General features: G+C 36.7%; 2 protein-coding genes across 2 annotated transcripts; both read right to left on the reverse strand.

Moving 5' to 3' along the window:
- Positions 1-24,969: 24,969 nt before the first annotated feature.
- On the reverse strand, positions 24,970-29,244 carry LOC120079575 (DNA polymerase epsilon catalytic subunit A-like). The gene is made up of 10 exons (XM_039033803.1): positions 29,063-29,244; positions 28,890-28,973; positions 28,380-28,582; positions 28,232-28,292; position 27,858; positions 27,334-27,481; positions 27,173-27,239; positions 26,032-26,142; positions 25,802-25,957; positions 24,970-25,367 (listed from the first exon to the last, which is right to left on the reverse strand). Exons 1-10 carry the CDS (start codon positions 29,195-29,197, stop codon positions 25,302-25,304), a joined length of 1,032 nt encoding a protein of 343 aa, XP_038889731.1. The 5' UTR covers positions 29,198-29,244; the 3' UTR covers positions 24,970-25,301.
- A 21,910-nt stretch (positions 29,245-51,154) lies between these two features.
- LOC120080490 lies at positions 51,155-54,089 on the reverse strand. Its single transcript, XM_039035161.1, has 4 exons — positions 53,892-54,089; positions 53,100-53,254; positions 52,181-52,471; positions 51,155-52,018 (listed from the first exon to the last, which is right to left on the reverse strand). Exons 2-4 carry the CDS (start codon positions 53,232-53,234, stop codon positions 51,392-51,394), a joined length of 1,053 nt encoding a protein of 350 aa, XP_038891089.1. The 5' UTR covers positions 53,235-53,254; positions 53,892-54,089; the 3' UTR covers positions 51,155-51,391.
- Positions 54,090-72,089: the final 18,000 nt, after the last annotated feature.

The following is a 72,089-nucleotide window of genomic DNA, read 5'->3' on the forward strand; positions in this document are numbered from 1 at the left end:
TTTGCATATAGACTGGACCACGAAATAGTCACTTTTCTTTATAACTACCGTTTACTGTTAAAATTGACTATTCCATACTTAAGTAACCTAGGATAATTCGATCTTAATCCTAAGCTAGCTATGAACTATTTATTCGGGATTATCCTTTGATCTGCATGGGTGAGAGTAGTCTAATAACACTGCTCAATAAGCCTTCCATTTTGGGGATAAGACCGGACGAATAGCTGGGGACATAGCCCTGCAAGATGGAATTCACTCCTACCCATCTTAGGGTTAGTAGATAAGTTGTTCCCTTAAGTGCTGATTCCAGGTCTTGAACAATCGGGGCCCCGCCTTCCATGGTAGAGAAAGACATGATTCACAAGTAGTATTTTGAATCAAATTGTTCATTGGAGGGTCCAATAGGGACTTAAGAAAAAAGATGTATTTACAGGGTTAAAATAGTGATTTTGACTCAATTGTAATTACGAACAACTTGTGAAGGATCAACTTATCTGATTATGATTTATATTGGACACAAAACATATCTATAGTGAGGAGAGTGCAACTATCAAGCTATAGTGGTGTGTCTTGATAGTTAACGAATAGTAATTAAATTCGGTTAAAGAGTTTTAATGAATTAATTATAGATCGTTGGAGCTCATGATCTGTAGGTCCATTAGATCCCTCTACTAGCTCATAAATTGGAATAACAAATTGAGTATTGATTGTATGAAATTTGGGTTACGAATTTGAAATGTTCAAATTCAATTTTAGGGTTTTTCGATATTGAATATGATACAATTATAAACGTTAATTTAATTGAATTTAAACGAAATTGGAAAATCAATTATATTTAAATTATGATTTAAATATAAAATTGATTTATTGGTGATATTGATATTTTATTAATTTAATATTTAGATATTAAATTAATATTATTTTAATTAAAAATCATATAAAAATTGGTTTTATATAAATTAATTATTTTGTATTATTTTATAAAATTTATTTAAATAAAATGATTTTTTGAAATCATTTTAGGTGAATGGGTTTTTCCAATTTTAGGAAAAAACCACTAACATGTTTGATGGAATATCATCAAATTCCAATTGATTTTGGTGATGATCTTCAAGTTGGAGCTGCCCTCCATGCAACCCTATACATTTACATGTTATTTACCTATATATTGAAGCTCCATGCATGTAGATCATAGAGAAGGCTGAAATATATTTTCTGAATTGATAACCTAAAAACCCTACTCTCGTTTTTTATCAATTCAACTTGTTCAAGTGTTTCCACCACACATTACAGCTTGAGCATAATAGAGAGGATCTCGGTGGTAGTCTCCTCGGTTATTCAAGCTTTATCTTGGTGTTTTTCAGCCGATTTCGTGGAGGATCATCAAAGGTAATATGTGTTTCAAACCCTCTTTTGAACATCATATCAACAACATGCTTAGAACTCAAATTAAATGTAGTTTAAGTACTTATTGATTATGTAGTCTTCCATTGCGTGATATTTCATTCCTTCAAATGGAGGGTCACGGTTTTGCATAGTGAGTGGATGGGGTGAGACCATGCAATCCTATGAGGCTTATTTCTGAGTTAATGCCATGAGTGGATTAGGAAAGGAAGTGGCGTAATCCTAGCCCTTAATCTTCATTAGTGGGCAAGGTGGCATAAGGAGATTTCATGCAGGAATCTGGGCGGTGGTATAAGAAGAAAGGTCAACTTCCTTTGATCACTTTGGACAAATCGCTCGTGCTATTTGTGTAATTTTGGTGAGATTTGAAATCTCTTTGTGTCTACTTTCTGTGGCCGGGCTTTTGGAGGAAACCATCGCTGGAATGAGGTCGAAGGAGCAAGATAAAGACGAAGGGTCTGTTTCACGGATGAACCTAGGCCATCAGTGAAAAATTAAAGCTTCAGGACAAATCATGAAGATTTTTTAGCTGGAAATTTTAGGTAAGATTTTTAACTCAATTCTAAACAACTTTGTAGAAGGAAATTACTTAAGATGAGGTCTGAAATTCGAGTTATATATTTTTAAAATTGAATATGGAAATTGTTTAAAAACAGGCAGCTGCATGAATTAAGGACAATGATCAAACCACGAGGAGTTTTAAGCTGAAATTTTAAGATAATGTTACTAACTCGATTCTAAGAAAGTTTGTAGAAGGAAGTTTCTTGAGATGAGTTCTGGAAATTTAGTTATGAATTTTTGAAGTGAAATCTGGAATTTGATGAACAAGCAGCTCGACAGGAAGAAACTTACAGGCGAGCGGGCTGGGCAAGAACCACACGTGAAGGTGTGCACGCAGGAGAGGAGGCGATAGCTCAAGGCAAGGTGTAAAGGCTGGTTGATCGGGCAAGGGAACACGAAGGTGTGAAGTAGGTCGTGTGATCGTTGTTTTGTGTGAGGAGCCGCACAATGAGAGTGTGCCACGGGCCTTGGATTGGCACTCCAAAATTCTTCTGCGTGGGAAGTGTAGGTGATCAAAAGGTGCGATCCGTTGGCACTCAAGTCCTCCAAAATAGGCTAAGTGTTTGATACAGCAAGGTGAGTTATAAAAGGCATGTATGTGATGGTTTGACATGTGAGTTTGGTTTATATACAAGGTCTCAAAAGGGAGAATAATATGAAAACTAAGTAGTATGCTTATATGTGTAGGTTCAATGCCCATTGGAGAAGCCTACCAAGCCTAAGAAAGCAAGCCTAAAGACCTGTGAGTAACTAAAATGTTTTCAAAGTTTTATATATAAAACATCATGCGTTCCAAATGAATTTCATGTTAAGGTTTATGTGTTTTCCAAGCAACTAAAGTTTATACATATGATATATGAGATCGCATAGCATTTCTTAAGTATGATGTTTCAAGCTATTTAAGTAACTTTTACTTGTTTTAGTGCATGCCAAGGTTGAATGTTAAAGTATTGCAAAAACTAAAGTGTTTATATTTCATGAAGCATGCGTTTTGAAATGTGACAATGCTCTTATCATGCAAACTATAGTAAATGCTATGCTTACATGTTTCCTATGAATGGTATGACTCTAGTAACCCGGATGCCGAAGGTATAGAAGGTATCTGAGGAAGTACTTAAGGTTTTAACGGTACTTAGTATACTCCACATGTACATAGGTAGTTCAATATGAGAGGCCGAAGTATGGGTCTCCTAGCCACAGTTCAGTATATTGGGACCGAAGTATAGGTCTCTTGGCCATGGATGGATGTTGGGAGCTTGAGCTACGAACGCTCGTTCTCAACTAAGGTTTGTTAGTATTTTCAAAACATGATGTTATGTTTTAATGTATGATTTTATGAAAGTTGATTGAGAATGATTCTGGTATGTTTTACATGTTTTATATGTGTACGAAAAGCGTGAGATGATTTGTTTCCTATAAGTCACTCACTGGGCAACCAACTCATAGTTTTCCAATGTTTTTCTTTTTCCCAGGTAGCGGTCAAATTCGTCGAGGTTGAACCTACTGCTGCTTGCCACTAGAAGACTCAGTTGGGAAGAAAAAAACTTAGGTTAAAGTTTATAAATAACATACACATGTTGTGAGAGGAGTCAGGGACTAGTTAATGTGTTTTGGGCCAGCTGTACATAAGACGTCTGTAAATATTGTGACTGTTGTTCGCTAAATATGTTAATATGGAAAGGTTTATGTTGTGCATCTCTATGGTTTAAATATCTCTGTAAGTTCAGTTTTGTTTATCAGGTGCACCTTATAGGAATCCATTAAGAATGGGTAGAAGTGCTGACAAGAGGGTTAGTAACTACTGCCGTCACATTCTCTTCCAGGTTAAGAGAGTAATCTGAGAGGGGGTATGACATTTGGTGGATTTTGGATTTTTAGGCTGATTTTTTTTTGTGTGTGTGTGTGATGATATTATTTGGGGCCCTTGAGTGTTGCGCTCAGACAATGCTTGCTTGATTATGGTTTGTCTTGCTATTTTCCGTTGCTATGACTAGTCTATGATGCGCACATAGGAATTGTTTTTGCATGAGAATAGGTCGAATAAAAGGGTTCATAATTTTCATGATGTTTTTGAAAATTCTACTTAATTTCTTTTTACATCTTCAAGCCCTTTGCATATCTATCTTGACCATGTTTACTTGTTTAGAATTGATTTATGAGACTATAAATTTGTTGCCACTCTAAAAGACCTCGATGATATATATTAGTCTTTCCACGGTTCAATTTAGTAATGGATGCTTTGAGATGTAGTCAATTGATATCACTGTCACCTAATAATGAATTTTTTAAAAAATATATACATATATAGGGGTCTATTCCTCTTCTTCAAGGGTATGATTAACTTGGGGCGGCCATGGCATCCGTGGTTTCCCTCTGAGCTAAAGTATCCTAGAGAAATGACTAAGCTTAGGCACTTTTGAAGGAAAATTAGCCCGTAGTTGGATATCTTGCATGACACCCGTGTGGGCAAGCCAAAACGAAAGTCATTTTCTTAGATTAAGTTTCCCCTTCATTTGAGAAAAAAGAGGAAGAGAAAAGAAAATCATGTAGTAAAGAGCGATGAATGAATAGATTTTGACCAATCCAATTTAATGTCATTACCACTTTGAACTTAGGAAAACTAATTCGGATCCTTCGAGACAGTGTAGAGGGAAAAAAATGAGGATTCATAAGGCCATTCCGGGCTCGCTCTTGTTCAAAATAAATAACTTTGTGCTTGAACATGCATGACAAAACTTAAAACGAATTTTCAAACTTGTCTTGAAATGATGGAATGCTTTTTCATTGCCTAATCAATTGTGGTTTTGTTGTAGTTGATTGTTAAGGCTTGAATGGGGAACATTCTAGTTTGACAAACTGATTATTTTTTGCATGATTACTTGTTCTACCTTGATCGAGGACGATTAAGAGCTAAGTTGGGGGTGTTTGATAGCACCGGAAATGTGCTATCTTCCTCTACTTAATTCTGGATCGTTAAACTACTTAATATGTTTAAATGGATGGTTTTGTAGGACTTGAGTGTACAAGCGGTTGAATGAAGCATTGGGCACAAAAAGGCGTTACGATGGCCAAGATAGGAGCCAAATTGAACAAATGAAGAAAGAAGGCCAAGAAATTGAAGTTTTCTACCCAACCGAAGCGTCGTACGTCGTTAAAAGGCAGTAGCTACCTATCCCATGAAGAGTAGGGTAGCGCTGTGGCGCTATTGCAATGCAACGACTTGAAGTGAACCAACGCGAAAGCAAGCAGCGTCGCGACATTGTGTATAACTTTGCGACATGTGACAATTTCTGTAAATAGACCATTAGTTCGAGCCTAGGTCACATACGCTCCAATACACGGCCACTACTCTTTTTTTACTCGATTTTTCCCTCTCTTTTTTTCCAGAATTTTGAATCTTCTTCCCTTTTGAGCATTGTAAAATTTGAGGATTGATTTAGAAGATGATTTGTGGCTAAAGGGTAAGAACTTATCTTGAGTTTCATAGTTTACTTTCATTCCAATTCGTTCTTGAGACTTTGTTTTCTAATTCTGTTGGACTTTTCTGAATTGTATGAGAATTCATCTTGAGTTTATTATTCAATTATCTTGCATGGGATAATCTTACAAATTAGATATGTACGTATAATTGATTACTTTGATTGACCCTAATTTGTAATCGTTAGGTAGTCGTCACCTAGAAGCAAGGGTTAAGTAAGTTTGTGAAGTTAAATTGGGATTCTATTTAATAAGCATTACTTTCTAACTTAGATAATTCTTGCTCAAATAATTGATTAGATGATGGAAATTGATTGTTTGACTTAGCATTTCCTTATATCTTAATGCCTGTTGATTGATTGATTAGTGGAGGATTCTTGTTTTCCCTTGAATTAAATTGATTTTAAGGACTATCAGTTAGGGTTCTAAACGAGTAGGCTAAGTTGTAATTAGAATTTCTCACATATCTTTTGAATACTCTATGATAGAATTGAAAAGGAATGGAAAACTAGAACTACTCAAGCTAAGTGTTTTGTTCGATTGATATCTTTACTCATTTAATCTCACTCGTGTGTTTCAATTTACATGCAATTGGTGTTTTCAATTTTCACAACCCCCCTTTTGTTACTTCCTATAAGCTTCAATTTTGGGGAATACAATTTGACTCTTTATGGTTCGATTCTGGACTTGCCGCTTGTACTAACAGTTAGTATAAGTAGTTCGTTCGGTATTTATAAATATTATTTGTGTAGCATGGGTTTACGAACGATGGTAATCTCGTAGCCTACCATCGAGTCAATAAGGGGCAGGGCCATTTATTCAAGTCCCAAAATCCCTCTCGAACTAATGAAAGGGTAGGGCTCTTTGTTCAAGTCTTAGAGACACCACTTAAGAGGAGACTCATCTGTTTATCCTTAAGACGAGAAGAAGTGAATTCCATCTTGTATTAGTATGTTCTCAACTTTCCACTCGGTCTTGTCCCTAAAATGGTATGCATATTAGGTTGATGAATTGACCACCCTCACCCATGCAAATTAAAGGACAATCCCTCGTGAACAAGAGTTCATAATTTACTCAAGATTGAGACTAAGTCGCCTAGGTCATCCTATTGAAATAGGAACCAAACTAGTCAATGGTGTTACATCTAGTGGTTATTATTTCGTGGTCCAGTCTTATGGAAACTCATTGCATAGGATACCTCCACTCGCAAGTCACCTACACGAACGTGTTGGATATCATTACATTTATATCAAATATAAAGTGGACCATATCCATAGTGTTACCAGGATAAGGTACCTAACCTTATTCTTATACTATAGATTCTTTAGGCTGTATCTTGAACATTAATCCCTGTATGCCTTCACATACAATTCAAGACTCATAAGGTAGCCTTGGAAGTTAGTTTATTGGATTTAGAGTTATTAAGACAAATTAGACAATAATACAAACAATAACATTTATTGATTTAATATCCATAACTCTTTATTGATGACAAAAACCCAACAAACTCTCACTTAAACTAAAACTCTAGTCAGTAGGTTGTACACAATCCAAAAGGAGAAATAAATACAATAAACTAGGGATCCATATACTCATTACACTTAGGCATCCATATACCCATTACTCGATATACCCTATGGGTTTGACCCCTTCAGGTAAATCTATAAGCCCCATACTGAATTAAAGTTCATGGACTCCATTTCAAGGTCCATGGCTTTGACCCATTGGTCCTTGTCTACGTCATGCATTACCTATTTGTAAGACAATGGATCCTTAACACCATCATTTGGTATGACAACCTGAGTTTCAGTTAAACCCAAGTAAAGGTCGGGTTGTATCACAACCCTCCCACTGCATCGAGGCACTTTCAACAATTGAGAAGGACGAGATTGGCCTGAAGTTTTGGCTCATTCATTAACTCTTGGTGAAGGACCAACTTCATTAACAACCTTTGTTGATTCTTCAATAGCTTCACATAATACTACTTTGATACGTGGTTTATGACCTCTCATGTGGTCTTCCTCTAAAAAACGTAGCATTTTTCGATACCAACACTTTATTTTCTTGAGGGTAATAAAATAGACCACCTCTCGTTTCCTTAGAGTAACCAACAAATTTGTACAATCTTGAACGAGGTTCCAACTTCTTAGGATTTATCACTAACACATGTGCAAGACTACCCTAGACTCTGAAGTAACGTAAACTTGGTTTACACCCCTTCCATAACTCAAAAGGTGTTTCACAAACATTCTTTAAGAGAACATTGTTCAAGATGTGAACTGCATTTTCTACTGCATACCCCCAAAACGAGTTAGGCAATTGACCATAACTCATCATATAACGAACCATATCTAATAAAGTTCTTTTCTCCTTTCTGATATATCATTATGCTAAGGTGTACCAGATGCTGAGAGTTGGGATTGAATTTCATGTTTTATCAAATAGTCTTGGAATTCTAAATCCATGTACTCTTTACTCCGATCAAATCGAAGTGTTTTAATTATTTTACCTAATAGATTTTCAACTTCAGCCTTATACTCTTTGAACTTTTTGAAGGCTTCGTACTTATGTTCCATTAGGTATAAGTAACCATACCTTGAATAATCATCTCTAAAAGAGATGAAGTATTCGCACCCTTCTCATTCATCAGACCACAGAGATCCAAATGTATGAGCTCTAAGGGCTCTTTGCCTTTACAACCTTTTCCACTAAAAGGCCTTTTAGTCATTTTTCCTTCGAGATAGGATTCACATGGAGGTAATGAATCATCTTCTAACTTTCTTAAAAGTCCATTCTTTACCAATCTCTTGATCCTATCGAGATTTATGTGGCTTAATCTCAAATGCCAAAGGTATGTATCATTGTTACTTGGAGAATGTTGGGTTGTATGTCCTAAAACTCATAGTTTGTAAATAGTAAACATCTATGAAGTTTATTCAGACAAATATTATTGATTGTTTAATAACTCTAATTCCAATTAACTACGAACCTTGGCTATTGCCATGAATACTTAGACTTTATGTGGAGAAATAAATTAGATCAAGTTCGAGTAAAATAGCCTAAATCGTCTATAGTACTTAGATTAGGTTGGATACCTATTTCTAGAGATACTATTGAATACGACCTACTTTATGATTATTACAAATGTTGTAAAATGTCATAAACGATGTAATCGATTCGTTCATGTAAAGACATGTAAGTGGGGGTGTTCTACACGATGAGATTGTGTAAGACAGACCATGAAATAATCACTGTTACGTATTAACACCATTTACTATTAACACTGATTAATTTCACTTCTTGATGACCTAGATAATTTGATCTGAATCCTGAGCCGTCCATGAACTCCTGTTTATTCGTGATTTTCCCTTGATCTGCATAGGTGAGGGTAAGCCTAGCATTGTTACTCAATATGCCTCCCATTTCGGGGATAAGGTTGGGGACATAGAATTTGCAAGATGAAATTCACTCCTACCCATTTTAGGGATAGTAGAAAGGCTGTTCCCTTAAGGGTTAATCCTGGGTCTTGAACAAGGGGCCCCATCCTCTTGTTGGCCTGAGAGGGAATGGATTTAGTGATTATGATCCTAAATCAATTGTTCATTAAAAGGATAGTGGAACTTAAGGAGAAAAGATGTAACTTAGGTGTAAAATGGTAATTGACCTAGTTGAGGTTACGAACAACCTGTGAAGGATAAACTTATCGATGATGGTTATATCAAATGGACACATAATATATCTACAGTGAGGGAAGTGCAACTACAGGCTATAATGGATAGTCCTGTTAGTTAATGATGTTGATTAATTAGGTTAAAGAGTTTGACTGGTTAGTCTCAGATCGTTGGAGCCCATGATCTATGGTAGACTGCTGGATTCACCATCGCTCATGAACCTGTGCTATTTATATACACCAAACGGACTACTTATACTAACTAGTAGTATAAGTGGCAAGTCCGAGGTCGAACCACAAAGAGCCGAATTGGATTCCTAAAAAATTGATACTTGTAGGAAGTAACCAAGGGGGAGGGGGTGTGAAATTTGTGAATAAAAATTGCAAAAAAATGAAAATTGCACGATGTGAAAGAATGTGTGAATATCAATTGAACAAAATAATTAGCTTGGGTAATTCTAGTTTAATTCATTCCTTTTCAATTCTATCATAGACTATTCAATAGATATGCGAGAAATTCGAGTTACAACTTAGACTACTTGATTAGAATCCTACCCAACAATCCATAAAATCAAGTTAACTAAATGAAAAGCGAGAATCCTCAACTAATCAAACAATCAATAGGCATTAAGATCTAAGGCAAAGCTAACCAAACAATTGATTTCCATTGTCTAACTAATTATTTGATCGAGAATTGTCTAATCTAAAAAGTAAATGCTTGCTAAATAGAATCCCAATTTAACACAACAAACTTACTTAGCCCTTGCTTCTAGGTGATGACTACCTAAAGATTATAAATTAGGGCCAATCAAAGCAATCAATTATACATGCATACCTAATTTGTCAGATTTTTCGATACAAGACAATTAAATAATATGAAGGAACTCTTTGGGGAGAGAACCTTGTGTAAGAGTATATCAACATGTAGCGGAAGCAACAAGGATCAATAAGCACTCTAATTCATTAATTTTGGCAGAAACTAACCTATGCTCATCTAACATAAGAGGGTTTGAAATCATACCTTTGTAGAACTCTTCAAGATCTTGACTCTCAGCTGTTATCTTCTCCAAAACTTGCTGTGAACCACCTCAAGATCTTTCCCACTATACTCTTGGAGCTTTAGAATGAGTTGTGGGATTCAAGAACAACTTGATCAAAAGGAAACTTGGAGTGAAACTCACTGCTATAACCCACTTGAAGAATAATTCTTCAGCCCGAATTTTTCTGAAAAAATTCTTTGAATGCATGCCTGAATTCCACTCCAATCTTCTTTATTTATTGCAAGTCATCATGCAAAGAAGATTGCTACATGAGATGCAGCTCATGCTTGGAATTATTGAAGCAAATGTGAAATGGGTTTTGTATGCACTAGTTGAAGATGAAAATGGAAAAATCCATTTTTCCATTTGGTGTAAATTTTGGTATTTTTCAATCAAATGATTTCAAAAACCAATTTGATTTTAAAATTGAAAATATTATTAATTTTCTAATAAAATTAATAAATAATTATTTAAATAATTCAATTAATTCTAATTAATTTAATATCAAATATTAAATTAATTTTTACACAAATCCACCTTCATATATTTAAATCATATTTAAATATAAATTCTTCTATCCCGTTTAATTCTAATTTGAACGTTTCAAATTAACTTATCATGCTACTCTAAAGCTAATCCATTTACGAGCTAGTAGGGGGACCTCGTGGACCTACAGATCATGGGCTCCAATGATCCGAGATTAATTTGCTAAACTCATTATACCAAATTAATCCTCATTCATTAACTAATGGGTCACTCCATTAAAGCCCATAGTTGAACTCCCCTCACTGTAGATATTTTATGTCCACTTGATATAACCATGATCAGTAAGTCGATCCTTCACAGGTTGTTCGTAATCACAGCTGGGTCAAGATCATCGTTTTACCCCTATGAATACATCTCGTTCTTCAAGTTCCTACTGACCCTCTAATGAACAATTTTGATTCATAATACCTATGAATTAAGTCATTTCTCTATCAAGAGAAGGCGGGGCCCCGATTGTTCAAGACCTGGAATCAGTACTTAAGAGAACATCCTATCTGCTAACCCTAAATCAGGTATGAGTGAATTCCATCTTGCAGGGCTATGTCCCCAGCTATTCATCCGGTCTTATCCCCAAAATGGAAGGCTTATTGAGCAGTGTTGTTGGACTACTCTCACCCATGCAGATCAAAGGATAATCCCGAATAAACAGGAGTTCATAGCTAGCTCAGGATTAAAATGAAATAGTCAGTTTTAACAGTATACGGTTGTTATAAAGAAAAATGACTATTTTCGTGGTCTAATCTTTATACAAACTCATTGCATAGAATGCTTCCACTCACATATCTCTACATGAATGATCTGTGGATCACATCATTTGTATTACCTATAAAATGGGCCGCATCCAATAGTGTTACCAGGATGAGATACTCAATTTCATCCATATACTTATTAGACTATTTAGGCTATATACTATTAACTTTATAGCCATGGATATATTTATTGGATTTTTATAATAGAATGCAAAATCAACAACTTTATTGAATAAGTTACTCAATAATATTTTGGGACAGTTGAAAATATAGACATTAGATCCAAAGTATTGGCAGATATAACATAATGTAAAAAAATTGCAAATATGGCCAAATTTAAATAGTCTATGAGTGATAAACCATATTATTGGTGGGAGTCTATGATAGACCATATTATTGGTGGGAGTCTATCGGTGATAGACCATATCACTAGTAAGAGTCTATCAACGATAGACATGGGAGTCTATCAACGCTGATAGACTTGTCTATATTTGCAATTTTTTTTTTAAAATGATGTTATACACTTTGTTATTATTCCTAAAAATGTTACCAATTGCAATTACCCTAATATTTTATTGATAAATGAATATTTAACACGAACTACGAGTTCAAGGACATTCCCAACACCTTGAGCGGAAGAGGATCGGCAAAATTCCACTTTTCATTGAATATAAATTTTTATAGTAAACAAGCAACAAGATATGCATTTAATTATAAATTACAGCATACTAATGAAAGGTTTTAGAAACCTCACATTTGAAGACCTTTCTTCACGTTTTCCCTTGAACAATTCACGAACTCTTTGAAGACTTTCTTCAAGAATAACCTAAAACAAGATCGAACACTACCACGAATGTTTCCTTGGTATTCCCAGGGTGAGAACTCAGGAGTGGTGGGCTCATGCTATTTTGGTTTTGAGGGAAAACTTAATGTTGAGGAGGAAAGATTGAGAGCTCTCTCAAAATCTCAAACACACATAACTCTTCTGTTGTTTTTCCACTGTCTCAATCGATTAACCAACATAGAAGAAGAAGAAAACTTTTTCTTTTAATCTATTTGCCAAAAATAACCTCCACCCACAGAAAGAAGAATGGGAAGGGGGTTAATTATTAAAATAATAATAATATAAATATAAATATGATAACTAATTTATCATATTATATGTATATAATAAATTATATGTTATATCAAATATAACATATAACCTGTAGTTTTAATATTGTATCACATACAATATAAGCTATAGTTTATTTTCTCTTTTATATGGCATTTAATATAAATCTTATTTGTATTAAATTTAACAACTATGAATCCAATTCATAGAAACTATATTTAAATCTCATTCATATATTTATTTCCTTCTATTCAGCTTTAATGTATTAAATACATTATGACAATTATATCACATATAATTAGAACAACTTAATTATATCATATATAATTAAAACTCTCTATTAATTTGAACAATTCAAATTAATCCAAAACTGATTCTTAATTAATCCTATTGAGCTACCAAAGGGACTTTATGGACATGTAGCTTGAAGCGCCAATGGTACATGAATAATTAACTGAACTCTTTAATTAAATTATTCACCATCCGTTAACTGTTGGGCACTCCATTAAAGACCGACATTTTCACTCTTTGCGCTATATATATATTTCTATGTCCATTGGATATAACCAATCAATAGTACGATGACCCTTTATAAATTGCTCGTGAGTACAACTAGGCTAAATTACTGTTTTTCCCCTATAGTTACATCTAACTTCTTAAGTACCACTAATACATCTAATGAACAATAAATCAAAGTCCAATTATGACTAAACCCCTTCGAGCCAGGAGAGGGTGTGACATCACATTGCTCAAGACCCAAATCAGCCCTTAAGGGATCAATTTATCTACTTACCCCTACCTCAGGGAAGAAGTGAATTCCATCTTGTGTAGCTGTGTTCCCAGCTCCCCAATCTGACGAATCCTCAAAATGGTAGGCTTATTGATTCGGTGATCTGGCTACTCTTACCCATACTAATCAAAGGACCACCCTCATAAGTAGAACTTCACAACTCACTCAGGATTCAGGTCATGTTACCTCTTGTCATTCTGGTGAAATATAAGTCTCTATTATGAACGGTGTTATATAATGAGACTAAACATTTCATGGTCCGGTCTTAAGCAAACTTCTTTGTATAGAATATCGCCATTCGCATATCTATACATGAATGATCAGGATCAGATCATTTATAGTACTTTACAATAATTGTAACACCTACAAAGTGGGCCATACTCGTAGTGTCACCAGGATAAGGTACCTAACCTTATCCATCTACTACATACCATTTAGGTTATCACTTAAACATGATCCACCTGTATGTCTCTACATACATGTTTAAGTTATGAAGATAATGTTACTCTAAAAAAAAGCTATTATTCCTAGCTTAATTCTGGCTCGTTATCAGATTTTACATGTTTATTTTCTTATTTTGTAGGTACTGAGCAATCATGAGATGGAATTAGCGATTTGGGGCCGAACAAGGTTAATTTGAAGCAATTAGGAGTTGATTTAAGGATCCAGGCTTCAAGGGAGTTGAGATTTTCAAATTTCCATCGAGAACGATCAGTTATTGAGCACCATCGAGTCAAATTATACCAAGAAAACAAGCATTGAGTATCGAGGAAATGAGCAGCGAGTATCGAGTAAGCAAGCAACGAGTAACGAGTTTCTAGCAGAACACTTAGCCTCGTAACGCTCTTCACAAGCCTTAGTCCAATGCTCATTCGACGCTGGAAGGCAGTAGCATCAAGCGTAGGGCAGTGTTGCAATGCTGCCCAAAGCGTCGTGACGCTCCAGAATTGAATCATCGCCAGTGTTGCAATGCATCTCAACACTCGAGCCTCCTCGTTGTAAGGCAGTACACTCAACGTTGCAACGCCTCTTCCAAGCATTTCAATGATGTGGCAGTTGATGGAAAATTGTTGAACGTGCGGCGTAAGAAAGTGTTGGATGCATTGTTGCAACACTTGCCCAACGCTCTCCAATGCGCGCTACAATGTTGCAACGAAATTTTCCAGCACCGCGACGCCGCACGCAACTTATAAATATTGCATTGGTGTTCAACATTCAAGACAGACAGAGTGAGAAGAAATCAAGTAGCCTTCTAACACATTCCTGTTGCTAAATACTTCCGAATAGAGTTAAGTTTGAGAGTTTAGTTCAGTTTTGGGAGCCATTGAAGCCAAGTTGTCGACCGACCATCGTCATAGTCAACCTCAACTCTTTCCTTTGATAAGATAACCTTGGATGTTAGTTTATTGGTTTGTAGTTAATGCAACTAAAATATCATATATTTTATAGACAATGAATAAAATATCAAATATTTTATTAAATACACAATAAGTTTGTTCAATAATGTTTACAAACTATAGAACCCTATGAGATTTAGGGCATCAACCCCAACAATCTCTCACTTGACCTAAAGCTAGTGGTGTGTAGAATATAATCAAAATACAAACTACACAAATATTAAACTAGGGTATAACACGCGCCTAGTACAAATCTCCCACTTTTCCTAGTCCAGACATGGCTTGTCCTATAGACCCATACTGTCATACCCCCTCCCAGATTACCCTTTAAACTTGTAAAGAGATGTGACTACAGGAGTTACCAACCCTCTCGCTGGCACTTATTGCTTACTAACCTGTTTAAACTGACTTAGAACCCTGAAATGCATATATACTCAACCACAAACTTAAGACAAAAAAAGAACATTCATTAACAGAGTTCTACATTACTCTTCATATAATACAACTTATATGCTTTACATAAGCAGTGAGCCTAACACACTCAACTAGCCCCTACATGACATAATACATGCATGCTACTTTATGCAAAACCCACACTTAGACTTTATAACAAATGGTCTCGAGTGGCAGAGCAACAACATAATCGTCTTATGGGGAGTGACCACTACCTGTGGAGAAGACATTTAAACAGGGTGAGCTAAAAGTCCTGTGAGTGACTAACCTTTGAAACGTAAAAGATATACATACCAATCATGCTTAACAAAGAGATCATGGACTGAAAACTGTAGCTGAAAACTGAGAAATTAGTCAAGCAAGTATTTAAATAAAACTTCTCTACTAGTAACTAAACATAACATAGGCATCATAGACATCAGCTCTGGAGGCCCTTAGGCCTCAACTTCCACATTAAATATCTTTACAAGAGAGCAACTCCTCTGGTCCGCTCTTGAGCATAACCTTACAGAACTAAAATTTGGTTGGGGGAGGGACCCTCTGACCTAACTTTCACTATAACCTTAGTCGAGGTGTGTCACTTCTGACCATTACTTATGTTTTTAATTTTAACTCATCAAACAACTTCCATAACACTTGAAGCATAAAACATAATAACGTTATGTGAATACTTCCTGAATCTTAGTTGAGAACGAGCATTCATCGCTCAAGCTCCCAACTTCTGTATCAGGCCAAGAGACCCATACTTCGGCCTCAGGTTACTAAAATATGGCCTAGGAGACCCATACTTCGGCCTCTCAAATATGGCCTGGAAGACCCATACTTTAGCCTCTTCTTCAAAACTTTCTACGTGCACGTGGAGTTACTAAGTACCGTCAACATCTTAGGTACTTCCTGGACTTCTTCCATGCTTTTAGTATCCGACTTACTAAGAACATATCATGCTTTAAAACCATATATATTATGAATCTTTCAGAACATAGCTTTAAGCTTAGCATTTGTAGAAACTTAGCTACAGTCTTTAGAATGCATGACTTAACATAGAATACTTAATCTGAAATAAGACTAACATATCACCTTGGCATGCGATAAAACAAGTACATCATGAAACTTAATTGCTTGAAAACATATAAACTTATCAACAGTTATAATTGAAATAACATACCAACTCAACGCATAACATTCTTTATTAACAAGTTTTACTGAAACTTGAGTTCATCTCTTGGGATGTGGCTTCTCTATCCATCACCTTCAAAGTCCCACTGGCCCTATACATAGCTAGGATTCTATCATCAATCGTCTCTAAGCTCGGTTACCACTTTGAGGTATTAAGCTAAACATACTTTACTAGGAGTCGTTAACATAAACCTCACACTTAGCTTTGTCTTATAGACTTAGCTTTCCCTAATAGCATGCGCTAACCATTCAGGCTTTGTCTAGGGCAACATACTTCATAAGCACTAGACATTAATAACTTAAGAACACCATGCCTGGACCATACCTATCCATTATAAGTTACTAATCTATCAAGCATTCGTAAACATCAGTAAAGTAAATAGCTAGGCAAACATTTGAGGCTGGCTATCAATAAGTAACTTTCATAAAAGCATGACTTGTTAAATCATTCATAAACATTAGAGTCACTCAAAGTCTTCGGGAAATCCTTTTAAGATCGATGAGCTTCTCCTACTAATGTCAACCCTGTGAACATATCAAAATACTTTAGTTACTAGCCATGATTTCCCTTTTTAGACCCACTTTCAGAATTAAGCTCACATTTATTCCTTTCGCTTTCAATTCTTTGTAACTTACCTTAGGGCATCGAGTACTTAGTCAAATTTAAAAGAGCTTAAACTTCAGCTGGTTACCTTCTTTCTAACGCCCACACCCAGTACTTAGTAGGATTTTTGGGGTGCCAAACCCACGTTTAGCAAGTAGTTGCCTGTTCGCCCAACAAATTCCCAATTAGGATTCTTATGTTAATAACTCGAAATCTAGAACTCATTTTAAGAAAATTCCTTCTTCAAACATGCTCATAATTGTGTTAACAATGTTACCTCAAAATTTTATTGTAAAACTCTTCGTGGTTTGATCTAGATTATTAAATATTCCCCAATGGCTCTAAATAGCGAAGCTGCCTGCTTGTTCAACACTTTCTAGGTTTAGCTTCCAAAATATGTAACTCAAACCCTAGACCTTATCTTACAAAAGTTCCTTCTACAAACGTACTCATAAAGGCGATAAAAATATCACCTTAAATTTTTAGCTTGAAATTTCATGTGGTTCGGCCTGGATCTTGATTTCTTCACTGACGGTCTGGATTCACCCAAAAATGGAGTCCATCATTACTTCCTTCATTTTCTGGCCTTCTTCCAGCAAAACTTCCTTTCAGTGGCTTAGCTTCAAAAACTAGACTCTCAGAGCTTTCCAACGGTACCAAGATCGCTTGGTTTGCTCGAAGGAATCGTCCAAAACGAGTTCTTGAATTTTCTTCTTTCCTTTTTATACCACTGCCCCACCTTCTGCATGGAATCTCCTTAAGCCATGTCACTCACTAGTGGAGATTAAGGGCCAAGATTAAGCCACCTGTCCGAATTACTTAGGGTTTAAACCTGAATGCTTTGTGCAAAACTCGATACTCGAAGGAAAACTCGATGGTATATTGGTAAATACTCGATGGAAAAATTCAATGGTATTCTAGAAAATACTCAATGGAAAAACTCGATGCTCGATGGCTTGCTCGATGCACAATCCTTCCTCTAACCCACATACTCGATGCACGATCCTTCCTTGATCGTACATACTCGATGCACGATCCTTCCTCGATTGCACATACTCGATGCTCGATGGCATTTACTTGATACCAGCCTTGTGCTTACTCGATGCTTAACCACTATTTTCACGACCAACACTTAGCCAAAAATTTCTTTTTGCAAGGCTAGCTTATTAAACACTCGAGATTCAAGTTTCTTATACTTAAACGTTTCTCTTTTCAATTCTTTATTTTTAACCATACTTAAGTGAGGTAATTAAAACTCGGGCTTTATTTGAGTTATTGACATTAGAAGCTGAATCTGGAATTTATTGGGCGAATAGGCAACTACTTGCTAAACGTGGGCTTGGAACTCCAAAAACCGTACTAAGTATTAGATGTGTGCATCAGAAGGGAGGCGACCTGCTGAAGTTTAAGCCCTTCTAAATTTGACTAAGTACCCAACGCCCTGAGGTAAGTTAAGAAGATTTGAAAGCGAATTGTATAAATGTGAGCTTAATTCTGAAATCGTTTACCCGGTGTAAAGAGTTTAGCCAATTCATCTCGAATTGTTGGAGCCCAAGATCTGTAGGTCCACGAGGTCCCCCTACTAGCTCATAAATGGATTACCCTTAAAGTAGCGTGATAAGTTAATTTGAAACGTTCGAATTAGAATTAAGGGAATCAGTAATTATATGTGATATAGTTACGCATTTAATTTTGGAATTAAACGAAATTAAAGAATAAATTTCAAGAAAATCAGACATGAGGATTTGCATAAGCAGCGTAATGATCGTTCCAAATTCTATTTGAAATTGAACACTAATAATTACAATCAAGAAATGGAAACTAACAGGTCATGCACAATACGAAATTACAACATGCTTTACAATGAGATAAGATCAAGGGATAGAGTATCATACCTTTGAAGACTCATTCTTCAAACTCCCTCTATCACGAACGCTCGTTCAGTCTCTAAGATAGCAATACACGAATGCTCGAATACAATGATCGTAATACAGCACGATCAACAGCAACTACCACACGAACAACGCGAACACACAACGAATAGCATCCAAAACCTCGAACTCAGTCGAGTTGAGTGAGGACACCACCACAATGGTTACTTGGTATTCTCGATGAGAGAATCCAGAAGTCTGAGCTCTGTATGGACTTGGTTAGAGGCAGAGATCGGAGGAACAACAATCGTGTAGACGATGTGCAAGTGGGAGATGAGAAGTATCTATCGTATAGACGAAATGCTCAATCGTGTAGAAGAAGGCAGTCTATCATATAAACGATGCCCTGTGATCGTTTAGCTACAACCAACTGAGTGAACTAATGTATAGTAACACTCCACAATCGTTTAGTCTCTCTTTGAGCTATCGTTTAGTGAAACAATTTCACTAGATAGTCTTTCCGTGAGTACTTTCTGAATTAAGCAACTCTTCTAAATTTAGGAAAACCTTTTTCCTTTTATCTCACGATTACCATAAAACAACCAATAACCTCCCACTCAATTGGTTATTAGAGAAAAAGATATAATTATCCAATATTAATATTATTATAAATATATATGATAACCAACATACCATATTATATTTATAACCTATAGTTTTAATATTTCATCTCATGAAACACATAAACCATAGTTCTTTTTCTATTTTATGGTACTTAATGTAAATCGCATTTACATTAATTCTCCACTTGATGTATCTCATACATCACACCAATTATATAAAATATAATCGAATTTCCTCTTGTCAATTTGAACATTTCAAATTAACACCAAGAACTAATTCTCAACTTGTATCCATTGAGCTACCATGGGGACCTTATGAACCTGTAGCTTGAAGCTCCAACGATACGTGAATAACTGACTAAACTCTTTAGTCACGGGATTTACCATCCGTTAATTGTCGGGCACTCCACCAAAGACTGACAACTACACTCTCCTTACTATAGATATATTTTGTGTCCATATCAACCAATCAACAACGCGATAACCCTTCATAGATCGCTCGTAAGTACAGCTGGACTAATATACCATTATGCCCCTGTAGTTGGATCTAACTCCTTAGTTACCATTGATCCCTCTAATGAACATAAGTCATAGTCCTATTATGACTGAGTTCTCTCTTCCAAAGAGAAGTTGTGGCCACTATGTTCAAGCCCCGAAATCAGTTCTTAAGGGAGCAATCTATCTACTTTCCCCTGCTTCGAGGAAGAACTCAATTCCATCTTGTGTAATTGAGTTCCCAGCTCCCAAATCAGATAAATCCCCAAAGAGGTAGGCTTGTTGAGTTGGCAATCTGGCCACTCTCACCTATACTAATCAAAGTACCGCCCTCAAAGGCAGGAGTTCCCAAAACACTCAGGATTAAGGTCATGTCACCTATGGTCGTTTAGGTGAGATGTAAGTCTCAAGTATTAACGGCGTAATATAAAGAGACTATTCATCTCGTGGTCCGGTCTTATACAAGCTCTTTGTATAGGACACCCCCGCTCGCATGTCTCCACATGAATGGTCAGGATCAACCATCTATAGTAATTCACAACACTTGTAAACCTCTACAAAGTGGCCCTTATCCGTAGTGTCACTAGGATCAAGTATCCCTCCTTAATCCTTATACTATAGACTTTCTTAGGTTATCACTTAAGGCATGATTCACTTGTATATTTCATATACAGGTTTAAGTTTTCATACAATAACCATGGAGCTTTGTTTATTGGATATGAGTAAATGCCAAATAAAATAACTCTTATTTTATTCATAACAATGTCACATCCCGCACCAGATTACCCTCCTAACCTGGATGGAATAGTGACTGTAGCAGTTACCAACCCTTTTAATGGCACTTACTGCCTATCTTACCTGCTAAATAATACTCAAACCCTGAATACATACATATTAACTCAGAACTTAACACATTTACATTATAGGATTTTGTAGCATTGTATATACATGGAAATTACAACCTAGTGAGCCCCATCAAGAGTACTAGTCACTAGACAGACACATGTGTACTAACTAATACAGGTCTTCAATTACGCTTCCTTCAACCTGTTTCTTTGAGTGGCAGAGCAGCAGCAGAATAGTCCTTTGGGAACTGACTGCTACCTGAAAAATAAAAACATTCGAAAACGTGATCTAGAAGCCTAGTGAGTGACTTAATAAAAATATAAATCTCATGCTTAAAACCGAAAGCTTGAAAACATAATACTAAAACTAGAGTATACCAAGCAAACGTGTACATAAAACTTTTAAAACCACCATTAACATCATTATTCCTCAGTTGAGAACGAGCATGCATCGCTCTAGCTCCCAACATCTATTATCGGCTAAGAGACCCATACCTCGGCCTCTCATTCAATAATTAATATTATTATAAATATATATGATAACCAACATATCATATTATATTTATAACCTATAGTTTTAATATTTCATCTCATGAAACACATAAACCATAGTTCTTTTTCTATTTTATGGTACTTAGTGTAAATAACATTTACATTAATCCTCCACTTGATGTATCTCATACATCACACCGATTATATCAAATATAATTGAATTTCCTCTTGTCAATTTGAACATTTCAAATCAATACCAAGAACTGATTCTCAACTTGAATCCACTGAACTACCAAGGGGACCTTATGGACCTGTAGCTTGAAGCTCCAACCGTATGTGAATAACTGACTAAACTCTTTAGTCACGAGATCCACCATTCGTTCACTGCTAGACACTCCACTAAAGACCTGTCTCTTATACACATCTAGATGTGTATAAGAGACAGGCCCTTAAGGGAGCAATCTATCTACTTACCCCTGCTTCGGGAAAGAACTCAATTCCATCTTGTGTAACTGAGTTCCCAGCTCCCAAATCAGAAAAATCCCCAAAAAGGTAGGCTTGTTGAGTTGGCAAGAGTTCCCAAAACACTCAGGATTAAGGTCATGTCACCTATGGTCGTTTAGGTGAGATGTAAGTCTCAAGTATTAATATAAGCCTCAAGTATTAATGGGTTATATAAAGAGACTATTCATCTAATGGTTCGGTCTTATACAAACTTTTTGTATAGGACACCTCCACTCGCATGCCTCCACATGAATGGTTAGGATCAACCATTTCTAGTAGTTCACAACACTTGTAAACCTCTACAAAGCGGGTCGTATTCGTAGTGTCACCGGGATCAGATATCCCTCCTTAATCCTTATACTACAGACCTTTTTAGATTATCACTTGAGGCATGATTCTATTGTATATCTCATATTCAAGCTTAAGTTTTCATATAATAACCATCGAGCTTTGTTTATTGGATATGAGTAAATACAAAATAAAATAACTCATATTTTATTCATAACAATGTGTACAGTTTACAAATTACGAGACTCCGAGAGAATTAGGATACCAGTCCCAACAATCTTCCACTTGTCCTAATGTCTTCAACTAGGTTTAACACACACCATAGTTCTCACACAAGCCAACTCCAATGCATGTGCCTTGTGTCTTGGCCTCCTCTTAGCTTCAATCATCATCACAACTCCAGCTCTTTCAACTTTGCAAGGCCTGACCAACGCAAGCCTTACTCATCGCATGCTAAGCTTGATCATCGTACACCCAACCATCGCCCAAGCCACTGCTTTCTTTAATGCTCGAGGCGTGTCTTGTCGCAGCCCTCATCGCATGCTAACCTCTAATGCTCATTCGCGCGCTACACCTCAACACACAGCCTTGCCATCGCTTCCCATCGCGTGCATGTGCTAGGCTGAACGCCCAATCCCGAGCCAACGCCACAGCCCCATCAGCTGTGCATTTTCTCTTTGGCAATGCTCAACACCCTCCTAACGCATGTATACTAATCTCACAAGACTTGGTTGCTGCATGCCTTATCTATGCATAAGGTTGCAAGCGTTCAACATGGTTCTTCTTGGCATTCACATTCCAACGCATGCCTTCTCCTCACTCAGCCACACTTAGCTTCCTTAAGAGCCCAACTAACTTCAAAAAGTAAGGCCAATGCCCATGGCTCACCTCTAATGCCCATCACAAGGCCAACTCATGGGCTACATACTAACAACACTTAGCCAAATTCTAGCTTCACCCAAGAGTCAGGCTTCCAAACATAAACATTTCTTCCAACTCTTCACCCACTTCCCTATAATTAGACATTAGTTCTCACATTAACTTACTCACCATACTGGTCTCAGTAGTAAACATACACAAGTAGGGAAATTAGGGTTCAAGGTTTACAATCGTCTAGACTGATTTGCTCAGAAACCGATTGAAAAACAGAAAATTGAAAACACAGAGGAAGAGTGGTGAGGGAGTGTATGGAGGAGTAGTGCTTGAAGAATGAGATATCTTTGATGGCTGAAGGCTTGCGCCTTTTATAGGGGCAAAGAGCCAACGGTGAAGGATGCAAGCCATGCTCAGCTACTGAACATGCAAAGGACGCAAACCACGCTCATCCACTGAACGTGGTGCCATTGCGATATGTGCGGAAGGCCAACGACTGAAAAACTTTTTTTTTTTAAAATAAAAATTAAATAATAATAATAATATTTTTATTAAAAAATAATCACACGCGTCACGAATTCCTTATTTTAGTCGGTTAAAGAATTGGCTAAAGAATTCATTATTTTAGTTGACCCAAGAAAGTTGCCGAGTGTTTTTCCTTCGACCTTCCAAAAGTACCTTCAGAAAATGCATGGCAACTAGACTACAATTTCTGTATTGCATGCCTCATCACTTCATCTTGACTTTTATCATTTTTTGATATCAAATCGAAGCTTACTTTCAGAAAAAATATCAATTTATAAACCGGATTGATGAATTTAAAACTGAACTTTATACCATACATTGTATTTTGTTTGAAAAAAACTCGTGTAAAATTTATTGTTGTATCAATTAAGCTACTAAACATTCATACAAAAATCAATTTATATTCTTAGTTCAATTTCCTTTGAGAATTATTTATGTATTTACTCTATTCCCTATTTTGTAAAACCAACGGGAAGAATTCTACATTTGAAAATCAAATGTATAAATGATTTTAGAAGATTCATAATGAAAAAGTCTTAATAAATTGACTTATGAAATTTTTGTTATCTTAGTTGATTCAAATCATAAGCTTCTCACAATATTTATTGAATGAAATCCAAAGGAAGATATAAATTGATATATTGACGTTCAGAGTTATAATTAAATCAACTCTCAAAGTTTAGGAAATATATTGATATTGCCTTTAATTTTATTGATTGATAAATTTATATAAAACTTCAAGAATTACATACCTAAATATAATAGCACTAAATAAAAAAAAATTAAAAAATAAAGAATAAGTGGAGAAGTTTAAGTATTTGACAACTCGTGATAAATTTATCATTGCCACTAAACTAGATTCTAATGTGTAAAATCGTATAATCTTATAATCTTGAATAGAGATATCTTAACCATCCAACTACGTTGGTTTCAATCATTTAGCAGGATACTCGAGATGAGCTCTTGGAGAAGTTCCAACCCATCTTCTTTGCAGTGAAATGTGCCAGCACAGGCACATTGTTCCCACAGATGAGCAGCTTTAACCTGCTTGCAACGAGCACAAACCAAATCCTGCACGTGATATGCACGCTCTCTCTGCATCACAATGTGAATCAATGCATTCTCAATCAGTTCTTGGTTGTATGGTTGTCCACATTCTGCCACACCACACCGCCATTCTTGTGCTTGTAAAGTTGAGTCACAGTACAAGTCCAAATCTCGACAGTCATTGCAATAGCTGCCCTCACAACCAAAAGAAAAAGTGCAAGAATTTGAGCAATTTGGTTTTTTTATATATATAGGAAAACGTCGTTTTATATTCCGTTGTATCAATTTAAACTTCAAAATTCTGTAAGTGCCTCGTTAATTACGTTTCATTTTGATAACCATTGTGTGTGAGACTTATAATTTTTTATGTTCAAATAAGTATAATTCAACTGACATAGTGCTTGTAATATCATCCTCAAGTCAAATGTTCAATTTTCCCACCCTGCATTACTAAAAAACAAGACTTATAATTTTTTTGTTCATAAGCAAACCAATTTTGACCCTCGAAATGCCGTTCATACATCAATTCTAATCATCTATTTTGTTAATCCAACATTTAAAGAAGCTTACACGTGTGTAAGAATTGGTGTATGGACGATATTTAAAGATAATAAAAGTCTAAATTGATTCACTTATGACACTTTAAAAGTATAATTGATACATAATCTCACAATGTTTTTCCAAATCTGAAGGTAGTTATATACAAATCATATATTACATGCAAAAGACATTGGGTAAGATGAATGAAGTGCAGGGATTAGAAAACAGAGCTTCTGGTGCAAACTCTTTCACATGCGTACTTCAGTAAATTCTTCTTCATTCTCTGCACAATAGGAAAAATATTGACAAGACCATTCATTGTTATTATTGGCACTAAATGGAATGAATGTTATTCTAAGCTACTTGGACTGCAGTTTACATGCAGCTCAGTAAGGAAGTCAAACTGCAGGTAAGAGAAGCCAAGAAATATGTTACAACTTAAATCTTGGGGTTTATGTAGATGGTTAAGGAAATAAACTCTGTACTAATAAATGTATCAATATCTTCAGAGTTTTGCAATGATATCGATTTATGGACACTACCAGAAGATCTTTTTTGTAAAATATCACGAACAATCCCAAACAGTTGGTTTCTGAAGTAAGAACTCAACTGATAATCAAGATGAACATGATAAATATTTAATTAAGAATCTTAAAAGTAAAAAAATATAGAAAAAAAGAAACTCATAGTTACTAGAAGCAGACGAGTGTTTTATACCTGCTCTTTGAGATGGTCTGTCACGTGTGTTTCAAATGATTCAGTGGGCGGGGTACACTTGTCGCCCTGCTGCAACGATGCTCTTGCTACAGCTTGTTTCGTTGCATATTGCCATGGAATGTATATAAATGAAGAAACGATGGTAATGAAACAATCCTGCAATAACAATTAGGTGACCACCGTAGTTTGAACTACTGAAAAATTCAGTAAGACTCAAATAGTAAGGTTACCTGAATTTTCATAGGTAGATATTCGGCAATCCTCCAGTTGGACAATATGTTAATAACTTGGGATTCAGCATCAGTAATTTCATCTTTTGCTGGAATTCCACCATAGTTGTACTGAAATAAAAGAAACGTCGAAAATCAGAAATAAAAATCCAAATAGTATGATAGTACTTGGGGAGGTAGAATGAAAGCTTAATTTACTTTAACTATTATAGGAAAAATTGCAAAAATCATCCTTGAAGTATGGTGGTAGTTGTAATTACACTCTTAAACTTTCAGTTTTAAAAATTGAGTCTTCAAGTTTATATAAGTGTCAAAATTTGATCAAACTAGACCTTCAAACTTAAATAATTGTATAAATCGTAACATTTGTGTAAGTTTGAGGGTTCAAAATTTATCATTTATGGGCCTAATACCTATAATTATTGTTAGCTTGAGGGTCTAATTTTAATACTTTTAGAAATTTCGGGGTCCAATGTTTATAATAGAAAGTTCAAGGGTGTAATTGCAACCACTACCATACTCCAGGAGTGGTTTTCCAATAAAAAAGAAATGCTTATATATTTTGAATTTTACATCTTTGACGATACTAGGCTACAGTTTTTTCCCCACTAATCATGGTTAATGGTACCTGAAAGTGTCGTGATGTAAGTAAGTTAGTACTCTCCCTTTAATTAGTCTTTACCAACCTGAACATAACTCAACTGATTAAGGCATATATACTCAATCGGAGGTTAGAAGTTCAAATCCCTCACCTCAAATATTGAACTAAGGGAGGTGTTTGATTAACCAACTTCATAAGTTTGTGTTAAACTCCGCTTCAATAGTTCACTATTGAAATTTGCACATTTAACGAGAAACTCCATCAACCCATCTTTCTCTATTTTGCATATTTATCGAGTAACTTCATCTTATAACTCTGCACCCTAAACACAGTCTTTCTAACTCCAACATATTAACTCTAGACTTCGTAACATAACTGAGTGCCCCAACCACCCCTAAAACAATATATATTTTAAGTTTCTTCTCTTTTTTTTCCATCCAAGAATATGTTGTCCTCGAGAGAAGCAATATGAATTTTCTTTAATAAAAAGCTTCAAAAGAGCAAGAAACAACAAGAAAGTTAAACATGAGGTCATCAAACCTGATCCATAAATAACAGCGAGTGCCAGAACTGTACTGGTTGCAGCTCGATCCACTCAAACAGGTCCCTACTTAAAAGGAAAAATAATAAGGCAAAACAGAAACCTAATAAGCATGCTTTATAAGAAAGACAAAAGATTCCAGAGGAAAAAAAGGAACAACCTTGTTTGCAGTGTTTTCACCAAGCTAACACAATATGCTTTAGCAGCATAAAGATCAGACTTTCCCGTGTCTATGATTACTTTTGAGAAGTTTGCAAAAATAATGGTGGCACCTAATTTGCGTATAACAGCCAACAAAAGAGCAAACACTATGAACAAGTTTTAAAAGAGTAGCTCAGTTTATTGAAACAGCAGCAACGGTAAATACGATGCATTTGAAAATTTTAGATTACATTAAAATACCACTTTAATCTCTATACTTCAAGACTTGTTCCATTTCAAAACTTGTATTACAGTATTGATATAATTAAATTTACTGTAATCCATCGTCAACTCAAGCTTTTAGATTGATGCGTGATTTAACATGGTATCCAAGTAAGACATTAGTGGTCGAGCTCTATAAAACTACAATAGTTGGATACCAAGGAAACTAGTACTAGTAGAATATTATTAAATCCTAGGGGTAAGTGACCATCATAGATTGAACTTATTCTCTAAGTTCCTTATTATATTTATACCCATGACCCTTATTTACCACTAGCCAATTCAGGATGATTGTCATTTTCTCCCCAATTAATATTGATTTACACTCATTAGATTTTACAAATTTCATCGTCCACGAATAAAGAAGTGTTAGAGTATTGCTATAGTTACATTTATCATAATCCATCCGCTTAAACTTTTGAGTTGAATGGTGATTTAATAATCTATATATACAAATATCTCCCTATAGTTTCAAGAGGCCTCACCTCTAAATTTGAAAAACAATTCCATATTGTGTCATTCCTAATACGAAGGTTTTCTTTTTGTTGCTGTTAATTCAAATGAAAATTAACTATTTTTATGATCTCATAAAGGTATAGGGACAAAAATAGAATAAGTTTTAAGTTTATAAGAACATGAATGCATACTCTGTGAAGCAAGCGATGAAGAGCTGGGTCATGAAGCCTTGATTGGGGGCTGCAATGCAAAAGCAAAAAAGAATGAATACAGTCAACTAGCCAAGTTTTACATTCAGAAAGAATCAAGAAGATAACACACAGAAACCTGCAAATCCAACGGTACAGATTCAACAAAATTTCATCGGCATATACGTTTCCAGATGTAGTTGCATCTGCAAGACATCTTCGAATCAATTGTTTCAGGACAGGAAATGCTGGGGCATATAATTCAGCCTCATCAAAGCCACCGCCTTCTATTTCATTCACTTGGTTACTCTTCAGCAGAGCATTCACAGCCAAATGATGGATCTGAATAAGTTGGGACAAAGATACTTAAATACCGTCAGTTAACTCAACAATTAGGTCAAATATACCAGATTTTCCCTAATCTTTAAGATATTTCTCAATTTCGTCCTTGATCTTTTAAAATTCCCAGTTAAGTACTTCTCAATCAATCAACCAAATTCTATTATCACATCTGTAGAAAAAAACATATGACCAAAAAGGCAACAAGCCCTTAAAAGCTTCTTCTAACAATAAACTAGGATTCAACAAGGAAATATAGAACAAAATGGAATTATTTATAATAATAATTAAGAATAACAAACAAACAAACCTGTTGTTGATCATGTAATGCCCTTGAAAAGAAAATATCTGCTGTAAAAATTTTCCAATCAAGTTCAATATTTCCCAAGAGTACCTGCCAAATATGATTCAAAATTAAGATTCATATCAACTACAAATAAAGAAACTGACAGAGAAAAAAGAAAAGAAAAGAAAAGAAGTTACATGGGCATATCTTGCAAGAGAGATTCTGTCATTTAACCATTTGGATGAATCAGCACACCGTCGTATTCCAATCTCAGCAGCGTTTTGTTGCCAACCAAGAAACTGTGACACATACATTAATACAAAATAATGCATTTTACTCGTATTGAGTAACCGATCTAAATAATCAAACACTTCAAGTTAGAGTTCATATACTTGTACATACTATTCTTGCTGATTTCTATAGAGAGAAGGCTCAAGCATGACTTGGCAAATAAGGCCTATCACACACTTTAACCATAATGCAAAATAAAAAGATCTTATGGATATTTGGCATCAATATCTCTAACTCTTATAACTTTTTTTCTCTGGTCAAATATCATTAATTCGGAAAGTTGCAGAGTCAAAGGGTTCAAATCATGTGATGGCTATCCCGTGGGGTCTTTGGAGAGAGAGGAATAATAGTCTTTAGCAGTTGGGCTAGTGAGCTGTGGTCTCTTTGTTAGATTATATGTTTCTCTTTAGGCTTGGGACGAGACTTTTTTGTTCTTACCCTCTAGGTCTTATTTTCATGGACTGGGCCCATTTTTGTAGTTCGACTCCCTTTTGTGGGTTGTTTTCCCTTCTTTCTATATGCTTTTGTATTTTCTTCCTCAATGAAAATTCAGTTATTCAATAAAAAAAAAAAGAGGGGGATAAATGCTTAGAAGCTAGAGCCAAACAGACTACCTGATATTGGCTATGATGAGCATTATAAGGAATGTTCAAGCATGGAAAATCATCTAAGGCTTTCACAACTGACTTCAGAAGTTGCACGTTTGGGGACTCGATTATAGCTACAAGAGGTCCACGGTTTATGCTCCTGCGGATAAATATCAGTGCATGAGTCAGCATGAAAGAGACTAAATAGAAGGGCATAATCAGTAGAACGTAACAACAGACATTTTTCAACCTGATGCAAAGTAAACCTGAGATGAGACTAAAGTTACAACCGTAAATATCCGACATAGAAGAGCCAATAAAAGGGATATTTATAATACTAGATGTACTACATACATGGAACAGCTAAAAAAAATCCTGAATCAAATAGGACAAAATATACATCAGATCCTGTTAGAAGGGAAAACTATTTTGACATGTTATTTCAAAACAATAATCATAGTATGAAAAATATATAATGGCTGAGACATATTCTTCTGTAGGAAATAAATAAAGTTTGAAAAAAAAAAAATTAAGGTACAAATCCTAATAATTTCCAAAAATGCCCGTGTTTGAAAGAATTTCTATAAATTAAACAATGACAAAACCTGTACTCTGTTATTGATTTTTGCAAAATCACTTCCAGCTTCTTTGATGTTTACAACATAGTCAACCTATGAGGTGAATAGAAAATGAAAGTTGTGATTAGACTTCAAGATAAAAGAAAAATACACATGAATCATCTCAAGATGAGATAGACGATTAAAGCTCCAGAAATTTAGAACCAACTAATTGCATAGAAATATTTGTTCAAGTAGATATCCAAAAATAAGATATTAGTCTCTAATAAATAAGATTAAACTGCAGCTTAGCCAAACAACTTAAGCATTTGCACCAGAAGCTCTGTTTCCTAATCCCTGCATTTCATTCATCTTACCCAATGTCTTTTGCAGGTATTATATCTAATTTAATATATATTTATATATATAAACAAGTGAAAAAAATCAATTTATATACCTAAATTTTGTGGAAAGAGTATAATTGAAACTATGAATTAATAATTGTATCAATTTACATCTTACTTCAAATTTCGTTTGAAAAACATTGTGAGACTTTGTATCAATTAAACTCTAAAGTGTTATAAGTGAATCAATTTAGATCCTTTATTAAGATTACCTTTGAAAATCGTCCATACACTAATTCTTACACATGTGTAAACATCTTTCAATGTTGAATTAATAAAATAGACGGTTAGAATTGATGCATGGACGACTTTTCGATGGTCTAAATTGATTTGCTTATGAAAAAATTAAGTCTTTTTGTTTTTAATAATGCGGGGTGGGGAAAATGAACCTTTGACCTGAGGATGATATTACAAGCACTATGCCAGTTGAGTTATGTTTATTTTAGCAAAAAAAAAAAAAATTATAAGTCTTACACACGATGGTTATCAAAATGAATGTAATTGATGATGCACTTACGAAATTTTGGAGTTTAAATTTGTAACGACCCGAGTTCAGGAGGGGTACATGAATGAACCGGTATCACATCCAAATGAGAGGGATCCTGAGGACATAAAAGTATGGTTAAGAAAGGCCTAAAAGAATTGAAAGTTACTACTTATACCAAGAAGGCGCACCTTCCTTTTCGGTGGCTCAATCATAAGAACTCCAAAGTTAAGCATGCTTAGCTTGGGTCATTGGGTGACCTCCTAGGAATTTTCCTAGGATGCATGTGAGTGAGGAAAAAGCATGCTGAAAGGATCCGTGTTGGTTTACAACTTAAATTGATACAACCTGTTGAAATATGTTGCATTAGCTCTAAAGGCATATTTGTAGTTTACTCTATATTACTAAATTAGGGTTTCCCCTCATTCTATTTATATCTGAGGTTGGGATCTCTTGTAAGTATGACATTAAACAGTAGAACTTTTACCTTGTCTTGTCTCTTTTCTTTCTATCTTTCAATATGGTATCAAAGCAATGTGATGAAACCCTAGCCCCGATAGAAGAAATTCAGTCATCAAACTTGATAGATGAGGGAACATTGGCAGACATGACTAATGTGGCTGTGATTCAAGCAGTCGTTGATCGATATCTTCGAACCATCTTAAACCCAGTGCAACCCGAACCATCTGAAACCGTGCTGCTAGACTTCAACAACCCAGCTGCCAGACTTCAACAACCCAGTCGGCAAACATCTCGGACAGCTTCAATCGTCGAGCATCACCAACCCAGTCGACGCGCATCTCGAACCGCAACCTTGACTTGGATCGCGATCGACACAAGGCTCTGGTGGGTTCGCTCCAGCCGGCGCACCGAACGTCTCCCAGCTCCAGCATATCAGTCCATTCCAGCCAAACATCGCTGATGAGGGTGCTTCAACTTCGCACACGATAGGGTTCGCTTCAGATGGTTGTTGGTTCGCTCCAGCTGCTGGGCCGGGTCAGATTGGTGTGTTTGCTTCAACCTCGCAGCTGATCGTTAAGCCCTCCGTTCGTTACCCACCTTCACAACTGTCTGGGAGCAACGCCGATCACAGACCGCCCTATTTTGCCACCGGTGGAATTCCAGCATTAGCTTTCTTCTCACAGTACCATGGTGGACAACCTCTCCCTCATGTGTACTCGGTTCAACCTCAGTTTCGAATGGGCGATTCCGTTGAAGAAAACTCCATTACCTATGGACAGAAACATCCTGGATCTGAATCCTATGGGGAAATCCAACAACAATTGGCCAATCTCCAACAACAAATGGCCGCTCTCGAAGCCAAATTGAATGGCCATGATTCTTCCCCGATCTATTCAAAAAATCCGGTAACAATGTTTCCTACTCTTCCTACTACTAATCTTTTATTTAGGACTATAGGAATCTCTGTAGGAATGATCACAGGAGAGAAGCTGAATGGACAGAATTACTTCTCTTGGTCCCAAACAATTAAAATGGTTTTTGAGTGACGCCATAAGTTTGGGTACTTGACTAGAGAGATACCACGACCAAGTCTTGGGGATCCTCAAGAGCGTGTCTGGAAGGGAGAGGATTCATTGCTCCGCTCGATGTTGATCAGTAGCATGGAACCACAAATTGGGAAACCTTTACTCTGTTAGCCACCACACGAGATATTTGGGATGCAGTCCGACGATTATATTCGAGACGTCAGAACGCATCCCGCCTGTATACTCTATGTAAACAAATTCGTGAATGCAAACAAGGGAGCATGGATGTAACGTCATACTTCAACAAGATGTCTTTGTTATGCAAGAAATGGATCTATGTCGGGAGATCATCTGGAACTGCCCGCATGACAGAATTCAGTACTCGAAGATACAAGAGGTTGAGGGTGTGTATCATTTTCTTGCGGGGTTACCCTCAAATTTGATATGGTTCGGAGTCGAATACTAGGGTAGAAATGATACAGTCCCTCATGGAGATCTGTTCAAAGGTTAGATTGGAAGAGGATAGATCAAGTGCAATGAATGGGCCTGGGGTTACCATTGTAGAGTGATGCATTTTTTTATGAAGTGAAATTATGGAGGAAATGCGATGGTAAAAAATGCGTTGAGCACTCAAGTTTTCTCAGTGGAATCCAAATGTAAACCCCACTAAGTTCCTGATAAGTCCAGTGTCAAACTTAGGGACTTGGGAAAACAGGTTGCATTGGTAATTTTTTTAGAAAACTTTGTGGTAACCAAATAAATCAATAGTTGTTGAGGTTGTTATTTGCGGTAATGAAAAATAAACAAATGCGGCGGAGTTTGAAAAGAGTTGATAAAATGGAAGATACGATGAGTATGCGGTGAACCGGTTAAGAAGGGTTTCAGCTAACACTTCCTAGGATGCGTTCATGCTTTACGATCATGCACCACACATATAATAGTAAACCATCTCTTGATGCGAATGCTATGGCTTCTATTGCTAGAACACATGCGATATATGCGATAAGTCTATAGGACCTACACATAAGCCTCTATTCTTATTTATGCGGTGATGAAATGACACACATACAAATAAGGAGATCACATAATATCAACCTGTCTCAGGGTGCATGCGATGTAGGTTGGCAAACAGAGCTTATCTCTAAGTTCCTATCTCTTGTTTATACAGTTATAATCTTGCTCTCTTGAGTCTAGATTCTAACCTAGCTCTCTCGAGTCTTAGGTTCTTTCTTTAGACTCTCTCTCGAGTAGCTCTAAAGGGATATTTGGCACAACATAAAACAAGACAATCGCAAACAATGAAAATCCTAGGTCATGTTAGCTTAGTTCTTCTCAACCCATTCGACTAGTTTAGCTACTTATACGTAATAAGAGAGTGAACAGATGTAGAATAAGAACTTCCATTGTATAAATATAAAGATGAAGTACAAAACAACAATGCAAGAATAGAATAAAGAGCCTAGTAGCAATCTCTTACTTTCCAGGCTTTTACACTGTCTTTTCTACTCGTGTTCAAAAGGTAATCTCGCTCTCGCGAGAGTCGTCCCGCTCTCTATTTCTACGCCTTCGGGTACTCTCTTGAGTTTCCCTGAGCGATCTTCCTGCGTCTCAGTTCTTCTCTTGCTTCTCCTTAAAAATAAAAGAAAACTATGGACAAAGACGTGCTAAGCTAACTTAACCGAACTTCGGAAATATTTTCGAACCCCTTTTCTGAAGGATGCCTTTGGTATTTATAGAGATTCGGGGTGAAAGGCAGCTTCTCTCTTATGATTGCACAGATGGGATGGCTTTAATTCCCTGACTGATGCACTGAATATTTGTCACCGAAAAGCTGAATGTACTTGTTATCGTTAGTGGCTGTCAACTTAATTCAGATTCAACCGTCATCAGCTTTTTGTCCCATCGTGATTAATTATGCCTTTCACCCAGATGCGCCCACTAAGTTGCGCCGACCAAGTTGCGACAATCCTTCTTGACCAAGTGTTTGCGAACACAATCACCGCAAAGTCTTACGATGATGCTGCACTCGACCAATGATTTCCTATGATCACTTTTCCGCTTTGCGTCAACGCATATTCTGCATAAAAATAAAAAAATCTACTATTTTCTATGTGATGAACGCATGCAACCGCAATGTAATAAACTTAATGTTTTTTTTATGCAATCTAACACATTTTATCAACGCAAGCCAGCATTGTTTAGAACTTAGCACTATGATAACATGCATTTATGCCCGTTATCATAGAGTTAGCTGCCTTTGGGGTGAAATCCGCTGGATCTGATGGTGACAAGCAGAATAACAAAACACCCCCAGTATGTGAGCATTGCAAAAAAAAGTGGACATGAAGGATCAGTGTTGGAAACTGCATGGTCGACCTCCAAATGGTAAACATCGCCATCCAAATGACAAGTCAAAATTTGGTTATGCTCTAGTGAGTGAATCGGTTGAGGGGGCCACACAACCTCAGATACAACCTCTGGTGACCATCCCAGGTGATTCAGGTTCCATAGGGATCGGAACAGCTACTCAATCAAGTAACCCTCAATCTCTTAGCTTCCTTGTTGAAGGGAATGAGTTATGGATTCTAGATTCAGGAGCGACCGATCACTTAACTAACTCATCTGATCAATTTTTCTCATACTATCTAAGTACTAGAAATGAGAGGATTCGAATTGCGGATGGGTCCTTCGCTTCTGTTGCTAGAAAATGAAGACTGTCACATTTTTAGGGATTAATTCTACAAAATGTCTTACATGTGCCAAAAATTTCTTACAACTTGTTATTAATAAGTAAAATAACAAAAGATTTGAACTGTAGAGTCGTCTTCTCACTAGATGCTGCTTTGTTTCAGGACTTGAGCTCGGGGAAGACAATTGGCACTGCTCGATATGACAGGGGCCTCTATTTCCTTTTTGACGATGCTTCTTCCAGGAACTTATTTAGGACTAGCCTTTTATCTTCATTTACTATGTTTGAAAAAGATTATTTATTGTGGCATTTTCGTCTTAGACATCCAAGTTTTCAATATATGAGATATTTGTTTCCCTACTTATTCCATAATGTGAATGTTTCTTCGTTATCTTGTGATGTCTGTATACGTGCTAAACAACCTCGTGTGTCTTTTGTTTCTCAACCCTATAAACCTACCCAACCTTTCCACTTGATCCACAGTGATGTTTGGGGTCCTTCAAACATCTCTACCTTGTCTGGTAAACGGTGGTTTGTAACATTCATTGATGATCATACCTGACTTACATGGATATATCTCCTTGTTGATAAGTCCAGATTTTGTCTACCTTCAAACAATTCTATCCCACTATCGTAACACAGTTCAACACAAAGATTTTCAATATATTGTAGACTATCATGCAAAGAGATGTGTTGCATGGGATGTAGCTCATGCTTAGAGTAAACCAAAGAAGAGGTGGTGGGTTGCTTGTGAGCAAGTTGAAGATGAACTTGAAAAACCCATTTTTCAAGTTTTGTGTAATTTTTGAATTTTCAAAATCTATTTTGATTTTAAAATCATATTTTATTTCTAAAATCAAAATTTATTAATTTTACAAATTAATTTCATAAATTAATTTTCTAATAAAATTAATAAACGAAAGTCATTGTGTTCCGGTTGTAGCTGTTAGTGTCGTGTTTGGCCTCGCCATTTTTTAGTAATAATCTGACGCCAGCTAGGTTAGTAATTCACTATTCTTATCAATAGAGTCTGGAGACTTCTTGGTTCATCATGTTATTGCTTTAGGTTTACATACAACTACATTGATCTTAGTAAAAAGTTCTTTAAATTAATTTTTTACACAAATTCATCTTCATATATTTAAATCATATTTAAATATATTTTCTCCAATTTCGTTTGATTCTAATTTGAACGTTTCAAATTAATTTATCACGCTACTCTAGAGCTAATCCATTTCTGAGCTAGTAGGGAGACCTCATGGACCTACAGATCATGAACTCCAACGATCCGAGATTAATCGGCTAAACTCATTAGACCGATCTAACCCCCATTTGTTAACTAATGGGTCACTCCACTAAAGCCCATAGTTGAATTCCCTTCACTGTAGATATATTATGTCCACTTGATATAGCCATGATTAATAAGTTAACCCTTCACAGGTTGTTCATAATAACGGCTAGGTCAAATCTCTTTTACCCCCCTCTTGTTCCTTAAGTCCCCATTGATCCCTTAATGAACAATTGTTTTGTAATCCAATTACAAAACGGAGCCCCTCTCATGCCAAATGAGAGGGCGAGATCCCTTGTTCAAGCCCTAGAATCAACACTTAAGGGAATAACCTCTCTACTATCCCTAAAGCGGGTAAGAGTGAATTCCCTCTTGCACCCTATGTCCCCAGCTATCTATCCGGTCTTACCCCTAAAATAGCAGTGATATTGAGTCGACGTTGTTGAGCCAACCCTCACCTATGCAAATCTAAGGGCAATCCCAGATAAACAGAAGTTCATAGTTAGCTCAAGATTAAGGTCAAGTTACCTAGGTCATCGCTTTGAAATAGTCAGTCTTAAATAGTAAACAACGTTATAAAGTAAGAGTGACTCATTTCGTGGTCCGATCTTGTACAAACTCTTTTACACAAGGACACCCCCACTCCTCATGTTCAACATGAATGAATTAGGATCACTTCGTTTGTAGCATTTTACAACTCCTTGTAACAACTACAGAGCAAGCCGTATCCAATAGTTTTACCAGAATAAGGTACCCAAATCTTATCCATGTACTATAGATCATTTTGACTATTTACTCGAACCTGATCCAACTTTATGTCTCCACATCAAATTCAAGTACTCATCTAATAGTCAAGGGACTTTTAGGTTTATTGGATTTCTATTCAAGCAATAGATCTATTCAATAACACCTTTATTGAATTTTCAGAATAAGCTCCATTGTTTACATACCACAAGTTTTAGGACATAAAACCTAACATGTTGGGTATCCGCTTCATCAACGAGGCTATAAATGCTTTCACCCATCTTTCAGAAAATATTTGTCACTATGGATGTTACGTTCTTTGAAGACAAACCATTCTTTCCCGTTAGTCATCTTTAGGGGGAGACCACGAGTGAAGAGACTAACAGTTTCACATACTCCGTACCTATTAGCTTCAATCTTGAGCCTAGTCCTAATATTACTGAACCCAGTCTACCTAGTCTCGAGCCTAATTCTGCTCCTGTTATTCCAGTGTCTGTCCTTCCTACTAGACAAGTGCCCTGGATAACATACTATAGGAAGAATCTTAGAAAGGAAACTCAAGAAACCCCTGGTGTTCCATCGGAAAGTGTCCAAACATCGGAACCAGCTCAGGTTCAAGATCCTGTTGTTTCAGAGGAGATTCTTGAAGAGAAGTCTGGGAGCATAGAAAATGATGAGACGAGCTCAGAGAAGGTTGAAATTTCAGGAGGTAATAAGGTGCTGGAGGATCCTCAGGAAGATGCAGAATTGTCTCAGAAGTCTGATACTGAAGAGAGACCGACGAAAACTGGCAATTATGATACCATTTTGGATATGCCAATTGCTCTGAGAAAGGGAACCAGGTCATGTACATAGTACCCTCTGCACAGTTTTCTGACCTATAGTAACTTATCTTCTGGTTTTAAGGCGTTCACTACTGTTGAATAAGAAATTTTGGACCGATCGCAAATCACGTCATTTACTAAATTAATGACGAAATTCCAAATAATTGAATTCGAGACTAATTAGAAGTTGACATTTGTCCCAAATTGAAGTTGCAGACATAAATTGGCGAAGTCCGATGATGCCACATGTTTCCTTCGTAACTGTTGGATTGAATAAAATTACTTCGGTTCAATTTGATATTATTATTTGGGCTAAAAGTCCAATTTAGCCCATAAATAGGCTTAATTTGACCAAAATGTCAAATAAGACCCAAATCCAATTAGTCAGGCCCATGGATCGACCAAGCCCAAGCCCAAGCCCATGAATTCCAGCAGAGAACTCTATAAATAGAGGAGTTCTCCTCATTTGTGGGTCAACAATTCTATACTCCAGAGAGCTTATAGAGAATTCTTTACAATCAGAAGACTCCTTGACTCTTGAAGCTGACCACACCTGAAAACTGAAGTCCTTCGAAGATACAAGCATCCTGAAGACTGAAGTCCTTTGAAGATGCAAGCATTCTGAAGACTAAAGTCCTTTGAAGATACAAACACTCTAAAGATTGAAGTCCTTTGAAGATACAAACAATTCTACATTTATAGAGACCAAAGAGAATTCATCAACAAGCAGAAGACTCCCAAGACTCCTAAAGCTGCATTCTTAGAAGATAGAAGACTCTTATAGACTAAAGTCCTTCGGAGATACAAGTATTCTTCCAAGACTTCAACTCCACAATCATCACGTGCTTTGCTTCCTAAAATCAAGCGTACTCATTCAACTGAGAGAGAATCAGAGGATCAAGTACTAGAGATCGAACCACATCGCATGAAATCAACTTCAACATCAACACCAACTTAAGTTCAACTCCACGAAACAAGTTTCTTCGGAAGTCTCGTGCGAACACTAATCCTCCAAGAGGATCAACAAGCCCAAAGGCCAATCATCCAAGAAAAACAACAAATCCAAAGACCGATCCTCCAAGAAGATCAACAAGCCTAAAGGTTGATCATCCAAGAACATCATCAAGCCCAAAGGCCGATCATCCAAGAAGATCAATAAGCCCAAAGCCCAATCACCTAAGAAGATCAACAAGCCCAAAGGTCGATCACCTAAGAAGATCAACAAGCCCAAAGGCTGATCACCCAAAAAGATCAACAAGCCCAAAGGCCGATCGTTCAAGAAGATCAACTAGCTTAAAGTTTATAGTTTATTTTGAAAGCATCAAAATACTGTGTATTAGAGATTGTACTCACTTTCCACAAAATTAATACAAATACAAAGTTCAAGTTCCACGAAATAAATTTCTCTTGAAATCTCGTGCGAACAAATTGGTACGCCCGGTAGGACATCTCTACCTCTCATCTATCTCTCGTCATCCAAGTCTAACAAATCTAAAATGGCACCAAAGAAAGTTGCATCCAAAGTTACCATCGCAAGCAACACTTACATAAGCTCTATCACCACGGAGGAAATCTGGGACCAGCTGATGGAATCTCCTAAAGGCGGGATCGTCATCAGAAAAAATCCCTTGTTCGACAACTATGCTTCTACTACTGATCTATCAGAGAAAGAATCACATTTTGATGTAGTGTCTGTCATGATGACTAACGTAACAACTGAGTCGACCATGACAGAGATGGAGGTAAAGATAAATCTCCTAATGAAGGCTGTAGAGGAGCGAGATCATAAAATCGTTGCTTTAAGAGATCAGATACAGGCTCAAAATACTGCTAAATCAAGTCAATTTCTAGCTACAAAGGTCAATGATAAAGGAAAGACTGTCTTGTAGGAAAGTCAGCCACCACAATCCACCTCTGTTGCCTTTCTGTCAGTTCAACAGCTCCAAGATATGATCACAAACTCCATAAGAGCTCAATATGGAGGACCGTTGATAACTTCTTTTATGTACTCGAAGCCATACACTAAGAGAATCGACAACCTGAGAATGTCAGCTGGGTATCAACCTCCAAAGTTCTAGCAATTCAATGGAAAGGGCAATCCAAAACAACATGTTGCACACTTCATTGAAACTTGCAAAAATGCAGGAACCAGAGAAGACCAACTAGTCAAGAAGTTCGTTCGTACCTTGAAAAGAAATGCTTTCGATTGGTATACTCATTTGGAGCCAGAAGTGATTGACAGTTGGGAACAGCTAGAAAGGGAGTTTCTGAACCACTTCCACAGTACAAGGCGCACTGTTAGCATGATGGAGTTGACGAACACCAAACAGTGGAAGGGAGAGACAGTCGTCGATTACATCAACTGATGGAGAGCTTTAAGTCTGGATTGCAAAGATAGACTTACTGAATTATCTGCAGTAGAGATGTGCACTCAAGGCATGCATTGGGAGCTTCTCTACATCCTACAAGGGATAAAACCTTGTACGTTTGAGGAGCTGGCAACACGCGCTCATGATATGGAGTTGAGCATTTCCAACCGAGGAACTAAAGATTTCATATTCTCTAAAAGGAGAAAATACAAAAATGATGCCAAGGGCACTGAAAAGATTGTGGGTAGTGCCACAAAAGAATCTATGGTCGTTCATGTGACCCCGCTGAAATTTTCCTCCAAAGGAAAACAAACAAAATTTGAAAGAAGACACAATGAGGGCGAGAAGCGTCGTCCAACTCTTAAAGAACGACAAGAGAAGGTTTATCCATTCCCTGACTCTGATGTGGCAGATATGTTGAAGTAACTACTAGATAAGCAACTTATTCAGCTACCGAAATGCAAGCGACTGGAATAAGAAGGAAAAATAGATGATCCTAACTACTACAAGTATCATTGGGTCATTAGTCACCCGGTTGAAAGGTGCTTCGTGCTGAAGGAACGAATTATGAAGTTGGCTTGTGAAAAGAAGATTGAGCTGGATTTGGATGAAGTAGCTCAGACAAATCACACTACAGTAGCGGCAACTTCAAATGTTCCAATACTGTCTATGTCCCATGCTCAAAGACAAAGCCCGATCCAATTTGGAGAATTCAAGCCTATAGTTGTTCGGTTCCAACAAGAGATTCAAACAGTAAATTCTGAAAAGAAAGATGAGCTTGTTGAAGATGACAACGAAGGGTGGAAAGTAGTGATTCATCGAAAGAGAAGACAACCAAACTCCACCCAAAAAGAGTCGCGTTCCTATCGAAGCTATAGAAGAAGAAACAAGACTCATAAAAAGAAAGGCAAAAAGATGACACGGAAGCCTAAGCCAGCTAAGAAAGAAGACAAGGACTTCCCTCAATTCCGACGGCCGGCAACTTCGACAGAATTTCTCCTAATAAGCTTTCTCAATAATCATCTAGAGAAAGTATCAGAAGTTATTGCATATCACACTGTCGGCATAGTGAAAGTCGACAACAATCATGTGACTACTGAAGAAGTCAATGACTCAGAAAAAATGAAGCAAAGAACTTCTGTCTTCGATCGTATTAAGCCTTCAAGTGCTCGATCTTCAGTCTTTCAAAGATTGAGTATGGCCACAGTAGGAAAGGAAGACCAATGTCCAACGATTACTTCTGCTCGAACTTCAACCTTCAAAAGGCTAAGTATATCCACATCAAAGAAAGATCAACCTTCAACATCTGCTTTTGATCGTCTCAAGACAACAAGTAATCAACGTAAAGGAAGGATGAAAATCTTGAAGCCAACGTCATTCCATGAAGAAAAAAACGACGAAAAGATTCACAGTCGTGTCCCTTCACGCATGAAGAGAAAATTTTCTGTTGACATAAGTACAGAAGGTTCCTTGATAGTGAAGCCAACACTCATCATATTGACGAATCCTACAAAGGAAGAGGATAATCAAAACCATGATGAAATAAGAGCTTCTGAAGTTTAAATGAAGAAGCTTCTCATCGCAATAGCCTAAATTGCATGATGCTCCTAGTCCGAATGAGCTTAAAATATGAACGGCCTAAAAAAATTGTACGAACTACATTATGACTTGATCCCTATCATTATAAAGGGTATGTAGGCAACTTAAGTTTAAGTTCAGTCGCGCATAAAAAAAAAAAAAAATTCTTTTTGAACTACATTATGACTTGATCCCTATCATTAAGAAGGGTATGTAGCCAACTTGAAAGAAACTTCAAGTTCAGTCCAATTAAAAAAAAAAAAAAAAAAAACTTGAACTATGTCATGATTTGATCCTTTTTTTTAAAGGTACGAAGGAAACTTAAAGAAATTTAAGTTTAGTTCATCAGAAAAGGTACCACAACCACTTAAGTATAATACTTCAAGATTGATGTTGATCATCCCTGTTAAAGAATGACACTCCAGATTGAAAATGTTCATCCCTATTGGGGGCAACACAACGGATTGAAGATGTTCATCCCTCGTAAGAAGCCAACATAGTAAATAAAAGGCACAATACTTGGAATGCACTTCACTTCCTCTTTAAAATCAAACTTAAATGCTCCTCCATCTTCAAGTTCAGAGGCTTCGTTGATGCTCTTCAATCTTCAAGTTCAGAGGCTTCATCGATACACCTCCATCTTCAAGTTTAAAGGCTTCATCGATGCTTCATCTTCATGCTCAAGTCTGGAGGTTTTGCGATGCCATCTTCATGCTCAAAGTCACAAAGTCAAGCCTACTGCCAAAGATTCATTGATGTTTCATCAAACTCAAATGCGAAAGATTCGTCCATATTTCAAACTTAAATGCGAAGGATTCGTCGATACTTCAAGCTCAAGTGCAGAGGATTGGTCGATGCTTTGTCAAGCTCAGATGTCGATTATTTATCGATGCTTTATCAAACTCAAATGAGAAGCATTGGCTAATGTTTCGTAAAACTCAAATGCGAAGAATTTGCCAATGCTTTGTCAAACTCAAGTGCGAAGGTCTCGTCGATGCTTCTCCATCTTTAAGGTCAAAGGCTCCGTCGATACTCCTCCATCTTCAAATTCAGAGGCTTCGTTGATTGCCTCTCCATCTTTAGTTCAAGATTGGCGTGCATGGCCTCACTTCCATCTTCCAAGTTTAAGGTCGGTGTACATGACTCCACTCCATCTTCAAGTTCAAGGTCGGTGTGCATGGCTCGGCTCCATCTTCAATGACTCGGTCTACAAAATCATGACGCAGCTTCGCTCATCTCCAAAGTCTGGCGTGGTTCGCTTCATCTCCAAACTGATGACGCGACTTCACTTCATCTTCGAATCATGCGTGGCTTCGTTTCATCTCCAAACTGATAGTGTGGCTTCGCTTCATCTCCCAAAATGTTGGCGCAGTTTCACTTTATCTCCAAAGTCTGGCGTGGTTCATCCAAAGTTGTGGCGTGGCTTCGCTTCATCTCTAAACTAATGGCGTGACTCGCTTCATCTCCAAAGTTGTGGTGTAGTTTCGTTTCCTCTCCAAAATGTTGGGCTTCCGTTCATCTCCAAAGTCGTGGTGCGGTTTCCGTTTCCTCTCCAAAATGTTGGTGCGACTTCATTCATCATCCAAAGTCGTGGCAATGGCTTCGTTTTCATCTCCGAACTGTGGCACAGTTTTCACTTCATCTCTAAACTGATGACGCGAATTCACTCCATCTTCAAAGTCGTGGTATGGTTTTGTTTCCTCTCCAAAATATTGGCACAACTTCACCTCTTCTTCAAAATTGGTGTAGCTTCGCTTCCTCTCCAAAAATGTGGGTGTGGTTCCACCTTATATGCGAGATCAAGTTTGGTTTGCCTAGCTCTACCTCATATGCGAGGACGACTCTGGTCCATCTGGCTCCACCTCATATGCGAGGACAACTCTAGTTTGTCTGGCTTCGCCTTGTACGCGAGATCGACTCTAGCCAACCCGACTCCGCTCAAAAGCTTGATGGCAAATTCTTCTCATCTTCAAGGTTTGATGGCATATCCGCCTCATCTTCAATACTCGATGACATATTTCCCTTATCTTCAAATCAAGGAGTAACATAACGAGGTAGACCTTATCAGGATCCTCCCTAGGGTGAAAGCATGGGAGAGTGTAAGACTTGCAGGGCCCTTCCCATGACGATCAGGATATGCAAACGGCGTTATAAAGCAGACATTTGAATCCTCCCTAGGGTGATTGAATGAGAGAGTGAGGCCTCTCCCATGACGATCAGGATATGCAAACGGTGCTACGAGGTAGACCTTATCGGGATCCTCCCTAGGATGAAAGCATAAGAGAGTTGTAAGCCTTTGCGAGGATCCCTAGGGTGAAAGCATAAGAGTTACGAGGCCCCTAGGGTGAAAGCATAAGAGAGTTGTAAGCCTTTGCGAGGCCTCTTCTATGACGATCAGGATATGCGAACGGTGTAGGTAGACCTTATCGGGATCCTCCCTAGGGTAAAAGCATGAGAGAGTTGTAAGCCTTGCAGGGCCCCTCCCATGACGATCAGGATACACGAACGACATTATAAAACAGACCTTTGAATCCTCCCTAGGGTGATCGAATAGGATGCACAAGCATGAGAGGTGATACAATAGTTCCAGGGTCATCCCTTTGTATACCAAGGAGACGGTTATATATCGAGGAATTGCTGCAAAAAATAAAATAAAACATCACCTCCTACAAAAAAAAATAAAAAGAAAAAGAAACAAAACAAAAAAAAAAAGAGAAAAGGAAAAGGAAAAAGAAAAAAAAAAGTGAAAAAAATAAAAGAAAAGAGGAAAAGAAGAAAAGAAAAGAAAAAAAAAATGAAAAAAGAAAAGAAAAAAAAGTACAAGAGAGGAAGAAAAAAATGAAAAAAGAATTTATTAAAAAAACATAAGAATAATATGAACAAAATAAAAAAAAAAATGTGAAACCAAAAAAAAAGTAAAAAGTGTAAAAAGAAAATTATAAATAAAAAAGAAAGGAAATTAAGAATGAAAACTAATACAAAAATAATACAAAAAAAATTGGTTAAATGATAAAACCAGACCTTTATTAGGAAAAAAAAAAAAAAAAAAAAACCTAAATCTTCTTCTTCTACACTTCCAACCCCCCTAAAATTTCTCTCACTTCTCACTAAAACTCTCTCTACTATGTCACTGAGTTCATGTGAGCAGGTCCCATCTTTAAAATTAAAAAAAAAAAAAAAAACTATATTCTCTTCCTCTCTCACACATCCTCTTAGAACCATGAGAAACAGGTAGTAAAATAAAATCTAGTAGAAGCAAAAGCCGATGTTGTCGGTGACCACACACCAAGTGCAACATAATGCTGATGGGTTCCAAAGGAGGTGATCAACCACAAAATCCTTAAAAAAAGTGAGGAAAAAGAAAGGTTGAAAGCATGCTGAAAAAATTAGAAAAGAAAAAAAAAAGTAAACAAGAGAAGATCGGTCACGAGAGAGTAAAAAAAAAAAAAGAAAAAAAGAAGACTGATCACAAGAGAGTGCTCTGTTTCCATCGACTCGACGAAGTAAAACAAGAAGCATTAAAAAAAAGTTGAAGAAATAATAAAAAGGTCTTGAAGAAGTTTTCAGAGATGCAATGGAGGTGATTCAGTCAATGTGAATTCTATGAGGTTTCTGAGTTCAATTTATAGATGAATAACCAAAGGTGGTTTAGATTTAAAAGCCAAATTTGGAGAAGAATTTTAGATTTTAGATTGACTAAAAACATAGCATTTGAGAAATCTAACAAATTTTGGGTTAAATTGATTTTTCTTTTTGCAAGTTTGAAGGCTCATATTCAACTTCACTAAATAATAATAATAATAATAATAATTTAGGTCAGAATAAGATTTGAATCCATATTTATCCAAATATCAAGTTCAAAGTCCTAAATTATCCAAGCTTCAAATCAAAATTAGTTTAAGATTATAATTCTATCCAAATCAAATTTTGGATTTCAATTTCGGTTAAAATTCAAATTTGCACGTATTCCAAATTTTATTTCAATTTTATCTAGGTTCATATCCTTAGTTCCAAATCAAATTGTGATAAGATCTAAAACTTCTCTCAAATTAAAATTTGGCTATATTCCAAATTTTATTCAAAATCAAATTTTCAATTTTGAGATTAAATTGTGGATAAAATCTCAAATTTGGGCATCTTCCAAATTTTATATCAAATTCGTCCAAATTTAGGTTCTCTCATCCCTATTTTCAAATCAAATTGCGGGAAAGATTTAAAATTTATCCCAAATTGAAATTTGGTTATATTCTAAATTTTATTTTAAATTCAAATTATTCAATCTTGAGTTTTTATGTTCAATCAAAATAAATTGCGGATAAAAAAAAATGTCTCGATTAGTCTCTTATTAAAATTTGGGTATATCCCAAATTTTTATCTCAAATCAAAATTGATCGAGATTCAATTTCACCTCAAATTCTATTCCAAATTCAAGCCAAGATTTGGGTACCAATAAAATGTCATCCCAATGTCAAGACCTTGACATAGTCTAAGTGTTGTCTCAAATCAAAATATAGGCACACTCCAAGCATCCACCAAATCAAAATTGAAGAAAAGATAAAGACAAGATGACAAATTCTACTTCAAATTCACATGAAATCTAAAAAAAAAAAAAAGTGATTGTTAGAATTTGGAATATTAAATTAAATTTGAAATTAAAGTAGAACATAAATTCTACTTTAGTTCAAATTAAAGTTCACTTGGGAGCAAGAAAGTCAAGGACAAATTCATCTTTTGTTTACTTGGCGAAAGTGAGTCAAGCAAACAAATTTCAAATCAAAATTTTGAACTAAATTCTCATATTTTGATCAAAACGATGCATCAAATTAAGGGAGTTATAATCATACTTTGATTTCGAATTATCTTTTTCTAGATCCACCCACGGTATAAACGTGCATAAATCTCGAAAAGTGGCATTTGTTGAATGAGAAATTTTGGACCAATCACAAATTGCCACGTCATTTACTAAATTAATGACGAAATTCTAAATAATTGAATTCGAGACTAATTAGAAGTTGACATTTGTCCCAAATTGAAGTTGCAGACATAAATTGGCGAAGTCCAATGATGCCACATGTTTCCTTCGTAACCGTTGGATTGAATAAAATTACTTCGATCCAATTTGATATTATTATTTGGGCTAAAAGTCTAATTTAGCCCATAAATAGGCTTAATTTGACCAAAATGTCAAATAAGGCCCAAATCCAATTAGTCAGGCCCATGGATTGACCAAGCCCAAGCCCATGAATTCCAGCAGAGAACTCTATAAATAGAGAAGTTCTCATTTGCGGGTCAACAATTCTATACTCCAGAGAGCTTATAGAGAATTCTTTATAATCAGAAGACTCCATGACTCCTGAAGCTAACCAAGACTGAAGTCCTTCGAAGATACAAGCATCCTGAAGACTGAAGTCCTTTGAAGATGCAAGCATTCTGAAGACTGAAGTTCTTTGAAGATACAAACACTCTGAAGACTGAAGTCCTTTGAAGATACAAGCAATTCTACATTTATAGAGTCCAAAGAGAATTTATCAACAAGCAGAAGACTCCCAAGACTCCTAAAGTTGCACTCTTAGAAGATAGAAGACCCTTATAGACTGAAGTCCTTTGAAGATACAAGTATTCTTCCAAGACTTCAACTCCATGATCATCACGCGCTTCGCTTCCTTAAATCAAGCGTATGCATTCAACTGAGAGAGAATTAGAGGATCAAGTACTAGAAATCGAACCACATCGCATCAAATCAACTTCAACACAACACCAACTTAAGTTCAACTCCACGAAATAAGTTCAACTCAATGGCTGATCGTTCAAGAAGATCAACTAGCTTAAAGTTTATAATTTATTTTGAAAACATCAAAATATTGTGTATTAGAGATTGTACTCACTTTCCACAAAATTAATACAAATACAAAGTTCAAGTTCCACGAAATAAATTTCTCTTAAAATCTCGTGCGAACAACTACCCAACTGGATACTCTATACCTACCAGTGTACATGCGGCCATGGAAGTTCCTGAGTGGAAAGCGGCAGTAATGGAAGAAATGAGAGCTCGAGACAAATAAGACTTGAGAGTTAGTAGCGCTCCCTAGAGGTCATAAGACAGTTGGTTGCAAATGGGTGTTCACAGTGAAGTATAGGTCTGACGGAACGCTCGAGAAATATAAGGCCAGATTAGTTACTAAAGGGTTCACTCAGACATATGGGATTGATTATTCATAAACATTTTTCCCAGTAGCTAAGTTAAACACAATCTGAGTTCTTCTATCTGTTGCCGTGAATAAAGATTGGCCCCTACATCAACTACATGTAAAAAATATCTTCCTGAATGGTGAGTTAGAAGAGGAGGTTTATATGAGTCCGCCTCCAAGTTTCGAAACTAAGTTTGGGAATCATGTTTACAAACTCAGGAAGTCCTTATATGGGTTAAAATAGTCTCCTAGGGCATGGTTCGACAGGTTCACATTGTTTGTTAAGTCGCAAAGGTTTGTTCAAGGGATTCTGATCATACATTGTTTACCAAAAAAATCACCTTTAGGGAAGATTGCTGTGTTGGTGGTGTATGTTGATGACATCATTTTATCAGGAGATGACATAACAGAAATTGTTAAGTTGAAACAAAGGATGACAGGCGAATTTGAAATCAAGGATCTTGGTAGTCTGAGATATTTTTTCGGGATAAAAGTGGCGAGATCAAAAGTAGAAATATTTGTATCTTGACAGAAATACACTCTGGACTTGTTAAAGGAAACAAGAATGACTGGATACAAACTCATTGACACTCCTATTGAGGTCAATAGCAAACTGAAAAGAATTTCAGAAGGAGTTCCTGTAAATAAAGAGAGGTATCAACACTTGGTAGGAAACTAATTTACTTATTTCATACTAGGCCCAACATCTCCTATGTTGTGAGTGTGGTAAGTCAGTTCATGCAGAATCCGTATGAGGAGCACATGGAAGCAGTGACTCGAATTTTGAGATACCTGAAGTCCACCCCTGGGAAGGGCTTAGTGTTCAGAAAATATGACACACGGAGCATTGAAGCGTATACTGACTCAGATTGGGCAGGATCAGTGACTAATAGAAAGTCAACCTTAGGATACTGTACCTTTGTGTGGGGAAATTTGGTGACTTGGCGGAGTAAAAAATAGGGTGTAGTGGCCAGAAGCAGTGCTGAGGCAGAGTATAGAGCTATGAGTCTAGGAGTGTGAAGAAATCTGGTTGCAGAAAGTTTTGTCTAATCTTCATCAAGACAGTCCGGGTCCCATGAAGCTGTATTGTGATAATAAGGCTGCTATTCGTATTGCTAATAATCCAGTACAACATGATAGAACCAAGCACGTGGAAATTGACAAACACTTTATTAAAGAGAAGTTAGACCACCGGTTATTTGTATTCCCTATGTACCTTCAGTCCAACAGGTTGGAGATGTTCTTACCAAAGGGTTATCGAGACAGACGTTTGAAGCTTGTATTAACAAGTTGGGTCTTGCCGATATCTACGCCCCAACTTGAGGGGGAGTGTTGAAATATGTTGCATTAGCCCTAAGGACATATTTGTAGTTTACTCTATATTTACTAAATTAGGATTTCCCTTCATTCTATTTATATATGAGGTTGGGGACTCTTGTAAGTATGACATTAAACAATAGAACTTTTCTATCGTGGTTTTTTCTCCCTGAATTAGGGTTTTCCACGTAAACATTGTCTTGTCTCTTTTCTTTCGATCTTTCAATACAACCGAATACAAACCGACATTTTCCTATATATAAAAAACCAAATTGCTCAAATTCTTGCTCTTTTTCGTTTGGTTGTGAGGGCAGCTATTGCAATGACTATCGAGATTTGGACTTGTGCTGTGACTCAACTTTACAAGCACAAGAACGGCGATGTGGTGTGGCAGAATGTGGACAACCATACAAACAAGAACTGATTGAGAATGCATTGATTCACATTGTGATGCAAAGAGAGCGTGCATATCACGTGCAGGATTTGGTTTGTGTTCGTTGCAAACAGATTAAAGCTGCTCATCTGTGGGAACAATGTGCCTGTGCTGGCACATTTCACTGCAAAGAAGATGGCAAGGAATTTTCACTGTAAAGAAGATGGCAAAGAAGATGGCACATTTTTCGAGTATCTTGCTAAATGATTGAAACCAACGTAGTTCCATCTCTAATCAAGATTATACTATTTGAGCATAGCAGCGGATTCTGATGATGATAAAGTTTCAAAATTTTCACCTATTAGAATCTAGTTTAGTGGCTACGGCAAGTTTATCACGAGTTGTCAAAAGTTTCAACTTCTCCAGTTATTCTTTATTTTATTTTATTTTTTATTCAGTGCTATTATATTTAGGCATGTAATTGTTAAAGTTGTATATAAATTTTTCTATCAATAAAATTTTATATTCCCTCAACCTATAAGTTTATAATTTGAGTCAACTATAATAAAATAAAATCATAAGCCAATTAATTAAGACTTCACTATGATTATGTTTGCAAATCATCTATGCATTGATTTTCAAATGTAGGCTTCTTTAAATGTTGGTTTTGATTAGAGTAAATGCATGAACAATAGAAAATTTGACTAAGAGTATAAATTGATTCATTTATGAATTTTTCGGGATTTAATTGATACAACTAGAAGTTTCACACGGATTTTCCTGTAAATTGATACATTTGCAAAAATGTTCAGGTTTTAAATACATCAACCCGGGATATAAATTGACGTTTTCCCTAAAATTAAATCTTATTAAGCTTGGATTTGACATATTATAAACGATAAAATCAAGATGAGGTGATGAGGCATGCAATACAGAAATTGTAGTCTAGTTGCCATGCATTTACTTTTGGAAGGTTGAAGGAAAAACACTCGCAACTTTCTTGGGTCAACTAAAGTAATGAATTTTTTAGCCGACTATATTGAATTCAATTTATCACAATTACAAACTCATCTCAACTTGCCCCGCAATTTCTCTCCATCTTTCCTCTATTATTGGTAATGCTTTGCTTCTCATCAATTTCCTTCCGGGCCAAAATATCACAAAGCAAAATTGAACATTCCCACCAAAAGACTTAATTCACACACACACAGAGACTTTATTTTATCATTTTATATTTTGAAGTGTCAAAATGCTTCCAAACAAATGAACAAACTGGTGTATTAATTGAAGAATTACACTCATTAGGATACAGAGCAAAACACTCACAATAAATGGTGAAGAAGAGATCAGCAAGGCACCTTGGTTGGTGAAGGTGGACCTGCTACTTGAAGAGTGGTAACTGGATTCCAGCTTTCTATGTCGCCACAATGACCGTTCTTCACGGTAACCATCGGCAAAATGGTGGATTCAGCGAGAGAATCTTGGAGGGTTAGTTTTTTTGAAGCCACTGCCTTGAGTCGGAGTCGCTCTGCCCTCGAGCCGATGACTTGCCCTAAAACTGATGCTGCAATTGTAAATGCCATGGCTGACTTGGGCATTAAAATAGATTTCCTTAGCATAGCTATAAATGGAACAGCTGCATGAACGGCAGCAAACCATGAGGGTGAGAATTTTTCAGTGTGTTCTCTCCATATTCCTAAAGGTACGTTTGCTGCCATGCCTAGTAGACCGATTGCAAGTACTTTTGCTGGCAATGGTTGGGGACGGAGATTCTTTGCAAATGCGGTCTTTGCTAAAGCTGCTCTTGCTGCAACTACTGCTGGTGGGCATTTGAATTTCATGCCTGGTGGGGGCTGAAGAGCTTTGGCGACAAGCGGTATGACACTGCTAACAGCACGATATGACTTTGCAATTGGGCAGTTCCCCATTTGCAGCCATTCATTGCCCACTGCTTCATGCTGTGAATTTCCACCCTGAGAATGAACATAATGATAAGTCAACAGGACAGATTGTATTCATCCTAGATTTTCAACAATTCAGATAACAAGATTCTCTGCATATGAATTTCATTATCTTTCATCTGACAGCTAAAGTACTAAATGTTAATAAACCATGGATGATTAACAATTGATCACCTGCGAAGAAGACTCTTTCATGGATGACTCAAATTTCTTTTTCTGATTTTTCCACTTTTCTGAAAATGAATCAAAGCTGAAGGGGCCTCCAGGTCCGAAGGATGAGAGGCTAATAGTGGCTGCCTTTGCAGCTAAAGGATTGAACTGTGATGGGGTTGGTTTGAGTTCTACACTCTCTGGATGCATAGATCTTCCAGAGAGTGGAACAACTCCATCTTGTCCATGAAAAAGCCTAAATGCCATATCAAAATTGGGACCATCTTCAAAAATTGGCCCTTTAGCTCCACGTACCTATAAAGAGAGTAGAAGCAGCTATCAGAAAAACAAAGAATTATGTGGAAAACTAAATTACAAGAAAGAGGAAGACCTAACAACCTATATTGAAGATCGTAAGGTGAAATCTGAATATAACACCTGAACTCTAGTGCTAAATGCTAATAGTAAAGTATGCAATAAGAGGATAACTAACATAGGTACATAAAGAACTAAAGAAGCAACAAAGTAAACTTATTCTATGTGGCATCAATACGTACACCAGAATAACTAAGCTAATGCCTCAGCTGGAAACAAAAAAATTCTAAGAAACGATTTGTATAAAAGTATAACTAACATTTACACATGTGTCAAGTTCTGTAAAACTAATTAATATCTACCTAATTATATTTAACGAGTATGTATTATAAATAATTATAAAAAAATGAAACACTGAATAACTTTGACATGAAGAATTTCATTTCCATTACGTTGAAATATAATATTAGGGAAAGACTGTAATTATATCTGATTTTCCATGTGTTTTCCATAGTTGAACATTGACCAATGTAATATGTAAAACAAACGGGTAGATTTATATTTTCATTCGATATCTTTGGTGAAACAAATAAATTCAAATATAAATTCATAGAAAGAAGAAACTTACAGGTATTGGGAATGCCATGGACGAGGAAAATGAGAAATTTGTCGGCTCATTAATATTCCTTAAGAATGGACATCTTTGAATATCCTGATTAAAAGTTGTAGAGCCCTCTGTAAAGCCTCCAAGGAAATTATCCATTTGTACCTTGAACGGTTTACCTGCACAAAGATGTAATGGGTCCCCATAAAGTTGTTACCACAGAATTGTAATATAAAAGAAGAATACTCAAAGAAGTAGTACCCACAAATGAAGGTTTTTCTTAAAAGCTCCAAAACCCTGAAAAGTCAACCAAAGAATTTATCCTAGTTCATCTAGAGGCCCAAATTTCAGTAAGCACTCCAACAATCAGGAGAAGTAACAAGGACATGCAAGTAATTAAAAAACACAACTATGAACTAACAGAATAAAAATCAAATTCACAAAAGAAGAAGACAAAACCCCAGTTGTTTATCAAGTGAACTCTCGGAAGTTGATCAATACTGATGTAATTAAAAACAATCATTCAATTCAGACTATATGTAAAACAATTCGAAAACAATCAACTCAGAACTGAATCCTTAGCTAAGAGATGACAAAACACGAAATTAAAAACATCAAAGCGGGCTCAATTCGAACGTATTCAGCTCGTAAAAAAATGCTTATACGTCAGATCGCACAGAAAATCGATAAATTTACAACAGAAAACGTAGAAAGGAAAATTAAAAGAAAAAAAAAACAGAAATTAGAAATGCAGGGCAAAGTCAGATAGATCGGAAACAAAGGAAGAGGAAGAGAAGAGAAAATGAAGAATAATACCTGGAGGGTGGAGATCGGAGAGAGAGGAGAAGATCGGAGAAGGAATTATGGAGAAGAAGGGTAGGTGAAGGCAAAGACAGAGTAAAAGGAGAAGATGCTTTGTTTTATTTTTATTTTGCAGAGCAGAGCAAAGAGAGATGAAACGACACCGTGCAAGGCACACGCCACGCCTTTGTTGAAGTTCTCAATGAAGAATGGAAATAATTGTAAAGGGCAAAGGGCGTATGGCGATTGGCGTTGGCGGGCGACCTAATTTTGGTCAACGCTTTGCAGCGGTCTTTCTTATGTTTTTTTCTTCCTACCGAGGGCTCAACTTCGCTGATTGTGGGCCCATGCGCCACGCGCTTCACGCTCTTTTACTTTTATTTTCATTTATTGATTATTTCCACCAATAGGTCATAGACTCTTGAGAATTTCATACGGATGTAAAAAACATTCAAATTTTGGCTTTTTGATGACATCAGCCGTATGTGAAATGTCTGTTTAGTCTTCAAAACATTCGAAGATGTGTGCGCATCCCAGATTTTCCTTCGTTCATCTCGTTTCTCACTCATAGGAAGCACTTGACCCAGATTCTCACACATTCCTCTCATTTTTTTTACCTCTTCTTCTCATGCCTTCCTCTCATTCATCTTTGGATAGAAATCGAACATTTTAAATCTCAATTTTCAATCTGACTCCCTCATTCCTCTCGCTTCACCTTCTTTTCTCTCGTTTTTTTGTATCTCATTCTTTATCAATTTTTCGCCAGTTTGTATGTAAATAATAGCCATTGTATGAATTTTCGAATACTTCGAAAAACCCATAATTCTTTCAAATCAATTTAATGAAAAGTGGTATGCACGCTAAGTCCCACTAAGATAACAAAAAAATTTGACCAAATCGAGTATCATCCGTTCTCATAAAATGTTCTCTTTTTAAAAAAAAAACCATGACATTTAGCTGCAAAGTTTCCAAAAAATACGAATTTGTAATGTTCTAATCGCTGTTGGATCAACATATACCAGAAATTTCACACTCTACGTAAGTATAAACATGCACTGCGTTATTTCTCATTTACTTAAATCGTAAAAGTCGTGATAGAAACGATTTGTTTGTGAGTTGGTATTATGCTACTATAGATAGGCGAGAGGAAGAAACGAGAGTGAAGTTAGTCCAATGTGAGGAAGGAAATACCGTGTTGATAACTTGTAGAAATACAAGTTATTTATACCATCTTATTTAGAATATGTGGCAAAAAGAAGGAAAAAATTGCATCGAACAAATAGAAATTGGCTTAGAAACGCAAAAGTTGTAAAGTGTTGGAAGCACACCCGCTAACACCATTGCGATGGCAAAATGGAATGTCCGAGTCTTTGTTTTGCAGGAAACAGGTCACCGCATGCAACGATCTCTCGAGGACAAAAAGAGCAACGCATTTGCACTGCATGCAACGGTTAATTGAGAACGAAAAAGAGCAACGCAATTGCAGCACATGCGATGATCGAACATGGATGGAAAGAACAACGCATTTGCACCGCATGCGGCGATCGATCGTAGATGAAAAGAGCGACACATTCGCGTGGATTTCTGAAATTGTATAGCTTTTCTGTTGTACGATCTAACAAATTGAATGTGGTGCAGAGCGAACATTTCCACCAAGCCATGGTAGAAAAAGTAGTTTTTCAGAGCGGGACCACCGACGAAAGAGGTGCCAAGGTCTATAAATAGCTACATCAATTTCAAAGAAAGGGGGCTGGTTTGAAGAGACAGCTTAGAGAAAATCCGGGAGAAAGACGAGACAAGACTGAAAGGGAAGTCTCGAGAGCAAGAAATTCATTCACATTCCCGAAGAGAAGCTCTGTGCAGAGATCACTTCTACCTGGAAAACAAGTCTAAAAAGGAAGTTCTCCACCACATTCCTCCTACGCGTCGACAAGCAAATCGTCTCTGATCGAGATCCGTGTTAAGACATTGACACGCTTTCCTTATTTGTTCTCACTTTCTATTCATCAACTGTATTCATTTCTAATCTTTCATTCATCCATCTGTAACAAACGCTTTATCGTTACCTTTTAATATCATTATCATATTCATCGTCATTTCTTTATTCATCTCCATACATTCATCGTTCATCTCTCTCATCATGTGTAACTAATCCCCAGGGTAAAGGGGGAGGATTAAGCGAGTAAGTTAATCATTGTTGAAGTAATCAGCTAAGTTTAGCTAATGCATGCTCAACGGCATCTTCACCTGTGAAAGAAGAAGTGAAGATGTTAATCCACCTCTCGAAAGAAGGTTGGAAGAATGCGTTAACTAAAGCAAGAAGTATTTCCAGAGATAGAAACAACCTTGCATTCGTAACGTTCATCCCTGATTCACCATAGACATATAGGAACACGGTCGATCGCTGAGAGTTGTAAGCTAAGAGAAAGCAGAATCTTAGTTGCGTCCTCAACAGGATTGACGAACTTGCAATATTCTTTCCCCCAACCCATTCTCTTTCTGACACATTTCACAAGACTTGTCATCGCCTTCCATCAAATACTTGCACATCTTCATAGACAGCCCATTTATTTTTTTATTTATCTGTTTATTTATTTATTTGTCATCGCATTTTAGTCACCGCCTTTTATTTTATCATCGCATTTTACTTTTCCAATACAATTCATTATTATTTTTTTTCCGGTCGCATATATCACATTAGTATCGCATTGATCATCGCAATCCCCGTGTTCGACCTCAGATCACTCTGAGAAACTTGCATTGGTATTATACTTGGTTCCAGCGCAAGAAAACTTGTGACACGCGCATACTACATGACGCATACTATGAACGCATATCAGCATCATCGCATACATTATTTTAGAACATAGTATCGCATTTATTATCGAAAAGTGCATACACATCATCCACATCATCATCCACTCCACATCACCACCATCATTTCCATTTTTCCATTCTTTGCGGTGGCATTACACTACGTTTCGTTACGCATTACGTTCCATCCGCCGCAATCAAAATTTCATTCAACACGTGTACAATCTATTAAAGGAGAAAAATGAATGAGACTAATAGTTAACGAGAGAAAGAAACGAGAGTAAGCAACGAAAGTTATTAACGAGAGTTTTACATAATCTAAAATTTTAAATTTACTCGTTTGTGTATTGAAGTGGACGAGAAGCAGTTGTTTGTTCGATATGGAGGGTCATGGAATGAGAAGGAATAATGTTGGAGGATCTTTGAAGGGTATCCTGCCAATGACATTGAAGTATAGTGAATTGACAGATCGATTGTTTGACCTTATGGAAATTACTTCTTTAAAGTTCAACTTGATAATGAGGGTGAAATATGAATTGGATTGTGAATGTCCTCCTATATTTTTTTATGAACGACCATGATGTTAAATTTCTACTTTTGGAGTTGGATTGTAACAAACCACCGATATTCATAAGTGTTGAAAAAACCCATCAAGTGGCAAAATTTGACAACATAGAGGCAGAATGCGAACCAATGTGTGTGGATGATATTAGTAATGAACCAGATATTTTTCCATCGATGGTGTTGATGGGAGATGAAAACATGAATCCATGGGATTTGTATACTCATGGTCAGAAGTGGGGCCGTAATAAGAATGTCATAAATGAGAATATTGTGAATGAGTATGTTGTGAATGAGAATCTTGTGAATGAGACTCCAACTACTGAAAGTGGTGTTTTTGTCTTTACTTCGACCCCGATTCTTCATAATGACTTTGGTCATTTTATTGGTAATGTGCATCGGAGAATTGAGGCAGTAGAAGAGAGTTGTCCTCCTGAAGTTCGACCATCTGTGAGTACTGTGAGAAATGGAGACCTGATCATGCAACTGCAGTCTTCATCTGGATTGGATATTGAGGAAGGCCAGTTTTTTTTTTTTTTTTTTTTTTTTTTGGCAAGAATGATGTGAAAATGAGGTTGTCAATATTGGCCATAAAGAATAATTTCAAGTTGCAGGTTAGAAAATCAAACAAAATACTATATAGTGTTTGATGTATATACGAGACATGTAAGTGGAGAGTATGTGTAGTTATAATGGATGGTTGTGACATTTTCAAGATCAACAAATATACAGCTGTCCACACATGCTCGATTCAAGTCCTCAATCATGACCATAGGCAAGCTATCGCATTTGTAATTGGCCTGTTAATCAAAGATAAGTTCGGCATTGGTCGTGCTAAAACCCCACGCCATATCATTTAGGATATATGGTTGGAATATGGTGTGAACATAAGATACAACAAGGCATGGCGTGCAAGAGAAACTGCTCTCGCTCTTGCAAGGAGTACCCCCAAGAAATCTTACACCATGTTGCATGTTTATGGTGAAGCTTTAAAGATTAAAAATCTGGGGATCGTTTTTTAGATTGAGCTTGAAGAATCTCAATATTTCAAATATGTGTTCATGACACTAGTTTCTTACTTAAGAGGATTTAAGAGTTGTCGTCCGGTGATCACTGTTGGTGACACTCATTTGAAGGGTAACATCAACCCTATTGCTGCTATTGCTACAGCTAGAAAGTGGAACATCAACCCATTCACCCTATGTAGCAGGTTTTATTTTGTGGAGTCACTTGTCCTTGTATACGCAAAATCGATATCTCCACTTGGCCATGTGACTGAATGGAAGAAACCGCCAGAGTATGCTGATGTTAATGTTGGAATTGGTGTCCTAAATCTCCTTGCAATCTCGTAGTTTGTAAACTTTATATAAACATATTGTTGTTAATAAAATAAGTATTATTTTATAAGCCTATAATCAATCCAATAAACTAAAATCCTAGGTTATTTTATGTAATTTAAACAAGTATGTAAAGACATACAAGTGGATCTTGTTTAAATAATAACCTAAACGGTCTATAGTAGATGGATAAGGTTGGTACCTTATCCTGGTGATACTATGGATACGACCCACTTTGTAGGTGTTACAAGTGTTATAAAGTACTACAAATGATCTGATTTTGATCATTCATATAGAGACATGTGATCGGGGGTATCCTATACAAAAAATTTGTATAAGACCTAACCACAAATTGATTAGTCTCTTCATATAACACCTTTAATAATAAAGACTTACATTTCACTAGGATGACCATAGGTGACATGACATGAATCTTGAGTGAGTTGTGAACTCCTGCTCATGAAGAAGATCCTTTGATTTGTATGGGTGAGAGTGGCCAGATTGCAAACTCAATAAGTCTACCATTTTGAATATTCGTCTAATTAGGGAGCTGGGAATACAGCTACATGAGAGGAATTCACTCCTCCCCAATGCAGGGGCAAGTAGATAATTGCTCCCTTAATGACTTATTCCGGGGCTTGAACACAGTGGCCAGACCCTCTCTTGGCCCGAGGGGGACTTAGTCATAGTTAGATTATGACTTATTGTTCATTAGAGGGATTAGTGGTACTTAAGGAGTTAGATGTAATTACAGAGGCAAAATAGTCATTTTGGCCAAGTTGTACTTACCGGTAATTTGTGAAGGTTCATCACACTGTTAATTGGTTATATCCAAAGGACACAGAAATTCATCTGTAGTGCAAAGAGTGAAGTTGTCGATTTTTAGTAGAATGACCAACAATTAACGGATGTTGGGTAATTTAATTAAAGAGTTTAATTAATTATTCAAGTACATTTGGAGCCTCAATCTACAGGTCCAAAAGGTCTCCTCTGTAGCTCAACAGGGGTTTAATTGAGAATTATTTTTGGATTAACTTGAAGTGTTCAAATTAATTGAGGGAATTAATTATATATGATATAATTAATTAAATAAATTATATATGTGATATAATTAATATAATATATTTGATACATTATAATATAAGGTAATATGAGAGAAATTTGAATATGATTTAAATACTAATTATATGAATGAGATTCATATAATTAAATTTAATATAAATATGACTTAATGTTAAATACCTTAAATAAGTTGAGATGAATTAAATACTTGGATATGATCCAAATATCAATTATATGAATGAGATTCATATAAGTGAGTTTACTATAAATGTGATTTATATTAAATGTCATATATGGTTGTGAGAAAATACATCTATAGGTTATATTGTATTTAATACAATATGTAACTATAGATGATGTGTTATGGGATATAACATATAGTTTATATATATATATATATATAAAATAAGGTTGTTATTATATGTATAATTATTATTAATTTTATTTTATTAAATTAATATTAATTAATTAAAGGGGAGAGTTGAATTTCTCTCAGCCAAATACGAGATGAGAGGGGTCAAAGAAAATGTTGGTGTTCATTGGTCTTCCTCCATGAAATACTGAGAGAAGGGTTCTCTCTGAAAAAAAAAACGAAAAAGATAAGAAAATTTCTTCTCCTCCCTCTCCTCCTCTCCATCTCCTTCCCTCTTCCAAACCCTAAGGCAGAGCCCACACCTCCTGCCATTCTCAATCCCTAAGGAGAATACAGGAGGCTCTGTATGGTGGTGTCCCTTTTGGAGAAGGAGAACCATTCATGACCTGTTCGAGGGATTCTTGAAGAATAATCTTCAAAGGTAAAGGTTTCTAAAACCCTAAGTCTTCCTTTATTAATGCATGCTATAATTTATGTAAATGTATATCTTGTTCTTGATTTACTATAAAACTTATATTTAATGAAAAATGGATTTGGGACGATCTTGCTTTCGCTCAAGTTTCTCTCCTCATAGAGTTCCTTCAATTATGATCCTTCAACTGAAAAGAACTGATATCTCCCATCCGCTGGAGAACATCGGCTCCCGAGAAAATACAAACGATGTGGTGGTGTCGGCCACAATAGACAGATTTATAATGAGCCACTTGTGAATATAGACAGCCACAATAGATTGACAAAAAAAAAAAAAAAAAAACTTGCAGTAGAAGTTTGTTAATATTCACAAGTTGTACTAATTTTTACACTCACAAGTTGTACTGTTTTTTACATTCACAATTTGTACTATCTTTTACATTCACAATTTGCACAAATAAGTAAATAACTTGAAAAATACAATCTAGTAAATGAATGTATCAGCCCCATAGCTTACAAGCATACTAGAATCTAAAGTCTGCCATCTTTTCTTGAACAAACACCACTTTTGTTAGAGATCTGGTAACCATATGCTTAAAAAATTTTAAACAGAATATACCACAATCTAATATATTGCGACCTTGTATATCTCCTATTTATGCACGATAAACTTGCCATGGGTCATGATATAAGTCTGGTTTCTTCTAATAGAGCTTGGAAAAGTGAGCCAATGATGGCAATGTATTAAAGGCGTTAGCATTAGTGCAATATCATTCATCGAGATGTATGATGCCATGGAGTCATATAACGATATTTGTCCTCTATTCATGTCAATCACGATCAGGATCCAATGTTCATATACGTTGATTGCACTATACATGTAGTCTACGTCAACCCATCCTAGTTGGTGATTCGGCTCCAAACCAAGCACAAGGTTAGTTACACTATCTTCTTTCGCCCATAAAGCCACGACTTCTTCCTCGATCCTATCGTCTATGGCTCTGAACAAGCTTTCGGGTGTGAAAAAGTTCAAATAGCGCTATGGGCAAAGAATGAAATAATTGTTAATGAACTAAGTATACAAAATGAATGAATGTATTAATTAATTGAAAAAACATATGCATACCAATATTCTCGATGGGAGCATCGTGAACTTATGGATGCATATCACAGGCTGAGCAAGCAACTTTCTCCTAAAAAACATGAATATGCTCTCAAGCACTTACAAATGAAAGTCCAACACATTACTAACCAAAACATAATACATGTAACGATATAAAACTTGTATAATAAAATTAGTTCGTACAAAAAAATCGATCCATTCATTATCCTTCGTTAACTCACAAAACAGTTATTTTGTCCTTCTATCTGTCCTAAACAAAGCCCCCATGTCGGGTACCTAAGGCTTCACATCATCACTCGTCAACCATTGTAGGAAGGTGTTGAGCATTTCCTCTGGGACTAGATGGGTTGGATCGTATCTAACCCTATCAACCATATGAGGAGGACAAACACCTAGATCAGAGTACTTCCACTTCAATTTTGGTCGTTTCACTTCAACCAGAGGGGTATAAGGCTTAACCTCTTTCCTCTTCCTACCCATACGTCTTAGAGCCTTAGTGACCTTCTCGGGTCCATCTTGATCTTCAACTTCTTTTTTGGAGGCGGGATCGAGCGTAGATGGATATCATCATCTGTAGAGGATGGATCTGGCATAGATAGCTCGATGGTAGTGGTGGTGGTGAGTATGGCGTCAGTGGTAATCGACTCAACAAGTGTGAGCATCGTGGTGGTAATAGGCACAATGGTAGTGGTGCTAAGAGGGTGGGATAGGTGTTAGGGCCGATAGAAGTGGTGCTTGAGAGGCTGGGATAAAAAATAGAGTCGATAGAAGTGGTGCTTGGGAGAGTGGGATCAGTGTTAGGGTCAATAGGATTCCTCTCAACATGTTCTTCATCCACACCATCATGGTCACTTGGCTCGTCCTCACTATCATGGTCATGTTGCTCGTCCTCACCATCATGCCCACGTGACTCGTCTTCCGCATTGTTCTATATAATTACACCATATCATTAGTACGTAACGTACGAAACACATCCACTCATCCACAAATTGTGAAATATACATACTTGACATAATGTTTGCAATATCTTAGTGATTGCCCACAGTTGTACCTTCACTTCCCCATAATTAGACTTCACTTCCACCAAATCAGACTTCACCTCCCCCAATGTAGTCTCCACTCTCGAGACCTGCTCGTCTAAGATTTGTAGGTAGTCTCAACTCCGAATGCTCGTCCTGTATGAGTTGACATTGGGCTCTGGTACATGATGATCTAACTCACGGATCTTAAATTCCTCTTCGTATCAAGACTCATGCTCAAATTGGAAAGGCATATGGTTCCTCTTATGAGGTTCATGTCTGCTAGATACCTCCTCTTGGTTAATATCTATAGGTTCTTCTTCTGAGCTTCTTGTCACTGATAACATTAGATCTCCCTTCTGAAGCTCCAAATACACTGGGCATTTGTCAACTCGAGTGTCCCTAAATTTCCTCTCCGCATCAATCATCGTATATGGTCTGATCACCAACTACATGTCAAACATATTATAAACAATGTTAAATAACGTTAAATACTATAACAATATGAGGTAGTTCTTGTTACTCACTGAAGGGGAGTTGAAGATATCTTTCTACAATAGATTGTTGGACAATGAATGAGAGCATGACCACCTTAAAAATCGAGGCACGACATTATCGTTAAGTCGAACTGCAACTCTCCCAGCAATAGTGGATATAATCTCATATGCCCAAACCTATAAGATCATTTTAGTTTATAAGAAAGTAATGACAATTCATTGCACATTTATGGTAAAGAAAATATAAGAATTGATACCTGGAATGTGTGAGAAAATCTGGGTAGATTGTACATCAGCACGTAACTTTTATTTGTGTTCACCTTCTCCTTGTACAAGGTGACCTTGTCCTTTAACGCTTTCTTCAGACCATTGAAGGTTCACTCCCATAAAATATGTCCCCAATTTAAGTTGTTGAAGTATTCAAGGTCCTCCACATCATCTAGCAACGATTTATCAATGCTACTTTTTGTCTTGTCTTTTCCTATCAACCCCAACTCATAATAATATACAAGTGTAACTTTCACTGCATCCAAGTCATTTTCGAACTTTAACGCCTTATAACATTCTTCAAATTTGGTGGGATGCACTTTCATCAACATTAAATTCTTGAAATACTTCAATCATGGAGATTTCTTTACTTCAACACTACGAACCAGTTTAGTACGTGACCACCATAATCCCATCACCAATAGGAAATCCTCCTTCGAAAATTCAACAATCGTCCCATCCAAGTCAAAGGTCATGGAATTAGACCTACTACTTTCCACCTCCCTCAATAATATATGGTGGACTAGCGGGCTATTGAAAACTATGTCCATACCAACGAATTTTCCAAACATAGTCCTCTTAAACATTTGAAGCTACCTCTCTATAAGTTTCCCTTTGATTATCTTATTTGTGATCCCAATATGAGATGAAAGGCTTGTAGCCTACCCAAGGAAATGATCCTTTATAGCAATCTTCAGATCAACCATTATAACTACAGGTAAAAGGAAAAAAAAGAATTAGAGAAAAAAAAAAAGGAAACAAAATCACATTATCGAGTATTCTGGAAAAATCTCATTTTAAGATCTCGCTCCTTTCTCTCTTTCTTCTCGTTCTTTTTCTGGTGCATTCCTCTCGTTCTTTCTCTTGTTCTTTCTCTCATCACAAAAATTTATACAGAAATGGAATCGCATGCAAGAAATGGAAAACATAAACCACAATTTGTACCCTTGTTACCTTAACTTTTGGAAGTGTAGAAAGGAGAAAATGAGACAGTTCACCAGTGAAAGAAGACCGTTGACAATTTCTTTGTGTTCGACGATATAGAAATAAAATTGCATGCAAGTTGTGGCATTCGATTTCAATTGTATTGAGAGAAATAAAAATATCATACTGAAGGAGAAGAAAGAAGATGAAGCAAGAGGAATGAGAAAGTCTGAAATTTTAAATTTAAAATGTTCGATTTCATTCCGATGAAGAATAAGAGGACTGAACAAAAGGAAGAAGTGAATGAAAAAGAGGAATGAGTGAGAAATGAGATGAACGAGCGAGAATCTAAGATGCACATGCGTCTTCAAATGTTTTGAGGATTAAACGGACATTTCACACATGACTGATCCATCAGAAGGCCAAAATTTGAGTGTTTCTTAAAGATTGACCAAATTTCGAGTGGGCCTCAAAATTTGACCCATCCGTACAAAACTCCCCAGCCCGTTCCTGTTGGGGTTGATGCCCTAAAGTCTCGTGTCTTGTAGTTTATAAACAGTTTTTACGAACGCTTGTGTTGTATAATATATGATATTTAATTCACATCTTGTATTTTGCTCAGTTACTTGTTTTATTTGCTTTACTACAAACCAATAAACATAAAATCCTTGGTTATCTGTATGTGACTCAAGTATGTATGTGATGACATACAAGTGAATCATGTCTTGAGTGATAACCAAAATGGTCTGTAGTATATGGATATAGGAGGGAAACCTTATCCTGGTAATGCTACGGATGCAGCCCGCTTTATGGAATGGTCAAAAGTGTTGTGACTTGTCATAGATAGTCGGATCCTGATCATTCGTGTTGGGGACATGCGAGCGGGGACGTCTTATATAAAGAGTTTGTATAAGACCTAATCACGAAGTGTTAACGTCTCGTTATATAACACCATTCATGACAGAGACTTCACTTCACTAGGATGACCATAGGTAACATGACCTCAATCCTGAGTGAGTTAGGAACTCCTGCCATTGAGGGCGGTTCTTTGATTTGTATGGGTGCGAGTGGCTAGGTCGCCGATTCAAACCTACCATTTTGGGGATTCGTCTAATTTGGGAGTTGGGAACTCAGCTACACAAGATAGAATTCACTCCTTCCCCAAGGTAGGGGTAAATAGATAGATAGTTCCCTTAAGGACTGATTCTGGGGCTTGAACGATGTGGCCCACACACACCTTCTCCTTGCCCGAGAGGTGTTCACACATAGTTGGGCTATGTTGTATTGTTCATTAGAGGAATCAGTGGTACTTAAGGAATGAGATGTAATTATAGGGACAAAATGGTAATTTAGCCTAACTGTACTTACGAGCATCTGTGAAGGGTCATCGTACTCATGATTGGTTATATCCAATGGACACAGAAATATATCTGTGGTAAGAAGAGTTCAGTTGTTGGTCTTTAGTGGAATGCTTGACAATTGACAGATGGTGGATCTCGTGGCTAAAGAGTTTAGTCAGCTATTCATGGACCGTTGGAGCTTTGAGCCATAGGTCCATTAGGTCCCCTAGGTAGCTTAGATAAAGTAGAGAATCAGTATTTGGGTTAATTTAAAATGTTCAGATTGACAAGAGGAAGTTTAATTATATATGATATAATTGGCTAATGTATGAGATACATTATGTTTTAGGAAATTAGATATAAATATGATTTATATCAAGAAGAGGAGAAAATACTATAGTAGATATGTGATATTAAACTATAGGGTAAAAATATAATATGATTATATTTATCAATATTTTAGTTGGTTAATTATATGATAATTAACCCAAAAATCATGTTCGAACGTGGGGTTAGTGGGAATGTGTCAGTTATTGTAACCGATGAATTAAAATGAAATTGGTTTTGATTTTGAATCAGTCGTCCAAAAAAAGATAGACGCGCGCGTTGGTGAAATTTTAAATGATCGCTTAAGTAAATCGAGAGCCTATACGATAGTTGCTCTGCGCCTAAACGATCGTCCACCTTGTGCCTAAACGATCACACACTAGTTTCTACACGATCGGATAGCTTCCCTAAACGATCGTATTGTGTGCTGAGTTTGCTAAACGATCGTATACCATTTCTTAAACTATCGTTCAGTATAACCTACACGATCGTGTAGTTTCTTCTAAACGATAAGCATCGTGCTATACGATAGCGTCTTTTTTCCCTCCCACTTACTTATCACCTACACGATCTGTTCTTCCTTCTTCCTCTACCAAATTCACCAAAGACCACGCTTTGGGTTCTCACTCCAAGAATAACTGGAGCTCTTTTCTGTTGGTGTCGTCCCTGCGGCGTTCGTGTTCGTGCGATTGTTCGGGCGTTGGTTGATCAGGTAGAGATTTTCGTTGCATTGAGTTTTGAAGTTTGAAGAACATCTTCAACTAGTATGGCAACTCTCTCCCTCGTTTATTTCTTGTTCAAAGCATGCCTTTAATCGACTGTTAGTTTGCATAACTGTGCGTTTGAATGTATAATGTGTATTTCGGTCATGGTGAGATCGGAGCGATCCGAACGTGCTCATGGAACTCTTCGGTAAGAGATCCTTCAGTTCCACCATCCTTTGTTTTGGAACATTTCCTATACTATGGTTTTTCATACTTAAAATGCTATGAGGTTTTTCCTTCCATCCTTTCGATTTAGGCCACGTGAAAGGGAAAAAATTCAATCATAGTCTAACAAATGGGCCTCTAGTGAACACATTTATTGTCGTTTACATGTCCATTGGTAATCGTAATGAATGGTGAACTCCACCCTTTGATGTATAATCAAATCTTGTAAACTGATTGAGGTTGGGAGGATGCTCAATTAGATTTTGTTTGAAAATGAAGTGGAACCCACCATCCTTTTAAATGTATTTATGAATAGTTGTCCCATTTTTACCCTTAAAGTTTTTAGTTATCTTTTACATTTGAGTTTGAGTGGTAATGGTGATCATGGAATTGGAATTTTGTTGGGCTATTTTAATATGCTTATTGATCTATCGTTGCATAGTATCGATAAAACGGTATTGAAACTAAAAACTCTTGCTTGCTTCTTTTTATTCATCTTCTTATGTTGCATGCATTTATTAGCTTCAGTTCGTTAAATATGAAGCCTATAGGATGGAACTTGCACAGATTGCATTGTCACAAAAAAAAAAAAAAAGGTTTTTCCATTTCATATTAAAAAAATATATATTGATAATCCAAAAGGGGGGTCAACATAACATAGAAAAAACCAACTACAAGAATAAGAAATGACCCTACTTCGAGTCACTAGATATAATGACCAGTGCACATCTGGTCTTCTTCTTCTTTTGATTCTTTATGCCACTTGGTCCAGTGCCGACATTTCTCTTCCTTTCTATTTCCTTCTTCTCTTTCTCCTTGGCCTTTTGTTATGGAGGGTTGATCACGGAGGTGATGGAGGCCTCATTGGATGGTTCACACTTGGTTGTGAACCAGCTGATTGAGCCTCTTTTGCTGGGGTAGATTGAGTGAATGGGGGGTAGAACTTTGGTCTGGGGTGCTTGAAATTCCTTTAAACGCAAGCGTCTCTAAAGAGCCCTCCTCTTCAGTAGAGAACTCTAACGTTGTTGGCAAGGTGGCTGGATTGGAGGAGGCATAATCTTTTGAATTAAAAGTCCATGGGGCGGAGGGTCAGCCAAAAAATTGTGATCATCTTCTGAATCCAAACTTGTATCAAACCTTATTTCTTTTTCTTTTGTTTTTCTTTCTTAATTGGTTTTAATGATAGTCGATTAACTAGTTGTTCTATGAAGATTAATGTTTGCATTAGTGCGTCTTAAAAATCAGCCTCATCGTTATACTTTTTTATGCTCATTCAGCCTTCAATTAGATGAACAACAATCTTTACTGCTAATGAACGTTAGTGGTAATGGTAGGAGAGTTGGAAATAACCTTAAAAATCTACGTGTATCCTTCGACCGACTACCACGTGGTGTAATCCTTCCTACTGTTCTTCTGGTTACGCTTCAAAAAACCATCCCACGCATCACCATTGATAATTTAGTTTTCTTTCTAATGTTTATGCTTATCAGTGATTACCCTCTGTTCATCAATGTCATATGTGTTTTTAGATACGTAGTAACCTAGACAGTAAGGATGGAGGTAAATTGAGCAAAAAGGTCAATGAACGTGTAATAGGTTTTTGAATTGGCGATTTTGACAATGGTAGAGATAAGTGGATCAGTAAGTACATGGACGTTGAATGGGCGGTTTTGATAACATAAGAGGTTGTAGGGATGAAAGCCCTAACGTAGCAGAAATCACAAAACCAAAATCGTTATTAATTTGGGATTTCTAAAATACCTATACATTGGACAATTCAGAAATAATATAGAGACTAACAAAAAACTTGCTTACCCGACATGCAATTCAATAAATCTATAGAAAAAGGAAGAAATTATTACTTTCTTTGACGACTCAAACAAAATGGCCAATTCTCCCTTTGATCAAAATCAACACCACCACAAGAGTTTCCCTCCTATTCTATGAGAATTCTTGAGGTAAAATTGATTTGTGGGAACCAAAATTGATTGGGAAGGAGGAAGAAAAATTTTATGGAGAGAATTAAAATCACAGAATGTTTCTGCATTTTTAGAAAATAAAAAATCCATTCACATGTAAAACTTACGTTTTATAGGTCTCTTAACCAACAGAAGAGAGAGAGAGTGAATGTCAGAGAACTCACGATTCGGATAACTCCCCTACCGTAAGAAGAGACCATTGTTGAAGATTAACCTGAGTATCCCTATCAATTATTGGAGTTTGCAATGTTCTAAATCCTATGATCATGCCTTCCGAAGGATGGTTGCTCTAGGACGACACGCAGGCGAACCATAGGAATCTCACGGAGCAACCTATGGAGGAGACCGTAGGATACGTTAAAACCCATCCTTCTCCCACTTACTATGAATACTTTCCCTATTCACCTTGGTATTGACCTATGCAAACACTTTCTGAAGGGAGGCCGCGCCTAGGGTGACACGAAGCCAAGCATTGATCTCATGGTGTGAACTCTTAAGGACGTGAGAGCTAAAAGTTGATATATCCCATATACAATTTTTCTCCCAATAAAGTATTCTACTATTTTAGGTTTTACTATACTTAGTTAAATTCTGGCTAATGAATCTATCTCAGTCTCTGAAGAAAATCAAACACGAGGATATCCATAAGCAGCGGAAGGATCGTTCCAAATTCCTTTCAAAATTGAACATAAACAATCACAGCCTTAAAACGGAAACTCATAGGTCATGCACAACACGAAATTATAACATGCTTACAAAGAATATCAAGGGATAGAGTATGCGTACCTTTGAAGAACCATTCTTCAAACTCCCTCGATCAATCCAATACATCCAAGAATAGCAACACTCGAACACAACGGCTGGTGCACAACACGATCAATAGCACGAACACAACGAACGACCAATGGCTCCTCGAAACCAATCGAGTTGAGTGGGGACACCACCATAATGGTTACCTTGGTATTCTCAGTGTGAGAATCTGGAGTTGTGTGTTCTTTATGAACTTAGCTTGAGGAAGAGACTAGAGGATAACAATCGTGTAGACGATCGAGCAAGTGAGAGATAGGAAGTTGCCTATCGTATAGACGATATGCTCAATCGTGTAGTAAATGGTAGCCTATCATATAGACAAAGTCACACGATCGTTTAGCTACGGTCAGCTGATGAACTGTTGTTCGGTTGAAATTGTGTAAAGGCCTAAAACTTGTAAGGTTGATGACGTATGCGCTTTGCGATAATAATAAATGTGATATTACTTTCTAAATGTATGCGATGATGCTTATATGCATTTGTAGTATGCATTTGTGTAGTAAGCACATGTCACAAGTTTTCTTGCATTGGAACCAAGTATAATTCCAACGCAATTTTCTCAGAATGATCTAAGGTCGAACACGGGGATTGCGGTGATTAATACGATACAAATGTGATATATGCGACCAGGAAACAAAATAATAATGAATTGTTTTGGGAAAAGTAAAATGCGATGGAAAGTAAAAATGCGATAATAAAATAGAGTGCAATGATAAAGTAAATTGCGGTGATAAAATAAGATGTGGTAATAAAATAAGATGCGGTAATAAATAAACAAATAAACAAATAGAGGACTGTTTGTGAAGATGTGCAAATATCTGATGAATGCGGTGGCAAGTCTTGTGAAATGTGTCAAAAAGAGAATGGGTTGGGGGAAAGGACATCACAAGTTCGTCAATCTTGTTGAGGATGCAACTAAGGTTCCACTTTCCCTTGGCTTACACCTTTCAGTGATCGGGCCGGCGGTTCCATATGTCTATGGTGAATCAAGGATGAATGTGCGAACGCAAGGTTGTTTCCATCTCTGGAAATACTTCTTGCTTTAGTTAACGCATTCTTCCAACCTTCTTTCGAGAGGGTAGCATGATCTTCATTTAGGCTCTTATAGGTGAAGATATTGTTGAGCATGCGTTAGCTAAACTTAGCTGATTTCTTCAACAAACATTAACTTACTCGCTTAATCCTCCCCCTTACCCTAAGGGATTAGTTACACATGGTGAAGGAAATGGATGATGAATGTATGGTGAAGTATAGAGAGATGACGATGAATATGATAATGATATTAAAATTTAAAGATAAGGTTTGTTACAGATAATGAATGAAAAAGGTTAGAGATGAACAACAGTTGATGAATAGAAAAATGAGAACAAATAAGGAAAGTGTGTCAATGTCTTGACACGATCCCGATCGGAGACGTGATCTTTGCATAGAGCTTCTCTTCGGATAGGAATGTGGTGGAGAACTTCCTTCTCAGGCTTGTTTTCCAGTAGAAGTGATCTTTGCACAGAGCTTCTCTTCGAGAATGGGAATGAATTTCTTGCTCCAGAGACTTCTCTTTTGGTCTTGTCTCGTCTTTCTCCTCGGATTTTCTCTAAGTTGTCTCTTCAGACCAGTCTTCTTCTTTTAAATTGATGTAGCTATTTATAGACCTTGGCACCTTCTACGCTAGTGGTCCCACTCTGAAAAGCTGCTTTTTCTGCCATGCTTGGTGGAAACGTCCACTCTTGCTCCACATCAATTTTTCAAATCGTACAAAAGAAAAGTTGTACAATTTCAGAATTCCTTGCGAATGCCGTCGCTCTTTTCATCTACGATCAATCGCCGCATGCGATACAATTGCGTTGATCTTTTTATCGATTGGCACATGCAGTGCAAATGTGTTGATCGTTTGCGTCCATGATCAATCGTCACATGCACTGCAATTGCGTTGTTCTTTTTAGTTCTCGATTGACCGTCGCATGCAGTGCGAATGCGTTGCTCTTTTTGTCCTCGAGCGATTGTCGCATGCGGTGACCTGTTTCCTGCAAAACAAAGACTGACATTTCATTTTTTCCATCGCAATGGGATTAACGTGTGTGCTTACGACCCTTTAAACTTTTATGTTTCTAAGCCAATTTTTATACAGTCGACGCAACTTTTTCCTTCTTTTTGCCACATAATCTAAATAAAACGGTATAAATAACTTGTATTTCTACAAGTTATCAACTATCGTATAGTCAAAGTCCACGATCGTTTAGTCTCTCTATAACTATCGCTTAGTGAAACACTTTCACTTGATAGCTTTTTCCGTGAGTTCTTTCCAAATCAAGTAACTTCTAATTTTAGGAAAACATTTTTCCTTTTATCTCACGGTTACCATAAAACCACCATTTGTTGGGATTGGTGTCCTAATTCTCTTGGAGTCTCGAAGTTTGTAAACTGTACACATTGTTATGAATAA

Source organism: Benincasa hispida, chromosome 6, assembly GCF_009727055.1.
Source record: "Benincasa hispida cultivar B227 chromosome 6, ASM972705v1, whole genome shotgun sequence".
Lineage (NCBI taxonomy): Eukaryota > Viridiplantae > Streptophyta > Magnoliopsida > Cucurbitales > Cucurbitaceae > Benincasa > Benincasa hispida.

Bases quoted from the DNA above. Each gene is read 5' to 3' on its own strand.
- LOC120079575 (XM_039033803.1), bottom strand. From the start codon at position 29,197: ATGCATTATTTTGTATTAATGTATGTGTCACAGTTTCTTGGTTGGCAA. The intron at 28,974-29,062 runs GTAACTTCTTTT...CATATTTGGCAG, and splicing joins CTCTTGCAAGATATGCCCAT to GTACTCTTGGGAAATATTGA. The intron at 25,958-26,031 runs GTAACCTTACTA...TTGTTATTGCAG, and splicing joins ATCTACCTATGAAAATTCAG to GATTGTTTCATTACCATCGT.
- LOC120080490 (XM_039035161.1), bottom strand. From the start codon at position 53,234: ATGGATAATTTCCTTGGAGGCTTTACAGAGGGCTCTACAACTTTTAAT. The intron at 52,472-53,099 runs GTAAGTTTCTTC...CTCTCTTTATAG, and splicing joins CCATGGCATTCCCAATACCT to GTACGTGGAGCTAAAGGGCC. The intron at 52,019-52,180 runs GTGATCAATTGT...GTTCATTCTCAG, and splicing joins TGAAAGAGTCTTCTTCGCAG to GGTGGAAATTCACAGCATGA.